This window comes from Atractosteus spatula, chromosome 2 (assembly GCF_055471065.1).
Source record: "Atractosteus spatula isolate fAtrSpa1 chromosome 2, fAtrSpa1.hap1, whole genome shotgun sequence".
Taxonomy (NCBI): Eukaryota; Metazoa; Chordata; class Actinopteri; order Semionotiformes; family Lepisosteidae; genus Atractosteus; species Atractosteus spatula.
In genome coordinates, this window is record NC_142707.1 from 75,551,973 (window position 1) to 75,624,061 (window position 72,089).

The window sequence follows — 72,089 nt, forward strand, 5'->3', positions numbered from 1 at the left end:
AGTAGTGAGAAAAGCTGATGAATTATTAATTCACACCAGACTTGGTTTAAAAACAATTGAAAAACACAGCCAATAAACATATATTCCTGCTCATGCATTCCTATTCAACACAGCTTACTTGACAGACTGTCCCAACAGCAGTGTCATCAAGAACACCACTATGAGGGCCAAGAGCTCTCACCACCATCCAACAAATTTAATTTTCCATTATAGTGGAAAATGTTGTCTCTGTATACATAATTATATTCTAATTATGTTATGTACAGGTAGCGGACATAAAAAAAAGAGAAACACCTGTAAACACCTGTAAGACACCAAGTATATTTAAAGAAAGGTCTTCCACACAGGTGTCTTAATTTTGAAAGTAACATCCCAACATGCCTAACGTCATGTATAAAAATGCTGAACGGGCCTTGTTGTTTATAATTATGACTAGCATTACTAAAAGACGAGAGTTCCGTGACTTTGAATATGTATGCATTCAGACATCTGATCTTTCATTAATAATAACAATCAGAAACTCTGTTTCAGTAATAAAAACTGCTGAAATTTGCTGCAGAGCTACATTTCAAAGTTCTGTTGTTCTCATTAGGCATAAACGCGATACAGCTATTAGATATTTATTAATCTATTAGATTATTTCAACACCACTGTACATCATTACAAATAATGTATATTTAATGTTATAAGTATATACAATATATATAATATATTTTAATTTTTATAGTCTTCCAGCCAAATTCTTTCCAATTGCAGAACAAAAAAATACCATTTTAGAAAAGCAAATACTGTATTAGAGGAGTCGATCGCCATAGCTACTGTACATGTATATTAGAATTCTGATCAATTTTTCTAAAGAACATATTTCTATACAAAAATTTTCTTAAGAATGAAAATATTTTTAAAGAACGTAAGGGCAAAGAGACCATTCCACCCATCCAGCCAGTCCAAGCGCTGAGTTCACTTCTGCTGAGAATATTCCTTTGCACTGCAAACACCTCTAAAGCACGTATCTTGTGTCCAGTGTGGATGTACAGCACCTTCAGATATACTATATCTGTCTTTACAAAAAGGTTTAAAATTATTTGTTTTGGCTGGGTAAAGTGCAATATATTTACAAATCAACCAGTAATATGAGAAAATGCATTCAACAAAAACAGCAGAGAAGAAATCAAACAGTAACAGCTACCACACAAACACATTTATGGGCTGACCTTAAAAGTTGTGCTGTTTCAAAATATTCCATAAAGGTTTGCTAAATTCCCTTATTTAAAAGTGTTAATACAGTAAGTGAATTCCATTACCTATTTTTAAAAAGGCACCAAAATTAATTATTGTCACAATATCAAAATGGCACATCTGTAAGGAGCTACATTTTGCCTTTAGGATTACAGTCTTACTGAAAGAATAGTCAGAAAACACATTTGGAAAGGGGTATTTTGATGAAAGTTGGAACACATTTTTAAGGACAAAAACATGGTAACAGCAAAACATGGCTGTTAACCATCCAACCACCCAATGTCCAGTTTGCGTTTTGAGACAATTTAACAATACAGGTTGTATACAGTACATGCTGTAAATCCTGTTAGGAAGCTGACAAATTAATAGCAACCTGAAACTGGAACTCATTTTAACTAAAATGCTTTACTAATTTTTAAATATGTATAAGAAATACTGACTCTGAACATTTACTTACTAAAATCATCAACTTCTTTAGAAGGACATTTTGCAGATACCTGGATTATTATTACCTGGATACATTAGACTGTAAATAATCCATGTCTTGACCTAAATTATATTTTAACATAGTTTTAATTTGATCAGCTTTCTAACTGTGTAATATTGTGTTTTAGATGTAAAATTCCTCTAAAACATAAGAACACACAAAAGTCCTTAAAAATTAAATTGCTACTTTACTTTTCCCTGAGATTAATTGTTTGAGAATCTGTTGCAATGTCTCTAATCCCGAAATATTATAATGTATATCATACAAAACTCCATAGGCAGTTTATGTCTTTAAGATAAGATATATCTCTCTCTCTCACTGTTTTACACAATCCTTATGTGCCTTAGATTCTGTAGTTTGAGGTATATTCCTAGAGCCTTAATGAAAGTATGGTGAACGAAAATGATAGAAATATAGATTAACAAAAGGTTCAGGATGCCAGTCAATGAAGAAATGAAAGTTTTACAATGTCACAGGTGTTCCACTGTAGATTGTGCCAGAATTATTTCCCTTAGTGGATGTGTTAATCATTTGACAGGTCAGTTTGTGTTTTTTTAGATCAATGGAGAGGTACATTCTCCAGTTTCAATTGTCAATTTATTAACAAATAACGTTTTATGACGTATCTGGAGCCTTTTTTTATTTCTTACTATAGTTGTTAAAATAACTCTATTACAGTACTTGAAAACTGTCTACAAAAGTCAAACTGGACTTTGAAATTGTGCTGCCTGCCTTGCGGAGGAGACAACAATAAATGCATATACTTGTGCTACTAGATCATCTTCACCAAAAAGGAAAAGTAACATTTTCAAACTTTCTAGATTTATTTACACCAGTATCAGTGGCAGAAATAAGACATACAAACTAAAAGAAGAAGATATCCTTTTTCTGTGGTGGTTACACTCTTCCACTATCTTGCTCTTCAAAATGTTTTAAAGCTGCATGAAAAACTCTCCTACACATAAAATCTTACTAACCATAAATACAGGCATACCATGAGAAAGATCTGTCACAGGGAGAAAGAAACCCCTGCCTTGAAACTAACAACTAATCATGCAGAACATATTATTAACTGTCATTCATGGCAAAAGTATTATCATGAATACTAGTTAAAAAAAAGACACATATGCTAACAGCTCATAGAAAATATTACGGTATTTGATGCTAGGGGGAAAAACTTTGGTTTCAGCAATAGGCAAAAAAATATACCCATGTAAAACGCACAGCCGAAGATTTAAAGATCTTTTCCCTCACTGCATGATGAGGAACGGCATTACAAATAGGACTTCCAAAGTCAGTAAAAATATTAATTTTACCAAGGTAAAAAAAAAGTCTTAACTGGATAAATCACTGAACAAAGTACTTGTTTTCATAAGAATTTTTAAATAAAGCACACATATCTGAGAATGATGAACATATACAGCAAATGAAAAAGTTGGCCATATTCATCCAACTGAGAAGTGTTATTTTACCTGAGACATGTTAACAGAGCTGAGAGGGTATTATACAGTATTTTTTCAAATACATTTCTTCTCGGGAGGTCACACATTTTCACATCCCAGGTTAGTTATTAGGGACCCTACACAGTGGAGAAGGAGCCACATTCAAGCCTTATTTTTATGATATTTAAACCTCTCCTTCTATTTAAAAAAAAAGCAAACGTCTTTTGTACCACTATGTAAAACTGATCTATCTCTGCCATTACTATATTTCTTTTGCCATCAGGATAAAAAAAAATCACATTCCATTTACAGCACCACATACAGTATAATGTATAAAATAACAGTGGCACTGACTGGGTGCCATTATTCAGCTTCTAAATCCGCACTACAGTATTTCAGAAAGAGGAGCAAGAATTCAGTAGCCACCAGAGAACAGGGACATGAGGAGAGGGCTTATAGTGCCCCGATGTGCAAAGTTGCCTGTGTTTTAAAAACAAAACAAAAATAACAAGGTTGCCCTGACAGTTCAAAGACTGACAATATTCAAACACAAACAGGGAATTTATCAAATAAGCAAAGACATGTGTAAGAAGCCACGTGGCCTTTCAGGTCGTTCTCCACAGCAGTGAGCCTCCCGGCCACAGGCTGGGGGTATTTGGTACATACTGTACTATTGCTAATTTCCCTCCAGGATCCTGGTGCCCTCTTCATCAGCAGAGCCAGCGTCCTGTACCCTGAGACCTTTTCCTCTGCTTTTTACAAATGTAGTAGATAGGGAAAGCAATAAGACCTGGAAACGAGAGAATTGAAAAAGAAGACAGGTCATGTAACAGACAACACATACTGTATGACAACATGATATGTCAGGAACACTAAAGACACAACCTGGGCGCAGTCAGATCCAGACTTAAAACCTTCTTCTTCAGAAAGGAGATTATTTCATCGGTGTCTGTGCCTGCTCCTTGCATATTCTGCTGCATTTGTAATCCCTCATGTTTCTTTGGGCTAATTTTGTTATCTCTATCTTTGTTACTGTTTTTATGTCTTTTTTTATTTTTCCTGCAAAGTGGTTTAAGAAGATTTTTTTAACGGCTCTGTATAAAATAAAGTGTTTTATTATTACTGCTTTATCTAGTACAAGGTCTCGGGGGGAGCAGGAGCCAAGCCTGGCAGGTAGCACCCTGGACAGGGCAGCAGTCCACCCCCAGGGGCAGACACACACACACAGACACACACTCACACCAGGGCAGACACACACACACAGACACACACTCACACCAGGGCCAGCTTTTCCAGGCATGTCTTTGGCCTGTGGGAGAAAACTGGAGAAATCCTACATGAACATGGGGAAAATGTACAAACTCCACACAGACAGCACCCCAGTTCCAGAATTGAAGTGGTTCCCAGTGCTGTGGGGCAGCAATGCTAACAACAGCTCCACTGTGCGGCCCACAACTATCCAAACATATCGAGAGGAATTTAATGCTCAGTTGCTGCGTTTTAACGCCTCTCATTACAGTTGTGCTGATGCCTGCAATCAGATGTTATGTATGCCGACCTGTTGTATTAAAAGAGAAGCACTATCAGTAAACGTTAACTGACTGTTAAATATTACTTTTACGAGTACCAGTAACTAGTGGTAAAGACACATGCCTTAATAAAATGTATCCAATTTATTCAAAATTCTGATCAGGAAAAAAAAGAGTATTTTCTCATGCAATATTCCCATTTTGCTTTCTGTTTTACTACCAAATGACTGCTAAACACTGTATAACAGACTGAACTGATTCATTTTATGTGATCTAAAGTAAGCTTTCATAGTGCAAAGTCACTTCTTTATTATTAAAAAATGAAACACACAAACAAAAGTTACTCATACAACTAGGTCAGACAAACAAACTTTATGTGAGAAGTCACAAAACAAATACCACCTGCTCTTACAAGACCTACATTTAAATGTCAGGTGGAAAACAGAAGAACACTGAGCAAACTTCAGTTCTCTGTATAACAATGTCATCCATCCGGCCATCAACAGTGAGAAGCCTATCTGCCAGCTGAAGCCAGGCCCTAAAAGGAATTGCGTGAGTTATGTCAGTTGCCATAGACAACCAGGGAAATAACAAATATGTATATTATTCATATATAAATGTTATAATGTGGTCAGAGGAGCTTTAAATGGCTTTAATGTTTTTTCAAAGCAGTTTTTAATTGTAAAATTGTTACACATGATAGTATTATGCATCTATTTGATAGATGAAAAAAAACTCTTCAATATATAATCAACTGCAGCAATAATAGGGCTATAGCTTGATGTGCTAACATCACTTGTGCAATTGATGTGTATGCATATGTGTTTATATTTATTATGCAGTGGAACTTAAGTACTTCCTTTGCATTACTGAGTTTTCTTCCTACTTTTTAATTTCATGTCTTGGAGTACTGATCACTCATCATTTCATATTCAGAGTGGACCTTGCCAAATCCAACATCATCTCCTAATATTTATCTATTTGTGTTTCAACGTGAAACTATTAACCATTATCTCTTGTTGTCTCTCTGTAATCACTTAAGGTTTCAAAGGTTTAAAAAGTGAACAATGTATTATACTTCGAAAAATCCTGTACAGTGTAGTGTGTGCTCAAGGAACCACCTGCAAATATATTAAGAAAGCCAACTTTAGACTCTCAAGAAACCAAGAACACTACACATGTTAAAATCACCTCCACATCTGAAAATTGTTCATGTTCAATTCATTTGTCTGAACAACTAAAGATAATTTGTGAAACAAGTCAAGTTTAACAACAGGGCTCAAGAAATGTCTCCACACAGGCTGTGAATTCCATGGAAGGAAAGCTATGACGTACTGCCAAGAAAGAAAACCGACCAGAGAAAACAGTCTGTGCTCTGTTTGTTTTTTCAGTTTCCCAGCAGTGATGGGGAACTGAAGAAAACCCGCAGTTCTCAAGACCTGCAGCTGAGCTTTCACGCTGCCTTCAGCGACAGAAGGTGCTTTGGATGCTTACCTATGACAAGGGCTATGGCTCCAAACACCACCACCAGCACTATGACCACCGGGGCAACAAGGACTTTACTAACTGGAAAGAAAACAAACATACCGTGAGCACAAATCATTTGAAGGTATATTATTTTTTATGTGTTAATGAAAACTCTCTGAAATGCTTCTTAAAAAAGACAATATTTACGGCACCGATGACGTTCATTTCCTTCAACAAGGAGATCCTGAACACTGTGACTCCTCCTGACTGTTGCCTTTGGATTGTGCCCATCTACTAATCTGCAAGAATGCAGTTTTTCTATAGTAATAATAATAATAATAATAATAATAATAATAATAATAATAAGCTTTATTTGATATAGCACCTTTAAAGGTGGCTTCTCAAAGTGCTTAAAATGAATATAATATAATATAAAATTAATATATTTTCTATACTTCTGACAGATATTTTCTATTTACATTTGTTTAGTGGAATTCTATTTGAAATGTTGTCTCCAACATGGTTATGTACCGTCATCAGCTACATACTGAAGGCAGTATATTGTACATATACTGCTCAGCTCATTCAGAAGTTGATTACCCTTCATGACACTGGGGGGTTTGTGGGTGCATATATCAATTCTGAGCACTTTTTTTATACTCAGCAGTCACAAGTAATAGAGTCCGTATCACTAAAGCAAGATTGAACAATATTTTTGTTTTTAGAAGAAGGAATTCAAAATTTTTTAAGGGAACTTCTCCTTTCTTTTTCCCCCATATTGGTGCATTAGCCGTGACAGTCTTCTTAAATTATTCCAGCAGCCATGTCACCCTTCAACTCACAACAGACAGCCCACTGACGCCCAGTAGGTGTGAGCCTGGTCAGTATCTGGATGGGAGACTCCTGGGAAAGCTAAGGTTGCTGCTCGAAGAGGTGTTAGTGGGGCCAGTAGGGTGTGCTCAGCCTGTGGTCTGTGTGGGTCCTAATGCCCCAGTATAGTGACTTGAACACTATACTGTAAAAAGGCTTCGTCCTTTGGATGAGACATTATATCGAGGTCCTGACTCTCTGTAGTCATTAAAAATCCCAGGGCGTTTCTTGAAAAGGTGTTACCCCAGTGTCCTGGCTAAATTTCCTATTGGCCTTTACCAATTATGGTCTCCTAATAATCCTCATCTCTGAACTGGCTTCATCACTCTGTTCACCCCATTACCAGTAAAGCACTTTGAGTGTAGTGTGCAGAATAGCGCTATATAAGGGTAAGGAATTATTATTATTTTATTATTAGTATATTAGTTACAGTATTGCACACTAAGTCACCAATAATGTACAATATCAGCCATGTAAAAGCAGTGATAAAATAAAGCAAATGCCCACACAGGACACAGAACACACACAGGGAAACTGGCAGTGCCTGTAGATCTGATGACTTGTAATTTAAGCCCATTCTCCATTCAGTGAACTAAAACTCCTGTGCAACATGTCATGCCTCACTACTTAGGAAAGCATATTGTTTAAATATTTAATACACGACCAGTGCAAAATCACAATAGCTCACTTCAGCTGATCTTTAGGTATAACAGAGCTTACATAATACAGTATATGGAAAAGCAAGGACCAGGCCACAAGGATAGATGTGATCTGTATTCTTCTGCTCATTTCATCTGATATGGGGAATATTAGATGAACCCAGTCTTTAGTAGTTTGCCAACACATAGCCAAGATAATTAGGACTTGTGAGAGCTAATGATACAATGATTGATTCTGCAAACATGAACACTCAACACCAGCTCTCATTTAATGCAGATAACTGAAGAACATAATTATTTGTTGAGCTTCCATCTTCTAGGAAAGAAAAGTTTTTCAAGAGGATTGTGAAGGTGCCTTTTTTCTAATGTGAAAAAATATAATAGAGACCAATATCTGGAAGCAGGTTCCTGATATTAAGAATCAAAACTTGTTTGTGCTGCCGGACACCACACTGAAATGCAGAATTTTGAGATGTGACAAGTTTAGTAAGATGTCTGGGTACTTACGATTTTTCTCTTGAAAAATAAGCTTAAGATATTTCCAAGCATTTGAATGGAACTGTACAGTATATTTCTTCTCATTTAAATGGAAAACATCAAACTTTTAAAGTTTTCAAATTAATTTAATGGAAAATCAGTTAAAAAAACTACCAGTTTAAAAGCAAAAGCAAACTGTACATGAATTAGACAGAGAGCTAAACTTTCAGGCAGTGGCATATTTTTTTATAGAATTCTCTTTTAAGACAACTCTCTCTCATTTCCATATTTTTTATTCATCTGTGATTAGAGGGTACCAATGACAATAAGTCTTTAGAACATAAATATCAACAAACATACAGTAAATTAGTCCTAACATTTTTTTGAATGCTTTAAAAATCCTCTCTTACAAATATTTGTGTAATTGCCATACTGTATTTGCTATATCTTTAATTATTCATTATTCACTTCAGTATTCATTTAGTTTAGTGAATAATAAATTTCACTAAATCAGGATGTCACTAACACACAACTTTAATAGTAAAAAAAAACTTTTCAATAGTAAAGGAAGGCAGTTTGCAGTTTTAAGTAGCAAAAATACAGAAACAGGTCCTAAAGAATAAAAAACATCCGGTATTATCCAGTTGAAAAATAAAATGTGGTTTCCTCTACTTTACTATTCCTTATAACTAGGCACAGGTCTCGAAACATGAGAATTTCACCTCAGTATCGTTAGACAATGTCAGAATACAAAGCAAGAATGAGTAAATGAATGGGAGATCATGCATTCTCCACAGTCTTGTGAAGAGGCGACTCCGCCATGCATCTGTAATTCCTGTCAATGGGCAGGAAACCAAAATAACATCCAAATAATAATAAAAATCTTTCAGAAATACTTCCTTCTGCAGACCCGGGGCTACCTAGTAACATGTTGAAAAATGAAAATTCACACAAAACTCTTGTAAATGTAACTACCTCCACATTTAAACGATATGACAAGTACTGTACAGCAAGTGTGAAGAGCTGAAATTCTAAGCTTGGATATGTTGTTGTTTTACTGTTCACTGCACTGTAACATAAATCTTGATCATTTATCACCATACAAAAATTGATCAAAAAACTCTTATAAGGTACAAAACTATTTTATAAATGTATTTTACATTACAGGACATGCAGTCAGAGAACATGTATTGTCAGTGTATGCTTACCACAGACAGAGCCCCGAACTAGTCTGCGCAGATGGGGTTTTTCTGGGAGGTAGCGGTATTTACAGCCAAAAACGCTGAGGTTCGAGGTATGGTCACCGAAGAATCGGAGATGTCGGTACTTTTCACCACAGCGGTAGCAAAAGTTAGTATTACACTGCGAACAGGTCATGTGGTCACAGCCTTCTGTCCTCTGGATATGAATCTGTCAATAAAGAAATCACGTATCAGAGGCAGAACAAACTGAAGCACACGGACACTGGGAGCAGTGCAGAAATTTAAGAAATATGCAGAAATGTTTGAATGAAGAACACGTAAAAGGCCTATTAACGGAACTATCACCGACTAATAACATTTTGGAAAATTGAGCTGTCTTCAGCACTCTCTCTTTGCTTCCTTGTAATCTCAGAGGGGTTGAGGAAAACTCACATATATTCTTCCTCCATCTGGTTCAGTCGCTGACCATAATCTCTTAGGAGCTGACATTGATTTTGCATGACTTTTACCACATCTTGGAAAAGCTCCTTCCGTCCTCTTCCGACATGACTGCCTTAGCCAGGCTAGGAGAAGAGATCTTTCTTACCAGAGTCTAATGTCCGGACAAGCCAGACGACCCACCTAGCAGAGTTGATGATGGAGGATCAGTGTTTTAATGGTTGTAATGCCTGTGTATGAGAGAATACTAACGGTCACCTGTCATCTCACTTGATACACAAAATCTTCCACAAACAGCAGCTCCAGTCCATTTAAATATGTCATGTACATTCTCCATGTTTAAGCCTCATACAGTAAGGTAGGCATGATGACCTGCACAACAGACCAGCAGTCTGGTTTCAGTTTTAATGTTGTGATCCTTAAACACCTGCTTCCTCAAGGTTCCCTCATCATGGTGAGGGTAATGCACAGCATTCTAAAGCCACTGATCCTGGACCTGAAATGATGGAGCTAGGGCTTCTTCATTTGCAACAGATAGTGGAATGAATGGAAGGATTTTCCAGACTGTCTCATAACAAAATTGTTCTTGTAAATGGTGGACAATAAAAATTATGCTTGCTGTCCCTTTAAAGAAACTGACATGCCACTGCAATGTGTGGAGAAGCTCCGCAGCAAGAGGAACGGGACTATTCAGGTCTTATACTGATCCCTGTAATTCCCATAGTTGTTGCCTTTCTGGAAGATTTTTACATGATGTCCATGAGATCATTCAAGATTATCTTCAGGTTCGTATGATGAGAGAGTGTTCCTGTTCACTTGACTTAATTCCATCCCATGCCGCAGCCCTGAATGTCTTCATTTGTGTGATGACTTCACCTCATTGAGTGTTGGTAGAATTCCCCGTTCGTCGTTAATTGGATGTTGTGGAACAAAACTGAACACGCTATCATTGACCGCGGATTCTTGATTTAACAGATCTTCAGGATGCTCCTTTCAATGGGCACTGACAGCTCACCTTTTCTTTGTTAGGTCTCCCTGAACCAGAGAATGAAGCAGCATACTTCTGTACTTCATCCTGTCAAGGGAGATCTCCTACTGAACGTTACTAGATGTCCAGTTTCCACAGTAAGGAATTGACTCTGGAATGAATTAATAATTATGATCTCAGTGTGTGTTTAAAGATATTGTTATTTTAGTATTAAAGATCACAGCTTTATTCTCTTTAAAAAATAAAGGTACCATTTATTCTACAGACAATATTACTTAGCGGGCTCCAAACAAAGTGATATGTTAGCCTAAAATCAGATGTCTTCTAAAGGACGAACCTTGCACCTGGGACACTTCTGAGCATTCCTCTGGCCATGCTCAATTGCACTGGCCCAGTGGCGTAAGAGCTTGTCTCCCTTCCTGTAGTCCTTGCAGTTCAGACCATCGTGCCAGGGAGCGTGGCACCTGAAGCACCACAGAAACTGACACTCTGGACACTGTACCTGCAGGAGCAAAGCCAGACAAATCAAGACTCTGCACCTGCAGGAGCAAATCAAGACAAATCAACACACTGCACCTGCAGGAGCAAATCAAGACACTGCAACTACAGGAGCAAATCAAGACTCTGCACCTGTAGGAACAAATCAAGACAAATCAAGACTCTGCACCTGTAGGAACAAATCAAGATAAATCAAGACTCTGCACCTGCAGGAACAAATCAAGACTCTGCACCTGCAGGAACAAATCAAGACTCTGCACCTGCAGGAACAAATCAAGACAAATCAAGACTCTGCACCTGCAGGAACAAATCAAGACAAATCAAGACTCTGCACCTGCAGGAACAAATCAAGATGAACATGGTAGATATATATATAGTTGTACACAAGACAGTATCAAAGACAGTAGAAAGATAATGGCATATAATCTAATAAAGGCAACACTTCTGTAATAAAGGAAAAAAAAACATTTACATGATGGGCATTTAACAGAGGTCAATCTATATGAAAGAATGCATTTATTAATCAGTAACACACCCCTTTACTGAAACATGATCCATGTTTCACAATCAGCAGAAATACTAGGGAATTACATACATCTGCCTGTTTCCCAGCAACCCACCCCTATGTGATCAGGAAAGTACTGTATACAGTAAGATCCAGACAAGGAGTGAACACTGAGAAATAATTCCTCACTCATTGCTTACGACATTTAATGACACATAAATAACATAATAATAACAGTACAATAAGCACACTGTGAAAAATTCCAAAACATGAACAAGCTACCATTTAGAATATCCTAATTATTTCTATTTATGCCACAAAGCTACAATATGTATGAAAACACATATTTTGATATACATATATACATTATTATATTATTATTATATACATATAATATATAATATATATAATATACATATTATTGAAAAGTAATCTGTAACATCCATTTTAAATTCTCTATTATCTATATTCTCAACCTTGTGAGAAAAATCTAAATCTTAAAAAAAGAATTGGCACCTTGTTAAAACTACAAAGAGAGAATGATGTGCCAATGTGTTTATTATGCAGTGTAACATACTGCAAAATACAGAGTAAAGGAATAAGTAATTAATTTTCCTCTGTGCATATCACTTAAAAAGTTTGAATTTCTCTGTGTTGCAGGAAATACAGTCAGGAAACTCACTATTTCATTAAAATAGTGATGCTAGTTTCAGACAGTCTTGGAAGATTGAGGTTCCAAAACGCACAGTTTTGTCTTGCTTGGCCGTGTTCTGTAATTGTTCTGTAATTTTGGCTTTTGATATCTTTCTGGTATAGGAGAAATCAAATCCAATCCCTTTGAAAGGATGCAGACAGAAAGGCCAGTTTTCTCAAAGTCGGGAGAGGTAAAATGGGGAATAATGGTAATTTATTTGTTTTAAGATTCAAAGACTCCTACAATAAAAATAAATCAGAATCCAAAATGATCCATACCACTTAACCTCGGCACTCATTTACAGACTGCTGCCTTTTCCCCCAGCTCTACCTGTTCCCAGGATCTTTCTGTGAGGGAAAGCCTCACATTTCTGCTCACTCTCATCTCCAACACAGCTGAAGAATGTTCAATGGCTGAAAACTGTTTTCTTCTTCTTTTTTATTCCTTTTCAGCCTGGAATTACAACTGTAGTTTCTCCCCAGCTCCTCCCTCTCACCTCACTGGTGAGAATGCTGTATAGTATATTAGAAAACACACAGTATAAATCGTAGCATGCCGGAGAGAAAGCACGCTTACTTTGTATCTGCTCTCGGACTTGCTGGGTGTCTTGCTCTTGAGGGAGGTGAAGTGGTTGCACTGTGGGCAGGGTTTAGTGCTGGAGTCTACCCTGCTCAGCTCCAGGAAGTACATGTACTTGGCTATGTCCTCACCAGGCAGGTGTGCCAACACTGTGCTGTCCTCCAGGAGCTCACTGCACTCCGTGATGGGACATGTAATACCCACGCGCCCCAGATGGACCTGTGGGTGACAAAATTAACCAGTGCACTTAGTGCAGGGATACAACAGTATAAATCAGTAGTGAAAGACTAAGTATTTGTTGTCTTGCATAGTAGAGTGAAAACATTCATTGACCGATTGCTGCCTTCCTATTGACTATTGACCAGATTCCCATCCTTTCAGCCTCCTTTTCGCACAGCCCTACCCATTCTCACATTGCAAAACACATTAGTGTCACACTGTAACACCACGGCTCGTCCGTGTTCGTGAGGTCAACCCAAGAGCACAGTGCGATGATGAGCATGCAAACGCTGTCCAGAGCTGTAGTCAAAACACGCAAAGTTTGTACCTGAGTACACTGTTGAAAAGCTCTGAAAGAATCCAAAGCCAAAGTCAGGCCAACAATCCAAGTCCGTAGCTGGGAGCAGAGTGCAAATGAAATTAGTGGCCGCAGTCGTAACAAAGCAGGGTCGGCTGATAGTCAGGTATCCTGCTAGGCAAGGTCAGAATGTAGCAGAGTTCAGAGAGAAACACAAAGCGGGGAATGCAAAGTAAGAGAAGAGTTGTGGCTCAGAGCAGAACTCTATAACAGAGCCCCGAGTAAAGCCAAGGCATATCTTACATGGGCCTGATCCTGTGACGGGTGTGGTTGTAAGTGCACAGGTGGTACAGGCTTCCTGTCTGATAGTGTAACCATGGCAACCAGCTGACGGACAGGTGAGTTGAGACTCCACCGGTTGGAAATGCTAGATTGCTCTGCAGCACCTCAGCGGGAGCAAGGATAAAATTCATACGCAAAACAGATTCATGTCACGTAATACAAGTCAATTTCTCGTTCTTTTTTCAATTGCTTTCTACCTCCCTTTTCTCTGTTGTCGAATTCTACTTTTTATTACATTTTATGTTATTGTATTGGAGGATCAATAACATAGTAGTGTTCTAAGGAACAGACTGCATGAAATTAGAAATCATTACATAAAAAGAAGTTTCTCATTTTTCAAATTGCAAGCAATAAACGTAACCTACGTCTTTCCATCGAAAACTGATTAGTGTACAGAAAGCAGAGTATAGATTGCTCTCTATACCACATTCTGGAGTACTTCACAGGTACATGGATGAGACAAAAACAAGAGACTTAGACTTGCAAGACTGCAATCAGAGGAAATGTAATGCAAAAGCACAAAATATATATATAAAACGGGATATTCCAAGCTCTAAGAACACGCTGCGTCTGCCTGGAGGACATCTTTAAAACAAGAGGTTGTGGACGTCTGGAGCTACCCATCACGTACCCAGCAGTACATGTTGCCAAATCTGATACTTTGAGAACTGTGACTGAAACATAAAAGAGAATTGAGTAAAATATATACAGTTTTTTTTACATATGCACATTAAAAGGTTGAAGTGAAATTAACACAAACATACTGTCATGCCATGTAAACTAAATTGGGCAAAGACTCTACTATAATGGCAAAAAAGATACCCTGAATTCAGTCTGTTCCATCTCAGCCTAACCAAACACCACACTGTTAAGTGAACTGAACCATGACATGAACTCTAAAAAAATGTATTAAAATCCACCTTACTATCTTCACACCTGAAGAAGGCTCCATAGCCGAAACATGTTTCTTTTCTTGTCTTTCCAGCAGGGAATGAACCTTTACTTGTTCCTTTGCTTCATTACTATTTAACATGTCCCCAGCATGTAACTGGAGCTACAAATAAGGCGAAACAGTTGACAATTTGGTCTATCTTCAACTATCCTACTACATTTTACAGGTGTGCTACTGAGTGGTACCCTTTTTTCTGACCGCCCCATCATCTCATATCTCCAACCACCTAATCTGTGTAATCTTGACCGCCCTCAGCTCTCATCCACACCAGGCACTTTCCCTTGCAACAGAGCTTGCTGTATCACCTGTAAATATTTATTCAATAACACGCTCATTCAGGGCCCCTCTGGACAGTTCCTGATCACTCAGATTGCATCATATATTTCCAGCAACCTTATTTACTGCATCTCTTGCAGAAATGCCCAGCCATCTACATGGGTGAAACAGGAAGGAGACTGGGAGACCACTTCAGGGAACATGTCAGGGCTGTGAGGATCAAAGATCTCTCCAAGCCCATAGTCTCTCATTTCACCTCGAATGGCCATGATCATACTGATATCTCCGTTTGCATACTCACAGAGGGGTTTCAGAACTCCTACTGCAGAAAGACATCCGAAACCAAAATTAGCCTGAAACTAGGATCACACCTTCCCTCTTCTTTCAACGACAGACTCACTTCCTTCATTTGCAGGTTTTGACTTCACACCTCTCCTCACCTCTCGACTTCTCACTGAGTCGCGGTACTCCTTCTCTCCTGCTCCCGCCTCCTCTCCACTCCCAGCTGTTGTTCTCCCTGCTTTATCAGACACCAGTTTTCCTCTCTCTCACACACCCGAGGAAGGCTCCACAGCCGAAACATTGCGTCTCTTTTCTTCTTTTACTTGTTCCTTTGCAGCCTATGCATGCTGACACAACTTCAGCTACCCACTTGAAATTTTTACAACTCGCTGTCTCAGGAAGGCTGGGAGTATTGGTAAGGATAAGAATCAACCTGGTTTCTCACTGTTCTCTCCCCTTCCTTCTGGAAAAGGTCATAGGAGCACAAATGCACAGAGCACCACATTCAAAGACAGTTTCTTCCTGCAAACTGTCAGATTATTGAATTCTACCCCTAACACTGACTCACACTGATATTTGTTTTCTTCTCACACTGCTTCTCTGACTTGCATTTAAGTTGTATGTTATTGTTGCTGTTCTGTGTTTATGTTTGCTGTTTCCTTAATGTCTTTGTATCAGAGCTTATTGTATCTTAATAAGCATCCAGCTTCATTACAGTTTTTTTTAAATTGGCTCTAAAACTTGAAACATTCCTCCTCTATTCATATTTTGAGTAATACTGTAACTTTTCCTTAATTGTGCTAGTGGTGATAACCTTTGTTCCTACATAATATATGCATTAAGCTTCTTGTTAACAACATCTTTACAAACCATTCTTTCACTACTATCTCCTTTATCAAATCATCCTAGGCTAAAATGCTCAGTTGCATTAAAGTAATGTCTACTACAATACATATCCAGAGAAATGAATCAGCCACCAAACAAACTGAAGATCACAAGACAAAGGTATTGACATTTAATACATCAAAAAGGGCTCAACCAATCTTTAGGCTATAAGCTAATGATAAAAAATAAAATTTGCCCCATACATCATAGGTAGGTAGGTCCCTTTTCAGGCCATAAAGGCCCCTGGGGGAATGGGGGGCAAGGGGCACCATTTTTCTCAAAAACCCGACACTGCAGGTGGAGGTGATGTGGTCATCATCACACTCCAGCTGGCCTATTACCCCCAGAAGGATTAACCCCTGGTACTGGTACTGGTACTCATTTGGAAAGCAGGCTGAGTGGACCTGGGAGCTGTCTGGAAGGAATTAGAGCTACATCACTGTCCCCTACCTGGGACTGAACCTGGGACCTTCCAGTCAGGAGCTGGACGCCCATACGTCATACTAATGAGAAATTTACTAAACAAGAAGAGTCACTAATCCTCTGCAATGTTTTAACATTTAATTGAATACAGAGACATCAGAAAAAACAGAGGTTTGGGCAATAAAATTGTAATCACTGTGTGGGAAAATCCTGCACTCTGTTTTCTAAAAGTAAGAAAAAGTAACAGTAAAAATGTTTGTGCTGTTTGCTTCTTCATAGCTGTATTCTACAGTAAGTTAGTCATGACGGGTTTTGCTAATGGGTTCTTTGATCACAAACTGGCATTAAAAAAATAAAGAAACAGGCTAAGACATTTTATAACAGGATCAGGTTTCCAAAAGGAGAACGCTTTATCCCCTCAAATAAGAGCAAGTGATGGGAGAAATTTAATTTCAGTGTCATTTGGTATAATTGCATTCATCAGCTGATCGAGTCCCTTGAGCCCAGTAAAGCAAGGTGTCATAAACCCGCACTGCATGGTGGTTCTTAACAGGACATGACACACAATTAGAAGCTAATCTCCTGTGCAGAGCTCTTCTCCACAATGGCGGCACTAACAAGTCTCCAGGATAATAACACAGCCGCTCCTCTCCCAGAGATTCTTTATATGGCTGTCAGAAAACATAAAGGTCCACGAGCTGGAAATGCACTGCTCGGTCCCTTGGATATGCCAACAGAAGTAATGGCTTGAAAACTGTGAAACTGTTATACAGCGATGAGACTTGCAAGAATTGTATTATTCTCTGGAGGAAGGGCTTTCAGCACACTTGGGTGTAGTGAATAAGGCAAATGAATATAATTGTTGTTGTTAATATTATATTAGAATTATTCATATGGATATCATCAAGTAAATGATTACTGTTTGCATGGATCCATTTGGTACAGTGTCTATACGTGTCTACTATATGTCAGCTGGGTAATAATAGAAATCCAATAGTATTTACTAAATAATATTTTGCTAATGTTTTTTTATTATTACTATTATTTCAATTTATAAAGTGTTGTCATCCTCAAGAATCCCTAAGCACTTTACACGCATTGTAAAAGGCTGGAGCCATTGTATGCCAGCAGCCCCAGTAGATAGCAGGTCAGGCAGAGAAATTAGAAACTGCTTAACCTGTTGAATTAACAGGTTGCACATCCTACTACAGAACAGTATTAGTTTTCCACAAGCTAAGAAATAAAAGAAACCTATTGTCATCAACTGAATGTTTGAGAACTGAAGTTTTGGAAGAACAATGATGTTGTGTATGGAAAAGGGGCAGATATTTCCGTAATGAATGCTTAGAACATGAACCTTCCCTCGTCTACTCTTAGAAGATTAAACTACAATCTAACAATTAATTCCATACAGAACTACACTCGTGATTTATACTGCCAACATCTCTTACTGATCCTATTTACCCCCAGCAAACTGTCCATCTAGTTTAAAGTACAACATGGCAGTATACAGCAAAACTAACTGTAGGTTCATTCTTAGGTGACACATAGATGCAGAAACAACAGTTCAGTAACTAATTAACATTTTCCATAAGATATTAACAATTAACAGATAACAATTTTCTAGAAGATATTAATTCTAGATGAACCGGACAGCAAGCCCATCTCAAATCACGTTGGAAGAAAATAGAGGAATTGCATGTTTTTTTATCACCAGATAGAAATTACAGAACATTAATCAAAAGTTCAATTGTCACAAAGCATCAAGCAGGCTTGCTCTAAATACCGGAAAGAGATTTACAGGCAAAGAGGTTTCTGTTGTCTAGCCCATCCTAGTCATAGACAAACTGGTTCCACAGTGACAGCTATTATTCATGCTTGTGTGTACAGTAAATGCAAACTCAGTACCTACACAGGATCCAGGCCCGAGCGCTGGGAGTTAACTCCAGCACAAGGATGGAGTGGATCAGGGGGCTGATGCCAATACCCTGCAATTTAAGAGCCAGCATCCTGAACCTCAAAATTAAGTCTCAGCATTTCCATCAATAATCCATCTTTTCTCCACACTGCACCAAGGCATTCCTGGCGTCAAAGAAAACAGAAAACATGACAAATAACTGGTACTGCTGGATTTAAGACAGACAAATTTTGTGCTGATGCATTATTAAGTAACCTCAGAATTGGTAATAAACTTTTCAAATTACTTTCATGTACTTACTTTTCAGTGATACAGCTTACTTACTCTCCTGAAAATCATTAATCATTGTTGAGAATATTTGTTGTTTGTAGCATAGATTTCTACTGTGCAAGAAAAAAACAGCTTTTCCAAGTCTGGCTCACTAACTCCGCTACTCCGAGAGATGAAAAGCAGGTGTTGTTGATAGGTAGCTCATTATTTGCAAACAGTTCCACCAATGTGTCAGAGCCCTGCATTTGTAGAAACCAGAGATCACACTGCAAAATGAACTGACTAACTCAAGGAAGGACTGAAAGCTATAGAATGTAATTGGAAAAAGTGTTTTTTCTTTTCTAATCAAATAAGCACTGCTTAGATATATTGTGGGCAGCTGCTGAAGTGCACAAGCTCTCCAGGCAGATGCCAAATTAGTTTGAATTTTAACTGGTTAATTGTCCATAACCTCCCAGGCAGACAACAAACAAGGACAACGTTTAATATTACCTTAGATAAACTTTTAAAAGAAAAGGTGTAACTTGGAGAGAAAGGAAAAAAATTAAACCAAAAAAAAATGCAGAAAAGTTATATTTTGTCCTCATTGCACTCATGGAGTGCACATGCTGTATTGGAACAGTGCCTTGTTTGGAATTAGAGACAGATAGATGACTGAAACCAGAAACCAAATTAATACACAGGGAAATAAATTCATAATCTGAGATTAAAATAGTAGGCAGGCAAATCTGACTAAAGGATAATCTGCTACATTTAGCTTTTAGAGTTTTATTTGCAGGAAGCCTTAAGCATCCTGACTACACTTCAAGGGCAACCCTTTCCATTAAGCTGTGAAAAATCTGAGTTCTATTATTAAATAACTTTAATCTTTGAAGCATGTTAGAATATTATAAAGTAGGTTTTTATCATTTACTGCAAGAAATATTACCAAAATCAGATCTTTCATCTCTTTATCCAATGCTAAGAAAACAGTAAATGCCTTTATTTTCTCTAGATTGAACTACTAGAGCCATCTTTAAGCCAAGCCCTATTATCACTCCAATTTATACAAAATACAATTGCAAGGCTCATTACCAGGACAAAAATTAGAGTATTTCGCTAAGGGGGAAATAAGTATGGACAATTATCTTTCCTACAGTATATGGTTGTTGTTTGAGATGATTTTTACCAGTGTATTGCTCTTGACTTTATTTTGTCGCCTTTAAGGTTTCAGTCCTTTTTGTTACTGTTTTAACTATTTAACTATAATTTTAGCCTGTGAAAGTTAAATATGGACAACAGTTATCACATTTGATTGTTACAGGGTATCATTTAATTTTTAAAGTAAGTATTCTAGGTCTTGAAGAAATAAGACAATGCAGGGCAGAATATTTTGGATTTGAAGTTCATTTTCAGCACACCTGTTCAGTGTTCAGCTACACATCTCTCTGATATATTACAGTACTCAGCAACGCTGTGGAAGCACTGTAATCCAGCTTCTTTTTGGCCCTGAGTTTAGTCTCTGCAGATTTGTTTTAATATATGGAGCTGATGGGGAAGTAACTGTTCTCAGCCAATATTTCATTTTTAATAAGTACTTTGCCTTTCCCCGAAGTTGTGCAATAATACCATTATATAAATATGCCAGGAATTAAAAAAGGCACTGTATAAAACACAGCAGGTAGAATATTCTTTCTTGCCCTATTTATGAGTCCAGTTTAGATTAGCTTCTATCATGCCAAAACGGAGATGGTCAGTAACCATAGTAAATACCTTCAGTTACTGTATGATGATGGACAAGACTATAATTCAGCTTCACCAGAGGCTCCCTGCATCAATCGTGTTCAGGCGGCACCACAGTGAAAACTCCAGCCTCATCACTGAGTGGATGACAGGGGACACGTTTGTTAACAAGAGTGAAGAAAGTGCAAATGTTTGCAGGACACTGAAATGCCAACTCTGTTAATGATGTTCTATGCCAGCCATGAAAATAAAATTTAACAAGACATAATCCTCCATCGAGATGATTGTGAGCTGTATACCTGGTACTAGTTAAAGAAGTGTTGATTACTAGACCGGGCTGTTTCACTTCTGTATTGAATTGGAGGGGAGGCAAGAAACTAAGAAACTGCCTAAGTAAATTCAAGTAAATGCTGTGCAGTGATGGCATTGAGTTTACCATAACAAGATTAATGGTGACGTGCCCCCATCAGTCCACTCCTCTGTGTAATGAAGTTCGCCATATAAACAATGCATGGGCTTTCTTGACATACAGTACTGCAAAAATACACTCTGTGCATCAGCATGCCTTTTAACACTGCATGCCTGGGAATATTCTGCACTAATGAGAAAGAACACAACTGGATGTTGACAGAGTGAGGAACTAAATTGATAAGCTATTCTTACTTAATGATAGCAACTGACAGCTCCCACTGTCTCCGTTCAGAAGCACTCTCCAAGGAACTGAAAGAGCAAGCAGCAGAAGGCCAACAACCAGACCTAAAATCTTCAAATTTTCTTAGGCAGACACAGATCTGTTATGCCAAAAGCTACAGTATAATAAGCAAAGCAGCTGTCTTCTGTGTGCATTTCCTGAAATACATTTAAAGATTCTCCAATCCTTCCTGGATTATTAGATCTATATTTACATGATGACATGATTAGTCTAATTACAAAATATACCTACAAGGCCCAGTTGCTTTCACAAGCAGATAATAATAATAATAATAATAATAATTGCTTACACTTATATTACAGGTAATGGGGACTCCCCTCCACCACCAGCAATGTGTAGCCCCACCTGGATGCTGATTCATAACTCTCACCACACATCAGCTATCAGAGCAGAGTAATGAAGCCAATTCATAGATGGGGATTATTAGGAGACCATGATTGGTAAGGGCCCCTACTCTTCGAGAAACGTCATGGGTATTTTAATGACCACAGAGAGTCAGGACCTCGGTTTTGCATCTCATCCGAAGAACGGCGCCTGTTTACAGTATAGTGTCCCCATCACTATACTGGGGCATTAGGACCCACACAGACCGCAGGGTGAGCGCCCCCTGCTGGCCCCACTAACACCTCTTCCAGCAGCAGCCTTAGTTTTTCCCAGGAGGTCTCCCATCCAGGTACTGACCAGGCTTACACCTGCTGAACTTCATTGGGCTGCCAGCTGTGAGCTGCAGAGTGATATGGCTGCTGGCTACCATAGATACCAAGAAGGATTGTTACATATACCAAGAAGTTTACGTTTTACCTTCTGTAATCATAACTCTCACAGTCTAATTCCTATGAGAGTTACAAGCCTACTGAGACCTTGAACTCTGTTACCTCGTTCACTGCCAGATTAAATTTGCACTTTAATAATAATGCATGGCCATGGTAGCATCTATCTGCATGAAGTGAAAAGAAAGTGCTATCAATTAGCTTTTAAAAGGTGGCCTCCTTCTTTCAGATGATCCACATGATGTAAAATAAACACCTTTCATCTTGTATTTCCACAGCTTTCATCTGTTTGAAATACAATCATCACAGATTAATTCAGAATTGGGTTTAATATACTACAGTAGAATATTCATAACATTTTCAAAGGCTGAGTTTGCTCACATAGTTATTTCAAAATCAATCCAAATGGTGCTTACACTAGTTGTTATTAAACAGAGTAGGATAAATATATATATTTATATTTCAGATTTTGTCTTTGTCACACATAGTAATGAGATACTGCAGAACTCATATTCAGCCCCTGCTTGAAAATGTTTTCATTGTCACAACATGCACAGTATTTACTGAAGTCCTTGCAAAATAATCTATATTATTTCACTTGAAAATAGAGCTTCCAGAATTATGATAAGCTGCTATAAGGTTTATTTACTACACAGACCTCAATATTGGGCAGTTTCTCCAGATAACCTTTGATGTAACTGATGGGTGCACTTTTTATTACTATTTATTACTTACTTACTAATTGCTGCTATAAAAGTAGTACAATAAGGAAAAAAAAGAAAATAAGACAATTGCTGAACTGAGTACAGTACAAATATCTGTTTGCTTCTCTACATATTTTTAATTGTTTTCAGAAACCCCTATAAGCAAATAAAGAGGTGAGGATTAATATTTAGTACCAACACTGTTTGACCTAACTAGGATTCTTCAATTCATCCATATGAATCCATCCACTGCAGAAATACAGCTCCAACCCCACAGTTTGAAGTGGCAAATGCTGTGATTTGAAAGCCAAGAGAACACACTAATACCAATACACAGAGTCATCTCTAGTCCCACTATTATTTTTTTATTTGAACGGCTACAGTAAGTCAAAGCTATCAGGCATGATAAGTTACTTCGGCCTGTTTTATTTGGAATTTTCCAACAACTTTGAGAGTTTTGTTAACAAATCTGTAATGCACAATCAGGTTTTCTATATCTACTAAACACAGCAACATCCTCTCTCCTCTCTGCATCACTGCATTTCAGGAGTGCAATTTTACAATCCTTTAATAATGTGCTTAACTGATAACGACAAGGGCTTTACCTTATAGTGACCTCAGCTCCATTGACTATCTTTATGTAAGCAAATCCTGGGGGCCACTTCAAAATTCTGGATGGAACATTACTGTAGGTAAAGGCCAAACAGCTACTGATGAAAATAAAATCAAGGGTCCCATTCTCTACTGTGGGGAAACTAATGTACTATTGTGGCAGATGCTTTGGTCAAAATGAAACTGCTTTGTTTTGTATTTTTCATATTTTTTATTCAAACAAATTAACTGAAATGTAATTTCTGCAACTGGCTCATAAATTTCATTTCGCATACACAAACAACACTTTCTAAAGTCTCTTAATACTTGGTACACAGACAGCAGTAAAAATACACCTGACGGATGTGTCATACAATTTAAAAACAAAGTCTTTAACAAAGTTACAGCTGAGCTTTCAGGCTGGTAAACACAGAAGTTAAGGTGGATTTTCTGGTTTACTCTAGTTAATTAACTTTTTGGTAAATCATCAGTCTTCTGTGCTAATAGCAGCATAAGAAACCACAGGAGAGGTAGGAAGAACAGAAAAGAGAAAGGGCACAAGGAAGGGAGAGTAACAGATTGACAAACCAATCTGCTGTCATGCTGTCCACTCTTGAAGGAAAGTCTGTTCTCCTTTCTCAGGCTGTAAGTGTTGTCTACTTGTTTGGTGATGCATTTTCAGAATCGATAGATGGATTCCCACTGACCGTTGGGCATCCAGGTTATAGGAAGAGAGCGTCGTATTCTTTTATTTAGCTCACTAGATGTATGTCTCTTGGGCCTGTTTAGGCTTTTGTTGAATGTTTCAGGTTACACTGTCAGCATTCTGGGTTTCCTGGGTTTGTAGAATGCAGGCCTCTGTGTCAGCTTTAATGTTTAATATTGTATGTTGTGTAACAGTTTGTGTTGGGTGGCATTGTGGCACAGTGCTGTCTCACAACCCTGGGGTCCTGAGCACAATTCTGGACTTCGGATTCTATCTGCATGGACAGAACTCTGAACTGGGTGAAGTTAGAGGACTGATGTTAGAAGTTAGAAGACTTCTGAGTTGCATAGTTTTGTGTTATGGTTATTGTTAATCTTTGTCCTATTTTGCCTCTCATTTATTACTCTTTTGAGCAGCGCCAGAGAATAAAGAACTCAAATAAATAGTAATTGGGGGTTACTATTTATTTGAAATATTGTTTCCCACTTTCTATTCTCTTAAGTCCAAGTTGTAACAGTACAGGTGGACCTGATGGCATTCAGTTTTTACTACTAGCTGACTACAGAACGTTGGGTTTACTTTCAAGCTGTCACATTGTTTCCCCAAAATAGGTGGGGTGTTTTGTAGCTGCTTAAGAATTCTTTGTATTTACTCAACAAAAAATCCTTATTTCCCCTTCATTTCTAAACATGCTGATGACTGACATTGCGTGACTCCACCTTCTCAGGAACAGTGTCAATATTCATGAAAGACAACAGCATTTTCTATGACAAGTCTTCCAGAGTAACAGTCTTCCATTGTGATATTGTAGCTTATTCGAATCCACCATCACAAGTTTTGAAACCATGATGAACACGGCCTGCTGTATGTGCTGGTTTAAGATGCAGAAGTGTGACGATGCCAAACAGCCATTCCTCTCTGCCTTGCGTTCCTGTTCCTCCAGCTGTTAGAGCACAATTTCCATCTCTCTCTACAGCATGACTACTGACGACTCTTTCTCCAGCAACTTCAACTCCCAACAATACACACAGACTCACCTCACTCAGACTCATGCATACAGTGCCTTGCGAAAGTATTCGGCCCCCTTGAACTTTTCAACCTTTTGCCACATTTCAGGCTTCAAACATAAAGATATAATTTTTTTATTTTATGTGAAGAATCACCAACAAGTGGGACACAATTGTGAAGTGGAACGAAATCTATTGGATTTTTGAAACTTTTTTAACTAATAAAAAAATGAAAAGTGGGGCGTGCAAAATTATTCGGCCCCTTTACTTTCAGTGCAGCAAACTCACTCCAGAAGTTCAGCGAGGATCTCTGAATGATCCAATGTTGTCCTAAATGACTGATGGTGATAAATAGAATCCACCTGTGTGTAATCAAGTCTCTGTATAAATGCACCTGCTCTGTGATAGTCTCAAGGTTCTGTTGAAAGCGCAGAGAGCATCATGAAGACCAAGGAACACACCAGGCAGGTCCGTAATACTGTTGTGGAGAAGTTTAAAGCCGGATTTGGATACAAAAAGATTTCCCAAGCTTCAAACATCCCAAGGAGCACTGTGCAAGCGATCATCTTGAAATGGAAGGAGTATCAGACCACTGCAAATCTACCAAGACCTGGCCGTCCCTCTAAACTTTCAGCTCAGACAAGGAGAAGACTGATCAGAGATGCAGCCAAGAGGCCCATGATCACTCTGGATGAACTGCAGAGAACTACAGCTGAGGTGGGAGAGTCTGTCCATAGGACAACAATCAGTCTTACACTGCACAAATCTGGCCTTTATGGAAGAGTGGCAAGAAGAAAGCCATTTCTCAAAGATATCCATAAAAAGTCTCGTCTAAAGTTTGCCACAAGCCACCTGGGAGACACCCCAAACATGTGGAAGAAGGTGCTCTGGTCAGATGAAACCAAAATCGAACTTTTTGGCCACAATGCAAAACGATATGTTTGGCGTAAAAGCAACACAGCTCATCACCCTCAACACACCATCCCCACTGTCAAACATGGTGGTGGCAGCATCATGGTTTGGGCCTGCTTTTCTTCAGCAGGGACAGGGAAGATGGTTACAATTGAGGGGAAGATGGATGCAGCCAAATACAGGACCATTCTGGATGAAAACCTGTTGGAGTCTGCAAAAGACCTGAGACTGGGACGGAGATTTATCTTCCAACAAGACAATGATCCCAAACATACAGCAAAATCTACAAAGGAATGGTTCACAAATAAACGTATCCAGGTGTTTGAATGGCCAAGTCAAAGTCCAGACCTGAATCCAATCGAGAATCTGTGGAAAGAGCTGAAAACTGCTGTTCACAAACGCTCTCCATCCAACCTCACTGAGCTCGAGCTGTTTTGCAAGGAAGAATGGGCAAGAATTTCAGTCTCTCGATGTGCAAAACTGATAGAGACATACCCCAAGCGACTTGCAGCTGTAATCGCAGCAAAAGGTGGCTCTACAAAGTATTAACGCAAGGGGGCCGAATAATTTTGCACGCCCCACTTTTCATTTTTTTATTAGTTAAAAAAGTTTCAAAAATCCAATAGATTTCGTTCCACTTCACAATTGTGTCCCACTTGTTGGTGATTCTTCACATAAAATAAAAAATGTATATCTTTATGTTTGAAGCCTGAAATGTGGCAAAAGGTTGAAAAGTTCAAGGGGGCCGAATACTTTCGCAAGGCACTGTAGATATAGACTCACACACACAGGCACAGACTGTAACACACAGACTCTCATACACAGACTCACACTCACAGATACAGACTCACACTCACAGATACAGACGCACACTCACAGATACAGACAGTCATTTATACACCATGCCCCTCCCACTTGTTCAAGTCCAACCAATCACAGATGTGCATGTTACTATTTGAACCCGATGCTTGTGGAGGTCTGCTAGCAACACTTAGAACACAAGACTCCTGATCAGGATTTCACCAGGAGGATAGAACACTGCATGAGGATACTGTACATCTGTGTAAACGTGTGTTTGTTTTTGATGTGGTGCTTTCCTTGTTTATCCTCACCCGGTATCTGCCAGGAATTAATCATGCGCTGACAAACGTACTTAGGTGAGTATGTATTAATGTGCTTTCTGTAACTGTCTTGACATCTAAAACTAACAAACAAATATATACTATAAAAAGAGAATTTACATAAACCATCAATTCTGGCTGATTCCCACAATACAGGTCCTTTACTATACAGTGGATGTGCCTTTATTGGACAGGTTGAAAACACTGCTGTACAATAAGATATTCTCTGAATAACTGCATTCTGATTGAAGTCCATATGGTGGAAGTTGTACATCACAAAGCACTGCAGTAATTCTATCAAGCCCAGGAAAGCAATGCTTGATGATTACAACAATCAACTGAAGAGCTGTACCTCCACTGATGTCTTTTTCAAAGGACAGATTCGGATCAGGCACAGAGGCAAATGCACACCATCTCGAGACAATGAATTTCAACAGCAGGCATTCACTCCAAACTACTATAAAATATTCTACACCATGAATCTGAAATCTCCAAGCCTGCAGTACATTTTTCACATAATCTCTCCGGTTTGTGAGAAAGATCATTCATTGCAATTCACTAATTATCCATTTCCTAACCGCTTTATACAATTCACTGTCATGGGGGGACCGGATCCCATTCCAGCAAGCAATGGGCGCAAGGCAGGGTTCACCCTAGACAGGACACAGGCCATCACAGGAGTTGACCAATGAAAATGATAAGGGAACACAAAACCTATTTTGCTTTTTAAAATCTTAAAATAATGACACACTCTGTTTTTACATTTTATCAGTCCACTGCATGTAGTCCTTGATTCTGTATCTGATGGAAGCACATTTAGCAGTAATTGCAGGCATGGGTCTTTCTGGCTAAGTCTGTAGCAGCTTTGCACACTGGTTTGGTATGATCTCTGCCCATTCTTCTTGAGCAGATCTGCTCAAGCTCTCTCACTTTGTTTTGGGATCATTGATGAGCAGAAGTGTTCAAGTCTGTCTACAGAGGCTCAGGAGGACTCAAATCAGGACTTTGACTGGGTCACTGGAAGACATTCACTTTCTTAATCTTAAGTCACTCCAGTGTAGCTTTGACTTTTGACTTTGACCAAATTTTAGGACTTAATCAGGTTTTTCTCTAGGACTTGCCAGTATGTTGCTCCATCTTTGATCTGATCGATCTCGACAAGCTTCCTAGTTCCTGCTGAAAGGAAGCAGAACCATCACATGATTTTGCCACTGGCGTGCTTGTCACATTGCAATTCTTGCAAACTCTCGCTCCAGCCTGTGACAAGATCAAAGGTTCAACATGTCAATGATACAGTACTTTCACAAAGTTCACGATTTGGTGCTTAATTCCGAATTTGTAAAATTGTGAGATACTGTCAATTAATTGATTTTCTAACTGAGATTTAACAACTGGTTTGAGAAATTAGTACTGCAGTTTCCCTTTAAACAAGGAAATGCTCCCTAGTGTAGTGTAAAAAAGACAAACTGCTTCTCAGACAACATCCATTATCAACACATTTCTTAACAGCTCTGGTGTTGAGGAGCCCAGGTTCCTCTGATTGTATTTTAATTGAACCGTCAGTTACCTGTCAATTGCTGGCTTAACGTGAGCTTTAGCTACTGGCTGAACATGCCTACAAAACAGGAGTCTCAAAGTCAATTTAAACCAAACTTGGCCAAGAGTCTTCTGGATTGTATTCCAGCCAGAGTAGTCAATTAAACCATGAAACTCATTATCCTCTTAGTGAGACAACCTCACCTTTTTTTCTTTCATGCTCCTTTACAACCGATTGCACAACATTTAATGAATTAAAAATACAGTTACCCGTTACACACCATACCGCAGAGCCTTGTTAGAAGTATTATAATTATGCAGTTAGTTAATTAAACCAACTTTGCAAAAAAGAAGTTGATTAAAAACCAGAAGACACTAGGGCCTCCAGGAATTACGTTCGAGACCCCTTGCAATAAAATATACAAAGACTGGCACTCTCTAGTACAAGAGCTAAAAAAACACATTGTTATACAATCTCTGCACATACCCAGTACAAAACGTCTTGGAGACAGACTCTACTTTCATATGCAGAATCTCTGGTCTTTGATATACGCTGCAAAAACCACCTACGATCAGTCAAGTTAAAAATGATACCTAGCAATGTACACTTTTTCTACCACTTGAAGCTCCAAATACAAGATCAAAGCAAACGTTGTAGTTGGGACCTTAAGTCTTTAAATACTATTACAAAAACAGTTAACTACATTTGAGCAGAGTACAGCAGTCTGGTAAGAATCCTCTTCAACCGGGTGCTACTACCACACAGCACCAAACCAGCCTTTGTCAAAGGCTGTTAATCTTATCATGGTCTCTGTACTAGACCGGTTTTGATGCCGAGAACCCCAGTATTCTTCTTGCTCAGCTGGACAGTGTATTTGGCATTTCTAGTTCAGCCCTCAGATGGTTTACTACTTATTTCCTACAGAGAGGGCAATCTGTCTCTGTGAGCGTGTTCAGGTCTGTTACTGCATTGGCCTCCTCTGGTGTTGCTAAGGATGGTGTGAATTTCCACCTTAACGCTGACAAGACGTACTGGAAAATCAAACACAATAGGACAGCGGCTGCCTCTTTGTTTACAAACTGTGCTGCTGTCGTTAAACTTCAGATCCTACAATATTTTTTGTATTTATTGAGCAGTGAATAGACTGAGGCCATGTTACTAGGTTCCCTGCATCAACAGCAAAAATTACGTTTAACTGTCTAATCGAGGCAACAGGTAGCAATCTCTCTTCCCATGCTCCTAGGCTGTGGATTACTCTTTTCTATGAGACTAGGAATCAAGCGTCTTTGAGTTCTCAAGTTATGCTTTTTCCCCTGTGCTTTTATTATCCAGTATTTGAATTTTTCACTTGTATAAAATCAAGTAAACTGATTAAGTTATGGATTTATTGTTATTCTGCATTTTTCAGGAAGTTATTTGTTTTCTCCATTTTCCTTTTCTTTGCAATTGCTTGTTTCTACATTCGTTACCCACCTCCTGGGGAACCCTGAATAAAGAATATACCTTAATTGTGCTTTACTAACTGCTAACATCTACAGTATAGGTAGCTGCGGTACTACAGTTCACTTCTCAGGTCTAATTGATGTTGTATGTTCTGTTTATTCTCAGTTCTGTTTTTGCATAGTTTGTTAATAGATTGACTTCCCAGTTCAGTAAGAACTGCTTTTATAAATTCAGTAAGGTGACTAATAGGAAATGACGTGTAATACTAATTCACACCCTCTGAAGTTTTCCTTTCCTTTCAGGGATATAACCCCAAAACATATCACGACACGACTGACATGGCATCTACAGAATGCTTACATATGAAAGGTTAAATAGGTAAAAGTTAAAAGAGGTAAATTTATGAATTAGCATTGGGATTAACAAGCAGATTTAGAGGCTGCTGTGGTAAAGCTCACAATAATTCTATGAAATAAACATTCAAGATAAATGTTTCAAACTTGAACGCTTTGAGAAAGTGAGTTTCTGGACACAGAATCTTAAATCCATCTGAGTGACAGTTGTTTCTCAGGCCTACTGTGATCACCACATTTGTAAATTATCTAGCATAAGATCCTGTCTCGATAGTTACAGTAGGCCTACTTATCCTTAGAGATATACAATCTATTTAAATTTGCTAAATTGAAATAACTGAGTAAAACTGGCAACCCACAGAATTTAATAAAGACTTCCTCTGCACTTCTGTACATCAGCTGTACAGCTAGAGTGTTAAAAATGTTGGTCTACTTGGCTGTTTTTATATCAATTATGTTGCATTATGTCTTTAGCAAGTAGGCTTGCATAAGATAACATAAGACCTACAGTACAAACAAACATACAACTATTTTGTACAACATTTATGCACATTCTAAGAATCTTTTAAGAGTTCACTTTTGTGAAACACATTTGTATATTTAATAGTGACAGTGTATTTTCTCTTACTAGTTGTACTGAATATTCGGAACAGTTTCACAAAGGCAGAAACTTTGATTATAATTTGCATGAGATAGAATTACACCAGAGCCACGGATGGTTTTCTGATAGTGATGAAAGGGCAGACTCCTTCTTTTTTAACATAAAGCAGCTGAACTCAAAGCAGTAAATGCAGAATAAAGGAAAAAATTAAGAAAACCTGTCTGTCTATGGAAGGTAAATGAACAGCACTAAATAAAAATAAGGCTTGAACAGAACAGTAAATAAATGCATTTACATATTGCAAAACATCATTGTCTAACATCATAGCTGCACATACTGTAAAGATATACTGCTGGATAGTTACTGGCTTGCAAACAAGCCTTCCTTCTGAAAAGGAACGAGGAATGATAGCACTTTTTTAAAAGCTCAAACTAAATCTTACACACCCAAAGAGTCTCAACAGCCCAAATTACACAGTACAGCACACCATAAATTCTGTGCTTTAGCACCTGCGGTGACTCTGTACCTAGATCTTCGTAACTCTGAGACCAGCACATAACATTGAGTGATGTACTGGGAGAGAGAAGACACTGAACTAATTGTCTGAACATCAGCCAGCCCAAGAAGACCCCAACCCCCCAGCCCCCAACGCACACCAGGTGGAGCAGTCCTGAGGCCAGTGAGGTGATGAAGAGCTATGTGAGGAATGGAGGCTGGGAGAGGGGTGTTTCTTACCCACATTAAGTACTTTGTGAAGTGTTTGTTCTACTAGTAGTTCAACTAGATCCATGTATGAGGAGCTTCTCCAATAGTGAATGGGTGGAAATTTACAGGTAATATTTCCATCGATCCAGGTCTAGTAAAACACTTCCTGCATGTTTGCTGTAGACTGTGAGATATATATTCCAGATATTGTTCAAAACAGCAAACAACAAGGACTACAGCTGCAACCTTAATGTGCTAAGTGACTGTCATACACAGGGGTACACAGATCTCCAGTGTAACAGTTTGGCATTGTAAATTTTGCATACATATTTTTTATTTAACATGAACAGATTTCACTTGAGTATACATATCTTCACTTCACGGTAAAACTGTTTTCTCTTCTGCACCTCAGTTTGAGACATCTTTTTCACTTTTCCTATCATGGCATCTACTTTCACATGTTCTCTTGGGTTTCTATTAGACTACTGAGATAACTATGGGAGGTGTTCTATTTTGATATTAGAAAAACCTCTAAAATGTCAGCCATTGTCTTGATAATAATTGCTCACACTTATATAGTGCTTTTCTGGAGACTCCACTCAACGCAATTTACAGGTAGTTCGGACTCCCCTCCACCAGTGTGCAGCCCCACCTGGATGATGCGCCAGTACTCTACCCACACTCCAGCTCTCAGTGGGGATATAAAGGGGTAATAAAGTCAGTTCAGACACGGAGATTATTAGGAGGCCATGATTGGTACAGACCATTGGGAAATTTGGCCAGGACTTCAGGGTAACATCCCTACTATTTCCGAGAAACACCCTGGGATTTTTAATGACCACAGAGACTCAGGACCTCAGTTTTATGTCTTATCTGAAGGAAGGCGTCTATTTTTACAGTCTAGTGTCCCTGTCACTATCCTGGGGCATTAGGACCCACACAGACCACAGGGTGAGCGCCCCCACTGGCCCCACTAACATCTCTTCCAGCAGCAACCTTAGTGTTTCCAAGGAGGTCTCCCATCCAGGTACTGACCAGGCTCACACCTGCTGAGCTTCAGTGGGCTGCCAGCTGTCAGCTTCAGGGTGATATAGCTGTGGGCTCTATACCCATTCTCTTCCACAACACCCCCTCAACAAGTTACTAATTTCCAAACTAGTGCTTAGTCATTCAATTGCATCAATAAAATAAGGTAATGCATATGAATAATTACCTCTATTATATATATATATGTTATTTCCATAAGGGAGCTCAACAGTAAGTCACAGGTGCATAAATATGGTATTGTGGAAACTAGCAAAAAAAAACTTAACAGAAAAAAGTGGGATAGATAAATAATATATTGCACATTTCCAGCACTACAATATTACTACTGAACTTAAGCACACTGTGGAAAGTATTAGAGTAATTGCTGGGATCTGTTAACTTAGCCTTTCCAAAAAGGTACGTGAAGACAAAATAATGCTGACTTGCTTTAACAGCAACTACTCTAACTTCCTTCTACAAGGTGTCAGAATAGAAGAAATCACATGACTGACACTCCAAGTGTGGAACCAACTCTTGGCACATATGGAAGGTTAGAGACGCTCACAAACAGGTAATGAAACGGGACAACCACTCAAAGTGTGAAACAAACTTCTTTCTGAGCCCGTGTATTGCACATAAGAGCTGGGAAACAGTCACACTGTTCAGTGGGGCAGAGCCGGAGTGTTTCGCTGAACTTGTTGAGCTCAATAAAACCCAAACCTGCACCAGACCGTCTCCTGCTCTTCTGACTAAGTACTTCCCACAACAAAGAGAGAAGTTTAGATACTAAACCTGACCAGGAAAACCTTCTTTTATTCAACTTCCTTCTCACAGACATTGCACTTTCTGTACCTCTGTTTTGAAGTACAGTACAGATAACTGTACTGGATCATTCATTCTCCTGTTACCAGCTCATTTGCCTGTGTTTTCAGGTTTAATAAATATCTGTAAGATGCTGCACAGCTGCCATCATTCCATTTGTATAAAGCTTTATTGAACTGAAGATCCAAGATTTAAATCTTCAGTACTTAATTTCAGTATTTTTTCTCAACAGTAACAGAAGAGAAAACAGTAAGTTAGCTCCTCTTCACCACGTCTCTCATACTGCATGAACTTATGAATATGCACCAAGCATTTAAAGTTATTATATGTAGAAATTATTATCCGATTTCTTTCTAATAGGTAACGAAGCTTGATACAGCTTAATTGGAACCAACTGTGCTTTTCTCTCTAAAGATTCATTTTTTTCTGTTATGTCATACCAGCTATCTCAGAATGTGTAACATTTTCTAACCGTTAAGCGACGGGCTGCGATGGATTTATTTATTGTTGAATACAAACCCTTAAATACTCTACGTAGGAGTTTACAAAGCAAACCACAGGCAGTAGATTTGACTCCGATACTTCATCACTTCATCATTCATAATTTCCCTGTGTAATGTCCTGTAAGAGAACAGGATGGAAAGTCCAGATTCATGCGGTGTTACGCAGCATTTACAATAACTATTTTAAGTCTGTTCTAAAGCCCAGACATCTAAATCAATTCGTTGTTACTGATATTTGTATTGTTCGAAATTGTGTGGTTTTCGCCACCGTGAATAGAGTAAAACAGACTTATACGCAGCACGCAAGAAATTGTCTATTGCACAAGTAAACACCTTCATCTTTGGAGCATTTGTATGGGGTTTGACAAACAGTAAATAGATGCATCACTTCTGCCCTTTTTTTTCAAGCTGATAACCAAAGACCAAGCAAAATATCGAGTGTGTTTACAAAGTAATGATTTCCCAGCTTGTCTCTCTGATTTAATTGAAACATTCATCCGGTAGAAAGAGAGAGAGAGAGAAAAGATCTTGATACTGTAAGTCCCCTCGCCTGTTTTCACCGTAACACCAGGGCGTCGATCTGAACTACACTTAACACGTGCTGCATGCTCGCAGTCAGAATGCAGTCATGAATCACTGCTTTGGGGGCAGATAACACAAAGCTGAAATACCGCAAAGGAGAACGGGGCAGCCGGTGGACCCCAGCGCACGTCTCCCCTCGTCGCCTCCGCAGCAGCCCGATTACCTGGGAGCTGAGGTATTGCTGCAGGCAGTCCCCGCACACAGCCCGCCTGCAGCAGGAGAGCGGCTCGATGTGCTTGTCGTCCAGACAGATGCGGCAGGTCAGGACCACGGAGAGCCCGCGGTCCCCGGCGTGCGGGTCCGCCGAGGTCCTGGAGTCGATCACGCCGGACACGGTGAAGGGCTCCGCGGCGGAGCGACGCGGGTCCGGCTCCGGGTCCATCTGCGGGGGCCGGTCCCTCTCCGGCGGGGCGGGGACGCCCGGCTCCACCGGCGGGGTCGTCCGCCCCCCACCTAGGCTGAGCCGCGCCCCCAGGCTCTCCGGGGGTCCCCAGCAGTCGCCGCTTTCCACGCAGTACACCGTGCAGTAAACATGCCCCCCCTGCAGACCGTGGCCCTCGGACCGGGCTAACCCCACCTCGTCCGGGTCGGGCGACGCAAACCCCGGCGTGTCTTCTGCTTTGCCCGGCTCCTCTCCGGCGACGCGACGGGCTTGAATTTCTCGTCCGGGGCTCCTTCCTCGATCCCCGCTGTCCGTCCCCCGCTGCAAAACGACCCCGACGACTGATCCGACACGATCCCGCTGGTCATCTGATGAATTGTTGTTGATGTTAGCCAGGGGTGCATGCATTCCCAAATTTCGCCTTAGGATGTCCACCGCGCTCGGCTTTCTGTTGGTGTCCCGGTCACTGCTATCCTCACTGCCCCCTACTTCTGACCTGCACTTACGCGAGCCCAAAACATCGCTGGCTTTAATAACTTTCCTCTCTCGGCTGGCGAAATCTGTATCCCGGATTCCCACTCCGTCGGTTACTCCTTCTGATAAATCACCAAGGGCGTCCGGGTCCAGTCCCGTGAGAAAACCCCGCATTTCTTTGTCGGCAACGTTTACAGAGATTTGTTCATCTTCCATTCCTGAGGTATAACTTCCCATTCGTGTTCAGGCTTTTCTTTTTTTTAACTCCAGTGATGTGCATGCAATCAAACAGAGCCCTACTGTAACTTCTGCTTCCGGGTCTCTTGTTTAATGAAAATAAACCCTCGGGAGCTTTTTCAGACTTTATTCTGTGCCTTTGAAAGACGCTAGTCCGCTTAGTTTTATAACAGTCTGTCACGGCCTCGCTTCATGTGCAAACACAGATCATCCTTGAAATTCGTGCACTTTCCCTTTTTTAAACCCAATAGTTTTTTTTACGCTATGCAATCTCGGGAGTTCCCTGGGAGACTGCCATCCCACGCTCAGTTTACACACTGCTTTCGCATTTGCAAAGGTCTGTCCCAGCTGCTTCTGTATTTGTAGTATAAGCGCATTTGGAAAAACACCAGTTCATGGCTACTGTGTGCGCAACACAGCAGGGATTGTTTAGTTTTGAAGTATTGTTAGTGGAGGCGTTGTTGTTGTTGGTGCTATACCAGAAATAGTTAATCGTTTATATAAAAAAGTGCTTATTCCCGCATTGCTGCCAGTCTCTGACCTGAAAAGTACAGGATGATTTCAAACATCACCACTTGCAGATTTCTCTCCTAGTTGCAACAAGGGACTTGGCATGTTCCCAGAGAAAGTGCAGGGTTTTTGTCTGCTCAGTTAGTCAATCTTAGTTTTTTTAGGCACCAGTATCCAGACAAGACATTAGGTATATTAAAAAGGATCACAGTGAGCACTGTGCACCCTCTGAGTTCCTTTATACAGTGTGGAGGAAACTACTGCACGTCATTTTCTGTCCTTGTTTACATGTAAAGTGCTTTTCTAATGAGCTATAATTATAAAAAAAAACAAAGTAAGTTTAGGAGTGTTGATTATTCAGAGGTGCGGTTCTAATAACCAGATACACAGGAAAAACCTGGCCCACCAGGCTTCCTTCTTGTCTGGTGTTGCTGGCCACTAGAGGCTGCTGTGCACGTATTGGAGGTTGATCTCATCTCACCCTGCTTTCAATAACCTCTAATCCAGCTCAGGGTTATGGTGACCCAGAGCCTGTCCCTGTCATCGTCTTTGTCCCCAATGTCAGATCTCCCCAGGTGATAGGTATAATATGAGACATCTGAGTTCATTACTGTCTGGCACAGCTCTGATAAAATAGTAATAAATCAGAGGCTAATTAGGACAAACAAACGTTTATTAACAATAACAATAATACAAAACTATCCATCCATTTTCTAACTGCTTCACCCAGTTCAGAGTTGTGGGTCGTCGTTACCGGAGCAAGGCAGGGTACACCCTGGACAGGACGCCAGTCCATCACTGGGCACACACAGACACAAACACACACCCAGAGACACAGACACAGAAACACACACAGAAACGCACACAGACAGAACCACAAACACAGCCACAGTCAGAGACACACCAGGACCGATGCTCCCAGAAGCCAGTTACCCTAACAGTATGTCTTTGGACTGTGGGAGGAGACCAGAGCATCCAGCAAAAAACGCTGCACGCATGGAGAAACCTATAAGCTCCGCACAGTACGCACCCCGTTCCTAAATTAAGCCCAGGGCCCCAGAGCCTTCCAACACAAAACTAAATGTTACACAACATACTGTACAACATTAAATGTTATGTACTTTACAAAATAAGGTGTCTCAGAAGCCTACAAACTACCAACCAAGAACACCCAGAATGCTAACAATGTAACCTGAAACACTACAGCCTACAAAGGCCAACAAGAGACATACTGTAAAACTTGTGATCTAAATGAAAGAATACAACCCCAAGCTAAATCTCTCTTCCTATAACTTGGACGACCAAAAGACATTTCAATAGGAATTTATTATGATGGCGTCCAGATGTCGCATGATGTAAATCTGGATCATGAGACTCACTTTTATGCTAAAGCAGCCAGTGACAACAAAAGTTGAAGCAATAAAATCAAAACAGGCTAGCTCCCAGAAAATTTAATACAACACCTTGATAACGTTGGTTGCAACAGGATGAAGCTAGTTTTGTGTTACTTAAGCTTTGTTTAAGAGGTATGGTAAGGGTTATAGTTATTTGCATGCTGTTTTTAGTTTTGTGTTGTGTGTGTGCGCATGGCCTTTGTTACTTGATTTAATGCAATGGAAAAGTGAATCGTAGCAATCTGCTGTATGTGATGTCAACAAGGTACTGTATTTCACCTGTGACACAAATTGCACACAGCTTTGTTTTTAACAATGTCCCATGAAAGTATAGGAAAGATTCACTGGAGGAATAGTAATTGATCGCCTGTTTCTACTTTTTTTCTCATGTTAGCAAGTTTCCTGTGACACAAACAGCGTACTAACTGGGGTTGATCCCATGATTAGTGGTTAGTACACAGCTCCATACTACACTTGTAGGGTAGGTCAATTCCAATTGCACTGAACATCACTGCTTAAAATAAACCCCAGCTCCATACTGAAATATCCTCAATACCAACAAACACAAAGTAACAACAGCTGCCCTCTAGAGGATACTGAAGTATGAGACTGAGTACTTGCTATAGAGTAGGTAATTTAGATTATGCAATTTCTTGCATTAGGAATTTGTCTATTTGCATACCCCAGCTTGCTATCCATGAGACACACAGACAGGGAGAGAAGCTGTGGGTCAGAGCGCAGGGTCAGCCATTTATATGGCGCAGTTGGGGTTACCTTCCAGCCACAGGCGCAGATCATTAGCCACCGAGCCACTGCTCTGCTTGTAAATTTAGTAACTGTAAAGGTCAGGGTTAGATCTTGGGTGGAGTGTATGGATATCAAATTGAGTTAAAATTTACTAAACCTACTTATTTAATTGATAAAGCTTGTTTGAGTGACCGTGCAAAGTTCTTTGGTAAATGTGTTAGCCATGGCATGTTTTAAATATGCTTATTACAAAATAAGATTTTATGGGACAAAAGAAAGAGCGAAAACGGAAGTTGGTTGGCAGTTTTAACCATCATTCATTTGTGAGGTGATGTTTGGACGACAGACAGAGTACATTTTGCCGAAGAAATAACAGGTAAAGCAGAATGTTGTATCAGAGAGGTCTGATTGTAGACTTCTTTGTGGAGCATTAGGTTACTGGAGGATGAATTTCAATTCTTTGAGTATCCATATTATTTTTTTATTATGGTGCTGTGGTGTGCAATGTCAGGGGAGGGGGCTTCCAAATATCCGCACCTGAGCTCACACTGGTCCCGGAAGACCATTTTTTCCACTTGGTCAGCTTTTAAGATCACATGGCCTCAGCTATTATTTCTACGCTGATGATACTCAAATATACATCCATACCACACCTGACACTGATGTGGCTGTCTCTATTCTATCTAATTGCATCTTTGACATAAAAACTTGGATGAATCAAAATTTCCTTCATCTTAACTGCGACAAGACTGAAATCATGCTTATTGGCACCCCCCATCAACTTTGTAAAGCCAGTCCTGTAACCCTATCTGTAGATGGTTTGGTTCTGTACTTGAGCTTCAGTCTAAATTAAAAACCTTGGGGTGATATTCGATTCTGGCTTAACATTCAACCCACATGTCCAGCATATTGTCAAAACATATTTTTTTCACCTCAGAAATATCACTAGACTATGCCCTATGCTATCACTAACTGTGGCTGAAAAGCTGATCAACACATTGGTGTTCTCCCGAATTGATTACTGTAATGCTCTACTCGCTGGGGTATCTAAATCTACTTTGAACAAACTGCAGTATGTCACATTACTCCTGTCCTGGAGTCCTTGCACTGGCTTCCTGTCAAATTCTGTGTGGACTTTAAAATCCTCATGCTCACCTATAAGGCTCTGCATGGCTTGGCACCTCAGTACCTGTCTGAACTATTATCGCCCTACTCCCCACCTCGCAACCTTCGCTCTTCTAATTCTGCTCTCCTTACTGTCCCCCAAGCCCGTCTACATTGTATGGGTGACAGGACCTTCTCCTGTTATGCCCCCAAGCTCTGGAACTCTCTCCCCAGGATATCAGAGAGTCACCTTCTCTAAACTCCTTCAAATCCAGACTCAAAACCTTCTTCTTTAGGAGAGACTTTACATAACTGGTTCCATTCTTCAGCCCTCTGCTTTTCTTAGTACCACCATCCACGGTCTCCTCTATATATTGTAATTGTGTTTTATCTTGTATATTCTTTTTTATTGTTGTTCTCATTCTGTAAAGCGCTTTGAGAAGCCACCTTTAAAGGCGCTATATAAAATAAAGTTTATTATATATTATTATTATTATTGACTGAGAGTATTTGCAATGGAAACAAACAGCCAGCCTTTAGAGTTCAGTTTGGAGTGAATGATGGTCTATGGTTATGATTAGGGGAAGGTTAGTCTTAATTCTGAGCTAGCATTAGGTTTTGATTAGGATGTATATACTGTAGAGGTTAAATTTTGTGTTAGGTTTGTTAGTAAGATTGAAAGGCATACTGCTCGTGTTTTGGGTTAGGGTTGGAATAATTGGAATACTTTAGAATTGAACTGAAAGTTAAGTTTAGGTAATGGTTGTTATGTTAATATCTAATAATATTTAAGTAAATGTTTAAGGTTGAAACTGAGTCATGGATTGATCTTCTGGGGAGTAGTCTTGTTTTGATCAAAGATTTGTTTTAACTGGTTTTGAGTGTATATTAAAATGTAGCTGAATCTGAGGTTGTAGATAATAATGGCTTACTGTTTAGTATTACAGTATGTCTTATCATTGTTTCAACAGTACACAAGCACTATTTAAAGGACACAAGCACTATTGCTATATTATTTTACCAGGTTAATAACTGAGGGTCTATGTTTTGTTTTCCATATATAAAGAATAGACAATCAAAAAGGTAGTTACAAGACACATGGAATTAAGTAATGAACTCTTGTGTTACCTAAAGGAAGAGAAAATTCTCATCTCCACTTGAGAAGGACTGAGAATGAGGATGAGAAGGACTTTATCTCAAGCTTGTTTATGCTGATTCTTTGGTAAATTACTGAAGATAATGTTGGACTGGCTTATTAGTTTTGTGATGTGTTATAAATATTATATGTTGTTATGTGTTATACTGTACATGTGCAATAGAATGATGTGCAACGTTTTTCTTATTTTTTGTAATAGTACAATGTGCAATGTTTTTCTTCTCTTCTTTTTTTTTGTGGCATTCTATTTAAATGTACAGAAGTGCTGGGTGTCCATAAAAAATTTCCCTCAGGGGACAATTAAATCTTATCTATTACCTCCCACAAGACGTAGGAATGTGTACTGACAGTGACGAGTGTACTTATTAAAATGCAACAAATACTACTGGTACCAATATTTAATTGTTGTGTTTAAATGCTTTTCAGTATATGTGCCACGACTCTGGCAAACCATGAGATAGACATATTGATCAATAAAACTCAACTGATGATATCATACTGTGTGAATGTCAAGCAGATAAGCAATACTGCATGTAATGGAAAAACAAAGCTCTTTGTCCAGAAAGACATGAATATATGGTGTTGACTCCCTTTTGAACATCTTGTCAAAATTTACAATAAAGCTGTGGTCAATGCTATTTTAGGTTGGTCATTTTTAGTCTGCAGAATAGTTTAAACCTTCACAGCACTTTGATAATGGCAGTAAGAAGAACTCAGCCAAATATTGTTAATTCGTTCATTACATACACATGAGCTGTACTTTTATTTCTTATTAAAAAGCTTAAATCTTCAGTGTTTTATTTTTTTGTTCTCAACTACAACAGTAACAATAAATTCGTTTTCTCACCACTAGAGGGGGATAGAGTAGCATGCATATCTTGCAATGCTCTGAAAAGAGCCATGCATCTAGTCCAATGAATTTATACCAATGACAGAAATTCTGGACATGGTCAACATACAATTGGATGCAGAATATATATTGTGTTGCTTAAAATGGCATTTTTTTTCAATAAGAATACAGACATGCTAGTACTGTGCAATATGTATTTCATGTTAAAGAACAATTATAAATACTGTAGAAAGGACAATTAAAATAAACAGAAACATACAGTATAATGTGTAATGATTTGCATTTTTATAGTAATACAAGCAATGGTCATAAAATTGGTATTTAGCAGTGTTTCACTTCATTTCCGCATTAAAAAGAAACAGTTACAGTATAGTGTTTTTGTATATAGTGCAAATGGATATTTCTCCTTTCGCCTTGGAATGTACAAAGTCTATCTGAAAAAAATCATTCAGAAAAAGATTGAATTCAAGCTAATTCTATGATAAAAAATAATAAGAACAAAAGGTATGTTGTAATGATATGACTCATCTGCAGTTCAGTTTTAAAAATGTTTTGCTGCTGATATTGAACTAAAATGTATTAATTAAAAAATACTCCCGATGAAGTGTGATACATGTGTTCATTGCATGTTTAAGTCATTTAATCATCACAAGTCCACTCAAAAATATTTGATGCATAGTTTTTAGTGATAACATTGAAAAAACACATTATCTGTGTGAGAAATCACATGAATAAATACATTTTAAGTGAAATATAGTGTTTCTGGGTTAATATTTCACACTTCTATTACACTAATGAGTCTGTTGCCAAATTTAGTGCACTTGACTTGAAATGACCATGCATCAGGAGGAAGTTTAAAAGCTCTTGTCTGCTTGATTGCATCGGCAGTATGAATATATGAATAATATACTGTATGGGTGATACTGTGGGCTGAAAACCATAACAATACAGCACATTAAAAAGATAATTATGCAAACAGCTGGAAACAGCCATGTAAATTGTTGTTTTAACAAAAAGATCAAGAATATGTTGTTAATAATATAAATTTATTTTAATGTGAATTATGCAGGGATTTACAGAAAGAAAAAAATATTTGCCTTTTCATGTTTCATCAGATATATTAGCTGTACCAACACATTTATTATATATTCTGTAGGTCATTTGCATTTTGTAGAACTTTTGTAGTACAGTAAGTGGATATTTCTGCAATATCCTTTGACACCCACAGCATCCATTTTGATACATTACATTAAGCAAGTATTGCATGTTGCACTTAAAAACAAAACAACAATAATAAAATCAAATAAAAAATGTAAGTGTTTTTGTTGAGATTATGTAACTTATTTGCTCTTCAGTAAAGTGCTTTTCTATCCTCTTTTCAAATCAGTAATTGCACCTGGATTCATAATTGGTTGCTAAACAACATTGAATATGTATTTCTACCAAGAATTCCTATGAAATCTAAAAATAAATAGCATACTTACTCTGGGGTGTACTCTGTTTATACTAGTTCAAGCTAAATTAGCTTTTTAAGAAGCCACTGTGGGCACCTTTATACGTGCTGACTCAGAATGCTTTTCCCAACTTTATTGTTTCCGAAAACCTAAGTAGACTCTTGAGGCTTTTATGTCTTTGTGCTGCTTGGATCGAAATTTTTGCTACACATCTCAGTCCAGTTTCTTTTCACAAGCACAGAAATAGTTCAGCAAGATAAATTACAGTTTATTATCCAAGGCAGACTGGGAACACTTATACTGGTCTCCGAATAACTGCAAATAGAAACACCTCAGTCTTTGTTAAGAAACAAAAATGTAGAAAGAAGCTAAAACAATTAACTGTGCAATGAGTTTAACCATACGACTGAAGTAATGATGGGTGACACAATGGCACAGCAGTTAACATTGCTGACTCACTGGGCCTTGGGTACAGTTCCTGGGGTGCTATTAATTGGCTTCTGGGAAAGCAGCCTGGTGTGTGTGTGTGTGTGTGTGTGTGTGTGTGTGTGTGTGTGTGTGTGAGTGTGAGTGTGTGTGTGTGTGTGAGCGTGTGTGTGACTGTGTGTGTGTGTGAGCGTGTGTGAGTGTGTGTGAGTGTGTGAGTGTGTGTGTGTACCCTGTATGTCTGTGTGTGTGAGTGTGCCCTGTGTGTCTGTGTGTGTGAGTGTGCTTGTGTGTGTGCCCTGTGTGTGCGTGTGCGTATGCGTGTGCTTGTGTGAGTGTGTGCACGTGCGCGTGCGAGTGCGTGTGTGAGTGTGTGAGTGTGTGCGTGTGTGCGTGTGCGTGCGTGTGTGTGTGCGCTTGTTTGTGTGTGTGCGCTTGTTTGTGTGTGTGTGAGAGTGTGTGTGTGTGCGTGAGTGTGAGTGTGCGTGTGCGTGTTTGTGTGCCCTGTGAAAGACTGGTGTTCTGTCTGGGGTGTAACCTGCCTGTATTCTTCACCCTTTGCTTGCCAAGATTGCCTCTTGCTTCCCCTGACCCTGTATTGAATAAAGCAATAAGAAAATGGATGGAGGGATGAAGTTATTGTTAAATCTCACTTTATTCCTTTCTATTGGATTTGTAATCCTATACATTTTATTTAATGAAGACAAAATGCTAAGTGTTTCCATGTTTCCTATTTATAAAATTACAAGACCTACTATAAGAAAGATCTTGTTGAATCTCAGGGTACAAGAAAACTTGTTAGTAGACCAGGAGTTGTCACTTTGTTCCTTCTGTATCACAGAAATCCAGACCAATGTTGAATTATGAAGACAAGTGAGGTTGTGTCACTGAATATACAGTATTGTACCATCTTTTAAATTTGAAGTGAAATTGAGGTCTTCACCCCTTGTGATTTTTAAATATCCTATGCTGCAATATGAAAAATGTTAGCAATGTTAACTCCAGTGCCATGGAAAAAACTCATACAATATAGTCTACCTACGTTTTCCACTGTAGTGAAAATATATTTAGAAAACTGATTTAGTAATTTCTCACTGAAAATGTGCTGCACTGTAATGGTGAATGAAGAATGTCCTATTCTACCTGCAAGGCACTGTGTTATTTCTTATGTTTACAAACATTATCACTTTGTATTACTATTGGACGAAAGCTTCTTCCACAAACTTCTAGCACAGAGTCTTCTAACCCAGCTTGTTCCTGCAACCATATTTGATTTTACATGAGCATATTCCAGAAGTTTTTCTGCTTGTTCATTTTGGCAAACATAATCCAAACATAATCTGTTCTTCTTGCTTTGTGACCAGCCCATTTCTAGTTCTCTGTGTTGACTTTGACGATGATGTGGTGTTCTCTTCCCTGTGTTTCAGCCCCTTTCTGCTCTCCATGCTCGTCTAAGCATGCACTCTTACTTCCTTCATTGGTTTGCCTGCAGTTTCTGAAAGATTTTTCTATTGACCAAGATTCTAATTTCCATTTTAGCACAGGCAGCACACGTTGGTCAAAGTACTTTCTTTTAAAGCATTTTTTTTTGCCAAAAGAGACACGAAACCATGATCCTTTGTCTTGCAGTTCTCAATTAGACTTTATGTACTGTAGTTTGTGTAATACTTTCTTTGACATTACATAAGATGTTATAAAATACTGTATTTAGTCATGATTCTTGTTTCTCTGTCACTTCCCCCATACTTCAGTTGGTTTCAGTTTCTTACTCTCTACCTGATATGCTAGTGTGGTGCGGCTGTTAGTGTTTTATCCAGGTGTATTATTTATGAATAACTGTAAATTAAAAGATTTTGTGAAATTCTAAGCCTTTAAAGAGAAGAGGTGCTCTTTCAGTGACAAATAAATGCCATCAGTTATAGTGGTGGAACTATTTAACTGTTTAGAAAATGATAATCATTTATCATTGTCATGTCTCTTTGTCAATGTAATGTTTGATAAAGCATTCAGTACTCTCAGTTTCCACTTACACTTATGTGAATACCCAATAAACATTACAATTATGCCAGATGTTTCCTCTTTGCTATGAGTAGAAAACACCAATAACAGTATTTAATTCTTGCTGGAGATGTTTAACTCTCTACACACGTCTTTGTGAAACAAAGTTTTTGCAGAGACATGAGATGTCATATTAGCTCTATTTTGACAGGAACCTTAGTGGAAAAAAAAGACTTGAGCACTGTTGAGGGACAATAAGATCTGTTGCAGCACAACAATTCTGAGAAGCCCAGGCAGCAGGACATGAGACAGGAATAATAATTTTAGCAATCTGGCTGGGGCAGCTGCTGTTCGTGTTCTGTAAAACTATTTCCTTTCTAACTTAGCTAAATATTCAAAGACTGAATGTAATTCAGCTTGACATCAGTGCAGTATTTGGACCTTAAAATATTTTAAAATAACAACACACAACACACAAAACCATGATGCATTCTGTGATGCATGGTCTTGCGAGACAAATGATCAATTTTAATGCAAATCGATAATGTGGCCGATTTTCCATTCTTATTGTATTACAGGAAGACAAACACATGAACATTCACAGACAAGTGTGGGACGGTCAGCAGGTCTAGCCTGTTTGGTATGAGTAGTTAATTGAGCTGAGGAGCTCATGCAGGCCTAATAATTCTGAAGAAGTCTGTCGTGTTGATTTTGTCAAAGCCTTTGAAGACGGTGTATACTTCAATAATGTTCTCTCATAGTGCTCAACAAAGATGTTTTATTTCATTTTACTGTTTACTTTTCTTTCGCTGTTGTAACACTGAAATTTATTTTTATCAATTGCCACAGTCCCTAAAAATGCCTATCATTTAAATTTCCGTAATATAGGATTTTCCTATACAGTAGGCATTTCCCAGTCTATGTGGTGTGGCATTATGCGGGGGTGGGGTGGGTGGGCATGTTCAGTGTGGAGAAGCCCTGGATTAAGTGCGACGTGTTGCCTTAGCAACCGCAGCTGTCCTGGCCGATTAAGGACGAGCTGCAGCTGTCAGGGCCCTTTAAGACGCACTGAGCTCCTCCCCGGAGGGACAACAGACCCCGCAAGGGGAGGACTTTCCAGCGGCAGTGTTGGAGGTGATTGTGACCGAGCATTGTGGCCGTCGTTTTTCCTTCATTTTCTTTCCTTTTCTTTTTTTTTGCCTGTCCCGCCATGTATCTCCCACAGGGACAGGTTGAGTTCTTTTTGTTTTTGGCCTTACGCTTTTTTTGTTCCAGACTGAAGTCCTGTCAAGTGTAATCTGTATTCCGCTGTCCCAAGCTGTTCTTTTTCCCCAGGCTGGACTCCGCTAAATAGGGACGGGTGTTCACTGCGTCTCCTCCTACTCCTGCATTGTTACAGTGGGTAAAACTGAAATCGACCTTAAAAATAGCTTCTTGCTTTGCACACACAAAGCACCTGAATACACAGTGCTGAATTCTAAAACTTTAATATCAGCATTTGGTGGTCTGGATCATAACCCCTAACACTGTATACCACAATAATCTCCAATGCTTTCTGTTTGCCATGTTTCTCATCCATCATAATTCTCTGCAAATATTAGGCTGTATCTTTAATTTTTATGTTGTCCAGCAAACCTTAGCCATCTTAAAACCCTCTGTTTTCATTTGAACTTAAATGTTTCCACACCTCCCCTGACCAAGCACCCAGGTCTTGAATAAGTTTGCCAAGGTATGTGCTCTTTTTCGGGTTAGCACAAAAATACGGATACACCTCCAGATGTCACATCTTTTGAAATGGGGCCTGTAGCAGTTCACATTCAGCATTTTCCTCGAATAGTTTACAGCAGTCAGCAATTTGCTGAGTCATTGGAAGTCAACTTGTATGTTTTTTGTAACTTACCTCTAATTTTTGTGGCAACTGGCCCAGACAAAATGTTGGATGACAGAAGAACAGAGACACTAATGGATAAGTTTGCCTCTGTCAGCAGAATGCTGCTGTATGGTAGCCTGGACATTTCCCTCATGTATAATACACTATATAGCAAGCTTTTATTTTTATCAATCACTTTTCAACAGCCAACCAAGAACAAGTTTGCCTGAACTGCCTGGCATAATTTATAAAGCACATTCGCGCTAAACCAACTACTGGGGGACTGCTGTTGGGCAGCAAGAAAGTCTTTCCTCTCCACATCATTCTCTATTCAGGCTGCTCTCAAAGTAAAATGACAATATTGGATGCTGTTACATCACATTTGTCTGTGTTGGTTTTTAGAAGATCTAGTTTTGAAGCTTGCAGAATCTACTCCATTCGTTTTTTGTTGTCTGTTAAGATTGAAGTTAAATTATAAATGTAGATGTCAATTATAATGTGTATATTAAATTAATATAATTGTTGTGTATTAAGAAGCCAAATAAATACACCAGTATACTCTTAAAGAAGTACAACTAACGAAAAGGTGACTGACATCACTTATTCAATGCAATTTACCCCTAGTTTGTTTATATTTTCCTGACCTAACATGAAGTGGATGGTTTTTAGCTTGAAGTTTTCTGCTGAAGAACCCTAGAATGTCACCTTGTAGCAAAGCAGCCATTTCACATCACACCATCTCCAATTGCAGATGTTTCCCAGCAGTATGCAAAGCCTGGATAAAATATGAAAAGGTGCGGAGGAAAATTTCTTTTAGGACATCATTATTGCTAAGCACTTTAATTTTAACATACGTTTATAAACTAATTCTCCTTAAAAATGTAAATGTGTTGATGGTACTGTATATACTGTAATGCAGCTCTCAATAGCCCTTTGGTACCTCGTATACCAAAAAAAAAAGTACATACTGTATCTTCACGTGCTTGATTTGTGAAATTCAGATTTTCCTGGGAGCCTTTCATCATTTGGATAACAGGTCAGTCAACGGTTTGCCGAACCAGTCAAAAATAGTCCTCACTTTGAACACCTCCACAGGAGATTCAGAATACCTCAGACTGATTAAAATCTTACCTTATGTAAGCAAACAGCGTGTAGCCTCAGGGCTGTCAGGGAATGGCACATTATATACTTCCACCTTTTTCTCATTAAATCAATAGATTTCTGCATGAGGCTTTAGGAATCATTTTTGTTTCTCATCTTTATTAAATACATTTTCTGAGTGACTAATTTGGTAAAAGCTTATGCCTGGGAGCTGCAGGATGAAGACGGTAGTCTGTAGTGTGGCGGTTGAAATCAAGGCTGGGCCTCTGGCTGTGGCTGGGAGAGTGCAGTCTCACGTACAAGGTGCTGGCAGGGTTAGATGAGGTGGACTGTGCAGCAGCTCCTCGGTTCACTGTGACAAACTGTGGCAGCCTCCAGCTGGCACTAATAGTGCTGGTGCTTAACGTCTGTTCCAACAATGCAAAAGAAACTGCATTACACTTCCGGCAGCTATTGATAAGGAGCTACATACTCTTTTTTTATTTTCTTATTCTTATCACTCTTTAATTAGAAGTGCCATACGATGTCTTATATGACTTATTTTAGTTTTAAAATGTCATTGTTTTGTATATATTAAGATGGAATCTAATTCCTTTCATTCTCATTTTTTGTTCCAATTTGGAATGCAAATTTCTAATTTTATCTCCCTTCCAATAATCCAGAGCACAACAATTCTGTGTGGAGAATCGGAGATAAACTGAAAGGGATATTTAACAATGAAATTAAAAGTTTCTTTAAACAGTTTTTATGAGCTATAGTTAACAGTTAATAGTTTTCCTATTGTACTGATGCACTTCAAAATGGAGATAGAGGCACAAGATGATATTGGGCTAGTTTACATAGGTCCAGTCCAAGGGAATAAACAGCTAGAAAAAATCTTATAGTCTTTTGAACTGCTCTATTAAAAACTGTCTGATTAAAAAAGGTAAATCTCCTTCCAGTAACAAGCCTGTTGTTTCGCTTTTATTAGAAATGGATTAGAAATTGATTTTTTCTTAATGAAAACACGATCACCTCCACTGCCCTTGATTAGAGATTAGAACAACAATTCTCTTGTATTACAGCTATGATCTTCTTCAAAATGCATAATTGGCATTATACTAAATCACGTCTTAAATACTTGTGCTGAGATCTTCAGTTCAGGGCACGATTTTCAAATGATGGTAATATTGAATAGTGTAAAATAAAAACAATTCCAATTTACTGGATGGTCACTTCAATTAGAGTATTAGAATGAAAGCTTTCATAAGTCACATTATACTCAAAGACTTCATGATCATGTTTTTTTTCTCTAAAAAACAGCTTTTAAAACTAAGATTCTTTTTTACCTGAGTAAACTTATTTATTATCAGATCAAAAATAATTAAGCTTAAAGCACATGTATGTTGTGTATAAGTTACTTACTTCAGACAATGTGAAATATAGGACATTTAGTGATGTATGTTGAAAGAAAAAGGTCATTTTTATTGGAGAGTTTAGCTTTTCTCACCTACAGTAGTTTGACAAAAGTCAGGAAAGCAGGAGACTAAATGGTTAATTAAATCAGTTAAGAAGAATATAAAGAGAAAGACATTTTATAAAGCATTCAATGGAGAACAAATACAGTTGACTTAAAGGCATATAATAAACTGGAAACACAGGTAGAAAAATTATCAATGATTGTAAAATGTACTGCGATTGAAGTAAAAATAAACATTTGTGAATGATTTATTTTAAGGATGAAGTAAAGTGTCTCAGAGATAAAGATAGGAATTGTTTACAGGATGACAGGGAAATGGCTGATGTACAGTATTAAATGAATAAGTCACTCAGGTATTTACTAAGGAGTAATCATCCAACATGCCTCAGGCTGATAAAAGATAAAGGTTTACTGTATATTAAATAATATCAACAGAGAAGAGACAGATGTGTCACAGATACTACAAACACTTGAGATAAACAAAGCTCTAGGGTCTGACTGTGTCCTGCCAATTGTACTATACACATGGAAACAAGACATTATTCAAAGACCTTTGACAAAGCTCTCCCAGAGGTCTCTTGAGACCGGACTAATACCCATTGACAGGAAAACTGTTAGGCTTGACAAACAACAGGTTAAATTACTTTACCACTGTTCCCAATTAACTCTCCACCAAATGAGGTTATTTAGTACATTTTAATATTTGTACACTTCTAATAGTAATAATGAGATAAAATATACATTCCAAATCTCTTATTATAACACACGCATATTTTCACTACCCTTGTCAAAATCAGTACTAATGCAAGTCAAAACAGAATGTCAGGAGTGTTTCAGTCATGTGCTCAAGCATGTCATTTAACTTTGCTTCATTCTCCATTGCTATGAGCTAGTGTTAAGAATGGCATTTCATTGGTTATATTATGCAAATTGTGACGTAACCAGTTTTGTCTTGTGGTGAAATAAGATGTCCGATTAAATAGTTATAACAGGCATCAATGACTCAGTCATGGTTCAGTCATGATACTCACTTTTTCTTGCGAGAAACACAACTCTGAATACTCCAAGCACTCACTTGATAATACACGCTTCCATTAAATGTTACCTGTTACAGTGATTGTCCTGGTGTATTTCAGTGGGTTTGAAATCAAATTAGTCATCTAGAAATCAAACCTGAATTCCTCGTTTTATGGGTCAGGATCTTCAGTTGTTTTCATTATTACACAAAGCTGCTTCCCAAAGTGGCATCCTGACAACAGTGTGCGGCACACTAATTCACAAAAGAGAGATGGAAACTTTTAAGAAATTAATAAGCAATACATTTGTGCACATTTCTAAAAATAATGCATTATGATCTGCAATGTTTCATTTGTCTTTACATTTTCTTATGTCTTTCTTTTATGTTATCTGTGCCGGTGTTAAAATTAACTAATACTGTAATACTGTATACATGTTAAAATGAAATAACACATATTTATGCATATTTACTGTATGTTTTTGTTTGTTAGTGTTTTTTACAAATTCATAATATGTGCTTCATCTTTGGTTATGATCCAAATCATACTGTATGTGACAATGCAGGAACATTCAAAATTATTTGTCTTAACTATTTCACTACAAAGATGCCACCATAACACTGATATACATGTATACATGTGACAATATCAGATGTCTTCTTAAAGAAACTAATCTGTAATGTCATAGCAGTGCACGCTAAATTTAAGTAGATTATAAAAAAATTCAAAAGCCATCTTTTGGTGGTGGGAGGTTGGAAGAATATAGAGTATTTGTTGAAGCTGAAACCCTTGTTTCTTTCAAGAAGCCAAACGACACCCATAATTAAATTAGCTATCAGGAACCAAATGAGTTAGATGGGCTAAATAGCGTCTTCTTGTTTGAAAACATTCTCATGCTTCCTACGTCTCCTATCCTGGGGATTATCCTGTCATATGTCACCATAAGAGTCCATGAGCCCTATCACAATCACTACAATGGACAGCCTCTTTTCCAAAACTCCAAATATTAAGCTTAGATTACTATTATTTGTTTTATTAATGAAAAATGGGTTTTTAATCAGATGTTAGAGATGCTTAACAAAGAGCTCTAAAACAAATGTTACACTTAATATTTTAGTTTCTATGACCATTTGACCTGTTTGTCAACTTTATCTGTCTTGTTATATGCAGTATATAACCAGAAATGAAGTACTGTATATGCAGTAACAAACCAGGACCTTTCAGAATAGAAACACACAGGACAATTAGCATCTTCACAGTCTCAGTTTATTATACTTTATATACAGTAGTTTTAAAAAGTAACAGAAATAGAAAAATAGCTAAACCTAATTAAAAATAGAAGATCGCGCTGAACCCAAGCAAAACCACTGGCATTGATGGGAAGGAAGCTTCTAGACAGGTTGCTGCTTGATATCACAAGGCTTTCTTTAAAGGTTGAAATACATTTTCATAAATATAGTTTGCCATATGCAAATTAAAAAGCCTAATTCAGAATTCAGACCCATATAACATTTGGTATACCTCACAACATATGAGAACTGGTTCAGAATTCATATTATTCTATTTACAAAGTAATATAACCACTGAATACAGAGAGTGCAGGAGGTGGCAACTGTGTCTTGCATTTCTTTCAGGTGAGACACGTTTGTTTTCTAAGATACTTCAGGGGTGATTTCATGCACAAATATTTTTGCAATAGTTTTGTATGCTTTTAGAGCACTGCATACATTGAATGATGTAACTTACAATTTAAGAATCTGGGTTATACTGCCTTAAAACTGGGAGTAAGTGGTAGATGAACAAGCAAAGGCTGATTCCATGCTGAAAAGTAGAAAGAAGAAACACAACATTTTGGCTGTGGAGCCTTCTTCAGGTGAAGACGGCCTGACCTTCAGGTGAAGAAGGTCTCAGTGTGAACAAGGTTTCGCAGCTGAAATGCTGTGATTCTTCTTTCTCCTTTCTTAGTGTGGAATTAACCCATATTTGTTCCTTAGCAGCCAATGCATGTTGATGCAGCTTCCAACTCAAACCCCTTAATCGTAAATTCTGTTTTTTATTGCATTTGCGGTATGGCCTTGGCATCTGTTCCATTTTGAAGGGGCTAATCCTAAATATGTGCTCCTAGCACCAAGAACCGTCTCAGGACAGTAGCGAATGTTTGTTGCCAAGGGTGCATGATGGGTTTTTACCCCCAAAACATTTTATAGTGTCAAACTGTACTAACTGTATAAATATTAGGGAAACATTTTAACATACTAAAAACTTCATAGTTTACATGTATATGAACATATTCAACTTTTCTAATGAGTACATTTATTGCTAAACAGTGTCTTGGCTTGTGATCGATGGTCCAGTCTACCGTGTGCACTGCTGTTGCTCATCCTAGAGTCTTCTCTTAAGACAGCAAGCTTGGACCTAGGATGTAAACATTGGGCTGCACTGAACTGTGGACACATACAGCCTTCTTATCGAATTGAACAACTCCACGGGTTGGTCTTTACAGTCACAGATGTTAAGCACCCATTTGAGAAAAGGAATAACAAATGTTATTTGGAATGTTAAGAAAAAAAAATAGAACCCACATTGCCATCTTTATGAGTATTGACTCATGGCTACTATTTCTGAATTTTGTTTATGTGTATAAATATATCCTTTATAGGAATATACATACCAAAATACAAATATATTGTTTTTAGGTGCCATATTTGCATCAACAAACATGAAAAGATATGTTAGACATTTACAGTTTGTGACCAAGTGTCTTAAACTTTAAATTACCTCTTAGATTGTGATTAACTTATAGAAAGACTTGCAATAAATGTCCTAAGAACCAACTCAAGTACAGTATGACCCTGGTGAATATATTGCTTTGATCACAAAGAAGACTCTTTCCTTTCAAATAAAAAGCATTTTTTCATGTTGTTCCTTAGCAGCAAATTAATTCGTGTCAGGAAATAAAGGCTAAGGAATTGCAATTGACTGATTTTAATTAGGAATAAAGTTATTCTCATGCTCTACAAATGCAACACCACTTTGCTCCTTTAACACTGTAAAGGAAAGCTTTTGATTACATTTCAAATTGCTGGTTACTAATTGCCATTGTCAAGTTTTAAAATGCAATGGCTACCTGACTTTTGAGTCACGGAGAAGGGATAAATGTAAACCTTTTTGGATAAGAAATCCCTTGAGGAGAAGAAAAGCACAATGTCTCTACGAATGCACAGAGCTGCTCAAGGGTTCTTCATGTTGTCGTGGCACCCACTACACAAAGCACAACTTTCAGCCACAGCACATACTGTACATATAAGATAAAATCCAAAATCTATCACATATCACTTTCCCTCCTAACATCACACTATTAGTAAAGGACCATTACAAATACTTTTGTTTTCCTTTGTACAGTTGTAAGAAAAAAGGCCCACTTACACAATATAATAAATTATAAATGAACTATAAAAAAGTAAACACTGTTACACATGGTAGAAATGGCCCTAGGGTTATAGAAATCTACAACATTTTTTCCTTTTGTCTTTCCATAAGATGTCTTAGTGCTCACTTAAAAAAAATGTACATTTAATTTCAACACGCTTGTCCATATCCTTAATATCTTAATTAGATTCGATTCAAATCCATTTAATTAAAACTTTAAAGTTAAAGTTAAATAAGCAACATAATTTGTCATTTCAAATAGGTAGAATTTTTGTGTAAAGGATTTTAACTGCTACGAACTGAAACTGAAATGAAAAGTATAAATAAGATCTATAGCTTCAAGTGGAGGCAGTCCCCTTACAAAATTCTCTTTGCTTTTTAACTCAAAACACTGCTTACAAGACATCCATTATCACAGCTATTAAGCTGCTGTTCCTTGTCAACTTTAGTCTTGGAAGTTCTACATTGTGTTGAGCTACAACGATGAAAATAAAATTTGATCTCTATATCCAAAACACTTAGGTATATAAAACCTTGTTGATAATAGAGATTTAAGCATTTGGAATATAAGGCCTGTTTCGTCTAATTTAATTAAAACATATAACGAGGATTAAGATTTTCAACAAAGAGGATTTTAATACTGTGGAATTAATCAAATTATTGATTGTTTCAATATTCACTTTAACTTCTATAACATAATCCATTGCAGAATGCATATCCACTAATTATATTAGACACTAAAGGAAATGTGACACTCCTACTTACCGCTCTCAAAATATTGTACGAAAATTGGCGAAATAGAAATACAAAATTCCTTTCTGTTCTGTCTTGATCCTAATAATGTGTTTTAGATTATGAGCCACGACCCTGTGCTCTTGCCATTAAGCAGATATAGAACTTTTTATGGTATCTAGGAAAAAACACCAAATATTTTCTGTAAAATCCTGGCCTATGCTGCAGTGCCAGTCAAGTATGTAAAAATCTTCTTTGTTGAAAATCTGATCTCTTGCAAAAGTTGATTAGTGTTAATACTGTTAAAAGTATATTTATTCTGGTTACTCATCAGTTGTAAAGAAGCAAATATCAGCTGGGAGATGAATACTTCCATAGAAATGCACCAAAAGAGGGCGCTCTTGTGTCTTATGTCGCAACTTCTCAAGCCAATTCAGTAACTTGCTACTAGTGTGTTTGTTGAGGAGAGTCAAAGGAGAGTCCAGTACGTTTTAGTCTTTCAGGTAAAAAAACCCACAGAATCTAATTTCGTTTTCTTCTTTAAACCAGTTCATAAGACACTGTATCATTTTAAGACATCTATGAAAAAGAAAAAAAAAACAGAAGGTTGCTATTCTTTGATTTGTTCATAAGGCAGTCTTCTTGGTTACTTTGACCTAAAGAAAGAAAAGAAAATGATGATAAAATATCAGCATTTCGCAAGGCGTTTTACAACATTCTAAAGCATCTATCAATTCCTACAAGATATAGTGTCTCTACATAATGTACTGTACATTATACGGTACATTTTATCTGATTTGCCTGACAATAGCAATATTCTGAGATATTTTGCTTACCTTTTTTGAATGTACAGTCAATTTAAACTCGTCATTATTCTCACACTCTTGACTAAAGAGGACCACAGAATGTAGAGTTTTAAGTCAAACTAATTTTATCCTGGATGAACCCTAATCAGAAATGCACCAAGGGTTTGGCCCTGCAGGATGGTGCTGGTCCATCTAAACATCACGAAGGATCCTTTACACATAACTGTCTCACAAAGAGAGACAGGATCACTTCTGCAGTTTTTCACTATTTAAGTACAGGGAATGCCAAATTCAGTTTTACTGCCATGATAGGTCCACTTTGCAGACTGGCAGCTCATATGGCCTTAGGCCACTGATTTCTAGAGCATATGGTTGGAATGACATATTGATGGATTTGCTGGTGCACCACGGGGTGATACTGAGACCCCAACAGAGAGGCACTCCAAATGTGATGTAATTTTAGATTCATTAAAAAAACAAGCAATCAAGAGGCCTCCCTTCCTCCCGCCACGAAGGACAGACACTTAGCAAACATGTTTCGAGGAAAACCAGAAACTTGGACCTCGACGTTGACTTATTTGCTTACCTTATCGTAACGGGCTGTGTTCATTTCGCTTTTTCTCCCTATGTTTAATTTGGGAAAAGAAAACGTAAACATGGGACATTGGTCACTTACATACAGTATATATTAAAATTTGCAGTGCTTGTAAAAAAGAAACAATCCCTTGAATATGATAAACTACCAATCAACAGACAAGTGTCTCGGTATTTTAGAATTACTGTTACCATCTCAGTTTCTTATTCTTATTTCTTTCTTATTCTTTCAGATCTCTGTAACATTGACAGGCTAACATTAAGTTTGTTGATCCTGGTCTAAGGCGTAACTTAACATAAAAACAGACCAAGTATCTTTTCCTTTGTTGCTGACAGGGTCCCAGCTAATGGATTGAATTTTTATTTATATACTTTATAAAGCCATTTATAAAAAGCTCAGAAAGCTATATTCCAGTCCTCCAGCTTGCACGTAAAGGGACATTGTCAATCAAGCCCATAAAACCTTTATTGTACAATACATTCACAGTACATGTAAAGCTTCAATATGAATAAAGCATTTAAATCTGGAGCTAAAGCCTATTGTTGGTTCTATGCCTATGGTTAGTTACAAGAAATGACAATCTATGATACTCTACATAATTTGTGATTCAAAAGAAATGTTATCAATTCATGATTATATAAAACAAAATATATAAACTGAAGTCCAAGAAATCAATTAACATTACCCACATCTCACAGTTACTTTTGAATCTTAGCATTTTTTAATCTTTTACAATAATTGAAGCTACAACTTTAAGCACCGATGGTAATACAATTTCCATCTTGAATTTGTTTACGTGCTGTACTTCTCATTTATAATTTCTTAAGCAAATAAATATCTACTTATTTTTTATAAATCAGGAGAAAAGAAAACACATTCCTCCTTAAATCGTACTGAACCTTTTGTTACCTAAAGAGAGACATGGTAAAGGTTTACAGTGTATTATTTGTTATTAGAAATGAAAGTGTATTAAAGTTTTTAAAAAAGCTATACTTACATATACATTGGCTGTAGTTGCAAATGTGATGTCTTCTGTGGACCCTGATAACCATAAGAATCAAACCCTCCTATAAAATCAACTGAAAGTGAAAAAAGACTATAAGTTATTCTGGTAGTATACTGTACATGTACATGGGCAATACATAGACTTCCTCCATCCATTATCAGAACTCTACTGTATCACAGCAATCCAGAGCCTTTTCCAGAATCACAGAGCACTCACCAGGGCTACACCCTACAAAGGGAACCTGTTTATCACAGGACACATACTGCACACAGGTACATAGGTAAGGTGACACCTTGGAATCTCATAGCTCTTGCCTTGGCTGGTACACTAAATGGAAACCCCAGAAACCACATTAGGCACCTCATCTGGTAACCTACTGCAGGACCCAAGAGCTGTGAGACAGCCTTACTAATCAACTCACCACTATGCCTCCCCGTTATCTCGACTTGTACTTGAAAATCCAATGCAGCATACTATCAGTCGATTCTAAACGGCTGATATTCACAGAGCAATGCAATATGAAAAATGCCTCTCGGATGAGCAAATCACATAAAATACCAGGACTATTTTAAGATTAACAAGATTATCACAATGCTGTTTGCTACTTGGACCTGACTGTTCCATTTTAATACAAGACTGGGCATCTGTTTTACAGAAACCATAAGCAATAAAGCTTTGGAAAAAGGATGAAATGTTGCCTTCCAAGGAATGTGTTTAAAAAAGAATGAGCTTACTTGTAGAAGGAAGCCTTTTAAATAACTGTAATAATTGCATATAACCGACCCCCCCCCCCTCCCCCCCCACACACACACTTTGTTCAATTCTGTTCAAAAACATTTTGTTCTCTTATCAAGTGAGTCACAGTGATCTATCAAAAATCTGAAACAGCCTACAGCAAAGAATGAGCTATATCTAAAGCTGGTCCTGAGGCCAAAGATGTAGAATTAGGTCCAGATTTGCCTTTGTTTGCAGTGCTTAAAGGCTTACCTTTGTAAAAATACTATAGAGCCAAATGTGACTCGCATGCCTAATTGATAACAACAACAATATCCTTATCCCTTTTCCATCTCAACACATTTGGATAGTTAAAGAGAGAGCTGTAGCCTCAGAGGTACAGTACCCTCCAAAAATACTTTGCTCGAAAAGTAAAAAAAAATTTTATTTAAAAACTTGTTATTTTTGCTTTACATTCTAGAAATGTGTATTTGTATGGTAAGTACAATATATAATATATACAATTTAAATTCAATAGATACAATATAAATGTATTATCTGTGTAATTCCAACACATTTTCATACATACCTTTACACTTTTCATGGTGTAAAAGTCAGTCATTGGTTACATGGCCCATTGAGGCTGTAACTGCATGAAGTCTTAAACCCATCAAGCTCAAATCTTTGATATTCTTTGCAAAGCCTTTGCAGCAGCCACTCTGAGTTCTTGCCTGTGCTTGGGTTGCTCCGACTTCAATCCAGCATGTACAGTACAACACATGCTCAGTGGGATTTAAATCTGGAGATTGACTTTGTCATTCCAAAAGTTCTTTTTCCCCTCATAAACTGCTTGGTTGCATTGGCTGTACAGTTTGGACAATTGCAATACTACATGGTAAAGCACCAGCTAATGAGTATGGACACATTTTCTTCTGCATAGACAGACAAAATGTTTCTGCAGCTTCAGGAGTCATTCTGCTGTGCTGCTGCCATCATTAGTTTCATCTCAATACTGACAAGAGCCAGGTCCAGAGGTGGCCAACTGTGACCTTACCTCTACACAAATGAAGTGCGGTTCTCCTACAGCTGCTTCTCCTTTCTTTTTCCACTCTTTAAAAGACCAAAGTCCATCGTTTTGGTAAAGATTTGTCTAGGTGTCTGCTATAAATGCTAATTCAGAACTTCTGCTCTTAGTGTCGATGAGAGATTTACACCTTATGGTGTAATTCTTCAGTTGTAGTCTTCTGTGAACTGATCATTTTGAAGGTTGTTGATGATTTCACTGACGACTGTTTTACAGTTTTCCTTGACAGCTCTCACCATTTTTCAGTCACTGGCTGCAGATATTCTTTCTCTGACAAACCCGGCTGGTAATGACTGGTAAGAAAATCCGTAGTTTCTCTCTCTTCTATGTATTCCAACTTGTTGAGTTGGCCTTTTAGACAAAGAGTACGTGCTAAGAGGGCAATGAAAATATTTGTACAGCAATAACTGGATGAAATGTGTTGATGTGCAAAACTGATTCTGGCTGTTAACTGTTATTGATAAAAATAGCTTATCTGGAAGGAAAGGATGAGTATTGCCTGTTTAAAGTTCAGTTGTGCTGTCCAGCACGAGTGTGTAGGGGCCATTTGGGAAATGTATTAGTATTCACGAGCTCGATATTCAGCAGCTCTCCCTGGCCCTGTACAGAGACTGCTCCTCTCTCCAGCGGCACATATATCTCTTGACATTGTCTTAAGTGTCAGATTTGTTTGTTTACAGTCACAGCTAATTTTCTTTTCTTGTCTGTATTCTTTGTATACTTAGTTCTTTTGTATTAAACCGTCATAATTAATTCAGTCAACAAAATAAATGCAAATTTGTCCGTGATGAGTGTCTTGGTGAACCAACTCGAGCACTCATCTGACATCTATTATTCTAAACCTGATTGCAATTCCCACAATGGGTCTAACCTAATTTCCTTGTTATCACAGCAAAAAGCCTTTAATGCATCTTGTGCATTCTCCTACTAACATCCTAATTTCCTTTTGTGGTATAAAAGCTTTAAATACATTTTTTTTCATTCAATGGCCTGAGGACTTTACCCTTTAAATTAACTAATTACAAGGAACTGTAATTTAATAGTTTGAGCTCTAATGTACATTGCTTATGCTCATGCATTTATTTTATCTGTTTCATGAATTAAAGTTACAATGACAAAGAAAATCCCTGAAGTAGTAGTGGCTTGTTTTCCATGGTTCATCTTCATTATTCTTATTTACTGTCATAAATGAACCATTATAAAAATACTTATTGTATTCTTGATAGAGAAAACACACTTTAGTAATACTGATGGTTCTTTTAAATCAGAAGTATAATTTATTAAATACAATTCTTTGCAGAATCTCTCAAAAGAAAATTAGTAACCTATTGGGCATACACTTCGATATCACTAGGTTCTAATTAAAATAACAGTTTCACTGAAAAAGATGGTGTATAATGATAGCAAATAAAGGCTATTCTTATTTACATGTAAATAACATATTCTACAAAGGAACAAGTAAAGGTTTATTCCATGCTGGAAAAAGAAGAAAAGAAACACAACGTTTCGGCTGTGGAGCCTTCTTCGGGTGTTTTGGGTGTCCACAGCCGAAACTTTGTGTTTTCTTTCTTCTCTTTTCAGCAGGGAATAAACCTTTACTTGTTCCTTGCAGCCTATGCATGCTGACGCAGCTCCCCACCTGAACTACTACAACATATTATTACTATCATAATTACCTGAGAGATGAATTCATTAGCTGAAATGAACCAACTGTTTGTGAATGTATTTTATTACAGTTTTCTGACAGACGTCATATATATAAATGTAAACTCATAACAGCAGCATAACAAATCAATATAGTATCTGATTACCATCTATGGATATTGTAGCCTGAAACCTGTCTTTCATACCAACACCTAAATATTGTAAATACTTTAATGGAAAACAGTCTCTTAGTTATAGTATTGTAGTATAGTAGTATAGTAGTGTACTAGGAAAGTTAAACCATGATACACTGAGATAACAATGCCTTAACAACGATATTGCACTAACATTTTATAGTTTTTAATTTACCAGCCATTTACACACAGTTTCCTTAATATCTGTGTTTACATTACATTTAAGATGCACAGAACTACATATTTAGGTCTTCTGAATTCCTCCTGAATTTGTATGTACATCGTACTGTACATACAAATGTCTTCTACAGGGTTATCTGCAACAGCCTTTAAAAATGCACAGGGACCATCTACTGTACCTGATACTACTTTGATTATGTTTAATCTGTTTTGGAAATGCAGGGACTATTTTGATCTGATCTATTTTCTTAACATCAACATTTCATTAAGCTGGTAATGGGTACCAAACCATTATATATATTATATTATTTTAAAGAGACATATCTTCAAAAATCAAAAAACAAATGACAATAAAATTAAAATAACAAGCAAATAGATCTGGCATTTAATTTCCTATGCTAATGGTTCCATTTCTGGTACGAGGTACATGAAGAGATCATGAAAATAGTAATATGTTGGATTCTATTTATTTTGGATGGGAGAGAAAAGACTGACTGCAATATTAAGCCTGATGCACATTAGCCACAGTTAAGAAACCAAACACTATTTATCCTCCGAGAAATTCAAAATTCAATGTGCAGTAATTAGGGATGTATAGTAGACTACAGGGTATAGCTTCTCTTAAATTAAAAGAAAAGTTGCTAAGCAGCTTTGTGTCACTAAACAGCTCCTTTTGAATTATTCTCTAATTTAAACATTTTAATAATCCAGAATGTTTATTTTAATTCAGGGATTGAAAGGATTGACACACTACATAGGAGTTTACTTACTTTAATTCAACAAAAATAGAACTCTAATCACTAGAGCATGATCCTTAATGCAGGGCTTATCCTAATGGTAATGAATATTAATATATATATATATCTCAAAAGTAAACACAGACAGAATTATTCATAGCAATCTGAAGTTGTAAACAAATCTGATTTTAAACAAAAAGACCTTTTGCATCTTAACTAAATTAATAATAACTGAAATCAGGGGGGGTCTATCCCAGCAAGCAATGGGCACAAGGCAGGATACACCCTGGACAGGACATGAGTCGATTGCAGGGCACACACAGACACACACCAGGGCCAGTTTCCCCAGAAGCCAATTAACCTGCCAGTATCTCTCTGGACTAAGGAAGGAATGTACGTGAACACAGTGAGAACATACAAACTCCATACAGAAAGCACCCCAAGTCCTGAATTAAATGCAGGGCCCCAGTACTGTGAGCCAGCAATGCTAACTACTGTATCATTAACTGAAATATCAATTAAAAGGTTGATATACCTATCAATCTATAGGTATAGTTAGGCAAAGGTGCTTTTTCTGTAGAGCAAGGTTCTGCAAAAGTTTCACTTAAGGGAATCAATCTTTTAAAGTTCATTTGTGAATCTTGTTAATTCTATTGTTTGTACTGAAGAGAACTGAGCACCTTAAATTTCTAAAAATTATCTGTTAAAAGTGTTACTAGTGTTTTTTCCATTTTAAACGATCAAGCTTAGTGCCTTTTCAGAACAGCAAACATTGGGCATTTCCATAAAATGTCTGTGGTAGATACATTTCTAGAGGTATTAGTTAGAAACCAAAGCAATTTCTCAAGGAGCCATGGCTAAGAGATCTATAGAAAACTGCTGGAAGTCAAGGATATTCAGACTGCTGGAGAAGCATGATACTTTTGTAATGTCTGGGATGTGCATCTTAGTAACACCTAACATAGTTTATTACATTGCCTTTTTAAGTCTTTTTTCATCTTCAATCAGCAAATTTCATTAAACCAATAAATGGCAACACAATACATCAATACAAATTATATATGAAAATAATCAGATACAGAATTTTAGGGAGGTTTACTACTTACAGCTGTCTTCCTCTTCAGTGATTATCTTCACAACATAGCATGCATAAATAAAACCAGCAAGCTGAAAAGAAAAGAAAATTATATAAGTCAAAGTTATGACAAAATAAGCAAACTTTCAACATTCAGTTTACTGTAACTTTAAAACAATAAAAGTGGCAGATTATGTTTAACTTTAATAGCACTGGGGTTCACTATTCCACTCACATCATTCTTAATTGATATAGAGCCATAGCAAAGTCAAAGAGAATAAAGATTCTGCTGAGCCAAAGTACGGTGTGCAAGTACCTTGATTTTCACAAGAAAGCATAAGGAAGTCATTATAATAGGTTACTGACATTTTATTTGCTTGTTAAATTATGGTGTACGCTAAAGAAGACATAGGTACACTACAATTTTTCATGTTTAAATAGAGCCAAGAGGGATATTGTACTGACTATTATTCTCAACCAAAATCCACCCAACCATTCATTTTCTCCCACTCTATCCAATATAGTGTCGTGGAGGAGCTGGAGCCTACCGCAGTAGGGACAGGCTCAAGGCAGGATACATCACAGACAGGACACCAGTCCGTCACAGAGCACACACACCTACACCAGGGGCAGTTTTCCCACAATTGAATTAACATACTGTACCAGTATGTCTTTGGGCTGTGGAAGGAAAACACCTGGAGGAAACACAGGGAGAACATAGAGCTACAAGGCAGCAATGCTGACCACTGCACCACCTTGCACCTTTAACCAAAATCATTCTTCACAATTTGGCATTTAACCAAATATTAACACCAAAACCAAACCAAAACATATAAACTAGTAACAAGTTCCTAGTTCCTAGAGAAACATGGTTATGACTTACTGCAGTGTGTTGAGATATATTGATTCATTAATGAATTATTTGAAGCTGGAAATGTGCTAAATTGTGTATTTAAATGTACCCTAAATCTGAGTGAGAGCTTTCTTCATATCATGTGTATTTGGATGGAGTGGTCATCTAAATGTTACGAAATATAGTGTAATATTACCAGTTTGGGTAGATTAGGCTCCAGCAGTCCACCAAATTCACAGAATGAGGACAAAATATTTAAGATGTTTTCAGGGTTTTTATGAAACCTTCACCATAAAAGTTTTGTGATTGATAGCTCAATACCTTCACCTGGAGTGAGTATAAAAATATTTCTAACCCATGAACAGCAGTATGTTCACCAGTAGTTCACAACACACCACTAATAGGATAATAAATTATGTATAAAAATACACCAGGAAAAATAGAGATGCTCCAGCACAAGTGTCCTTTAAGTAAATACAAAACTACAAAAAGGAATGCTCTCTGAACATAGTGTACAGTAAGTCCTTCTGGGAAATCATTCTCTCACCGAAAAAAATGAAAGGTCAGTGACAGGCAGCTACCCTGGATGCATGCTCAGTTGCACAGAAAGACTCAGATTGCCTACATCAGTGCAAAGTAAAACCTCTCAATTCACTCGAGGTATATTCCCAAAAGAACTAACAGACTGACTGACTGCTGTGGAGAGATTAGGCATTTCCTAATCACACCACCATAGCAACGGCCCATTTATAAAATCAAAAGTAAATACTTTTTTTTTGGTAAAAATATAAGTGTGTAAATATAAAATAAAAAGTTTAAAATCAAAATAAAAAATCGGCAACCAAATTATAAAGCTTAATAATAATGTCACTCTCTATAGTCAGTCAATCCCAGGCATTAGATGGTACATGTGTTCTTTGCATCTTTGGCACAGCTTCATAATGGATTAACAACCACCAGGCCAAGTCCAAGTTTAAGAAGATGAACAGATGTTTATTACCCAACGTAACACACAAGGTTTCAGACTTATGAACGATTATTGTACTGTATGAGCCCTGCCTTCTACACACATAGAAAATAAAGAATTATCACTGAGGTAGAGACAAGACACCTTGAAAGGGCAGAAAGAAAGTCGTTTCCAGAGTCTTGTTAATCAAGGATCCCCCCCAGGACTAAATCACACTAAAGACATACTGTATACTGTACAAAAGAAATGGGAACCAATTTCCCTATCCTACATCACTAACCAATGGGAGATGTCTTTTAGTGGACTCCATTATTTGAATTTTAGTATTTTCAACAATATAAGACAACAAGTCCCTTTCTTAAGGGCCTGGTACTCTTACAGTGCTCAAATGACCCAAACAGATCCTGCTTTCTTTGTATTTATGAAGTCCTCTTTCCTCGGAGATAATCTTTTTGAGATTATTTTTTGTCTCATATACAGTATCCAGACCTGAGGCCTACTTTCTCCTATGTTCCATCCTCTTGAAGGCCGGCTTAATGACCTCCCTCAGAATGATGCACTTACTTCTAAATATTAACAATCACTTAAATTCAATTTTGAAGTTCTAAAACAGCTGAAACAATTATTTAACAGAGAAATAATTGGCGGACATGAGTTAACAATTTAGTATGTTTTGCTCATCTGTATTTGTTTGTGATATTTGCTTGCCACAAGGACTAAGGACATCAGCATTGTCTAATGTCCCTTATATCCAACCTACAAAGTAAGGTATTTTTGCTGGGAACTGCACATGTTCTTTTCTCTCCATTAAATCTTACTTCCACAAAACGTTTAAATTAAACGTCTTTAAATCATTGACCACACATTTTGTTCTGTATGTGACAGGTTGTTCCTGCTGTTTAAAAGCAGTGCAGACTATGCACTTGAGTCAACTCGCTGACGACAAAGCTTGCCACACGAATTGAAGACCCATCAAACAGCTAAGCTTTTAAGCTTTGCAAAGGCAATGTGTTTTACTACCGATATTACTAATTTATTTAAATTGATTTATTCTCTTTGTCATTTTCAAAAATGACCATACATTTAATTTATGAAAACCTTAAAACATTTAATTGCTATGCACTATACTGAACACTATAAGAAGAAATAAATGAACATGTTATGGAGTTATGTTTAATTACAGGTACTTTTGTTTAAGTAAGGATGCTGCTAAAGGTGATTTATCACTCAGTTATTTTTTATTTTAGATCAGTGAGACATGCACTGAGAAACAGGCGTAAGTACTTGTTTACTGAAACACAATCTGAGGATTTCAGTCGAACTCTGCAAAAAGGGGTCTACTGTAGATCTACATTTCCAAGAGACATGAAAGAGGATGTTAATGAAACATTACAGAAGAAAGCATGTGAAATTGATATACTGCTCCAAGACATTGGTTGTCAACATTTATCAGCAGCAAGAAAACTTAAATGTTTACTGACAAGGAAGATATGGAAAAAAACACTAGAAATGCTTGTAAAGTCTGACTGCTATCATACTAGGGCTCAATGAGAAAACAATGCAAGTCAGCCCTCTCTATGCTATAAGCATTAAAAATAACCATTACTCCTAAAAAGACGTGAGTTAAACAGCTACAAACCTCAGTACCTGCTTCACCACTGTAAATCTTTTTCTAGTCTCTATTCTCTTATTTCAAGGCCCTAACATTCACCAGCCTGTTCTGATCAAGGATTGATTACTGCTTGTACTGATCACAAAGAGTTGGTAAAGATCAGTCTGAATAAGAGTAATATCACATATAAGCTCCACTCCTTGCGCTTGGAAGAGGTGAAGTGGGGTTTCAAGTAAAGTGGCAGGAAATATTTAGGAATCAAAAATGAAAAAAGAACCGAGACATATGACAGTAAAGTGCAACAAGAAAACTGCAAACATTCCAAACTAATCTCTACCGACTCACTTTAACAATGTGTGTGAACTCCAAGTAAGCTATGATGAAACTAAAATGCTATTACCTACCAGCTCATGGGCCAAAACCAGGGGTGTTTTACCAAGCAGATATCACACATTACTGTATGTTGGTGCAGAAATGTTGCTGCAAGTCTAGTGCAGGTTGTAACCTGCAGATGAATCCTGTCAAGATTCAAGTCAGTTGGGTTCCTACCAGATTGGTAGTTTGAAATTCTAAAAAAACAAATCAGATAGACATATTAGTTTAAGTGGAAGTCCTAGTTCAACATATATAATATGAATCATATTGTCACTAGAAAAATACTGGTGTTCTACTATAAGATTCTAGTTGAAGCAAGAACTCTATATGTCTAAAATGTAATTGCATTGATATTAGAATGATGCCTATTGTAATACATGTACTGTATATGACACAATATCAGTCGACTCCAGTAACCTAACTTATCTACTAAGATTTGTTTCTCACTTTGAATGTAACTTTTTAAATGATTGTTGCACCTGCAACGTCAGTGGTCAACAGCACCATCTGAAAACAGTGTTTGTCTAGTCTTACCCGCTTATATAAGGAGATAAATCAGTTCTCTTGTAAATGCTGCTGATTTCTCTGTCTTCACCATGCAGAATGTCCTGGGTAACTCTGTTCATCTCTAGAGAGATGATGTGCCATTTCCAGCACTCTGATCTCAGTTTAAAACTTCAGACTCCTCTGCTTCATCACACTACCTAGTTTGGAGTTATTTGGCCAAACAGTTTAGTAGAAAAGAAATTAACATTAGGGGGAGCTTTTCATCAATCATGTGAAAAACCTATAGAAAAGACAGTAGTGGACAGAGTTAATGTCATCTTTCTTACTCAGTTTGTTGAAGCACCTACAGTATGTGAGGGAATGCTTGAAATGATCTACTTCAATTCAGACAATTAAAAGTGATGAAAACAGAGGTTAGTGAACCATTAGGGCATTGTGACCATAATATCATGTGCTTTGAAGTCAATTTTGAAAGTTGTGCAGGTTGAGTCCAAACCAAGAGTTTACAATTTAAAGAAAGGAGACTTTGAACAAATGAGACAGGGTTTAAGTGAAGCAGAATATGACAGGACAGATACTGAATCAGTGGAGAATGAATGGGAACAGTTAAAGATATTCTACTTCAAATACAATACTGTATACAGCTGGTTTATCCTAAGAGTTCGTATATCAAAGGAATCAAAGCAGTGCGCCTAATTGTTTAACAGACTAATTAGGAAATTAGGACTAATTAGGAAAATACAATGAGAAAGAAAACACTTAAAGAAATGATTATGAAAGAACTGGAACCAATTGAAGAAAATGAAAGAAGAAGCATAGATAAAAAAGTGATACTAGAAAGGCCAAAACAGAGATAGAAAGGAATGTTGAAAAGTAGACTAAAATAAATAATAAAGGTAGTCACAGTATTACAACAGTAAAAGAAAAAAAGGATTAAGTAAAATATATCTAGGATAATAATGAGAAATTTTAGAAAATGTAAGAGAAATAGTTGATTATGCAAGTGTTACATTAGCACTCACTGTATGAATAACAAATCTGGGCCTGATGGTATTCCACCATTTGTTTTAAGAAAACTAGAGATTCTATTCATAGGCCATTGACACAACAGGGCAAGTACCCATTACCGATGGTACTAAACTGCTAATGAAGTCTTCATCCATGAAAAAGAATGACGAAAATTAAGCAAGTGATTATAGACACATTAATTAATCCTAGGGGACAGTCAACATGGATTTAGAAAAGGTAGGTTGGTACCTTAAGTGCTTCCTTAACTAACAAAATATATGTTACGTTAAGAAAGCTTTTGATAATTGTCACGGATGTGGTAAGGGACGAACCGTGGAATGGCAGGAGAGTGAAAAAAGACCGTATGTGTAGCAGCGGGACAGGGGTTACCCCGGGCTCAGCTGGTCAGACAATGCCATATAGAAACCTAAGTCCTCAGGCCATGGATGTGGAGCGACCTGGTGCTAGGCGGGTCTCAGGACATCTGAACCTCAATGCTGAGCGAAGAGGAAAGTGTGACCCAGAAAAATATAGCCCGACAGAGAGACACCGGAAGGACAGCAAAGCACAGGAAACTAGGGACAGGACAGAGTGGGAGTGCCCTCTGGCTGCAGAGGGCGTGACAATAATGTTCTCAATAAAAGATTAATTCTCAAGCTATAGGTGGTGGGTATTCAAGGAAATGTATTTGTTTGGATTGAAAACTACTTAATGGACAAGAAACAAAGAGTACACATAGAAGGTGAATGCTCTGGGGTGAGTTTCTCGAAAACGATTAATCTTAGAGACTAATGAGCAACTTTACGATGTACGTACGTAATGTACGAGCTACTTTTTCGTGGGTTTCCCCAAACCCCTCTTAATCGGTCATTTAACAAGCGAGTATAAAGTATGTCCTTGTTAACCCCTCCCCTGAAGTCGCTTAGCAAAAAGCATTACAAGTCGATTGAAAAACAATCAATTGACAATGCTTTCATTATATGGTGTCGGTTTTGGTCCTTCAGTGGGATGAAATAACGTTGTGAAAAGGAATATGAAGCAAACATGACATCATAATTTAACAACCATTTAAACGAAAGCATATAGATAGGCACAAAATGGGACCCTTATTGTTTCTAAGAGAAAATAAAATAAATGACTGACATGCCGTAAAGGAAAACCAAGTTTAACTGTGTGGACAGTGTATGCATCCTGCACGACGTCTTTGATTTAAAGCAATATTTTTTTTAATATCTATAATCACATTTTAAAACAAGTAGGTCTAAGCTTTACCATCAACAATCATGACAGAACATAAAACGGTATTCGAACTTTAAATATTGTATCGACCGCGGATTTCTGTACGGAATGGAGCAGGCGTGGGACTCAGGGAATGGGGTTGAACAACACATTTATTAACTCGAATCGGGAAAGGTACACACACAGGGACAGGGGTTACAGCGCTGCACCTACACTAACATACACACACACGAAGGGGAGAGACTGTATCTCAGCCTCCGTCCCACTATATACAGTCCGGTAGTCCCCAGATGCTGTTCTTAGCCCGCCTTGCATGCGCATGGCTAAAGCACCCTGCATGGCTCTACATTATAAATACATGTTAGGGCCAATGATTTAACTTAAATAATGCATTGCTGCATTTCATCCTGAAAATAATATCATCTAGTCAAGTATAAAACTTAGCCTTTCTTTTTAATTAAGTGTATTGTAACGGATTGGGGTTCTCTGGGCATGTGCCCTCGCAGCTCCCAAACAAATACAAGTAGAGGAGAAAATACAGATAAAAGAAAGAAAACATAAAAAGAACAAAAAACAATTAACTGCCAGCGGTAATGAGGTAAATATTTATGTAACCAAGTTATATTTTTACATATATCAAATGTTTTCCTTGCTTTGGCATTTTTCACGTTCTTTATGGAATTTAAATACAATTTTAACCCCACCTCAAAAGTACTAAAAGAGGGAGTATTATTAAAACATTTGACTTATGAATATGAAATTTACCCAAGATTACTAATAAATTCATTACTGTATAAATAAATGTTATTTTTTCAAATTTCCTCTTACATAGTACAACAAAATATCAAAATCCTTAATACAAAATCTTAGTATTCTATATTTCCAGAGAATTCCCATGACGTGAATTTAATGTGCTCTGGCGATTTCTGTCGCTAAGGCTGGCGCAAGAGGTAGCCAGTTTAAGAAGCACTTAGTGATTAATGAGTGGGTCAGGGAGCACGTAGATTACGAAGGATTTAACATGCTACTTAAGTTACGATGGGTTTTGGGAAACACTCGTAAATTAACGATCGATCTTAAGAGCAAGTTTACGATGTTCTTAGCACTATGATGCTTTCGGGAAACTCACCCCTGATCGGTTAGATGTAATCACAGACATACGTACCACAGAGTCTAACTACCACCTCTGCTCTTCAGATTTATATCGGTAGTGTAGCAAAGATTAGCAAACATCTGTAAACAGCAAATGGAATTCATTTATCTTTCAGATAAAAAAACTGGGTAAACAGCACCTGACAGATAATATTTAATCCATCATCCCAATACCGAAGAAAACCACAGTGTCTTAATGACTACCGCCTGGTGGCACTAACACCTGTCATCATAAAGTACTTTGAGAGGCTGGTCATGGGACACATTAAGGACACCATTCCAGACACACTGGACCTGTACCAATTCATCTACTGTCCCAACAGATCCACAGATGATGTAATCTCCATTGCCATACACACTGCCCTATCCCATCTGGATAAAAAGAACACATACGCAAGACTATTATTCATCGACTTCAGCTCAGCTTTTAACACCATCATTCCAGAGAAACTAGTTAAGAAACTCAGTGCACTGGGTCTTGACACCACCCTCTGCATCTGGATTCGGGACTTCCAGACAGGCAGACCCCAGGCTGTCCGGCTTGGAAAGCACACCACTGGCACACTTACTCTGAACACTGGGGTCCTCCAGGGTTGTGTGCTTAGTCCATTACTCTACTCCCTCTACACCCACGACTGTAAGGCCAAACATAAAACCAACTCCATCATCAAGTTTGCCGATGACACCACAGTTTTAGGTTTGATCACAAACAATGATGAGAGGGCCTACAGGGAGAAGGTCAATCTGCTTACAACGTGGTGTGAAGACAACAACCTCACCCTCAACATGAGCAAAACCAAGGAGCTGATTGTTGATTTCAGAAAACTGCAAATCGGACATGCCCCAATCCACATCAACGGGACTGAAGTGGAAAGGGTAGGTAACTTCAAATTCCTTGGCGTCCATATCACCGAGGACCTCACATGGTCTCTCAAAGCCACCTGTCTGATCAAGAAAGCGCAACAGCACCTGTACTTCCTAAGACGGTTGAAGAAGGCTAAGATATGTCCCCAGATCCTCACTAACTTTTACAGATGCACTACAGAAAGCACACTGACAGGTTGCATCACAGTGTGGTATGGCAACTGCAGTATTGCTGATGGCAAAGCCCTACAGTGGGTGGTGAAAACTGCCCAGTCCATCCCTGGAGTTGCTCTCCAATCCATCCAGGACATTTATGACAGACGGTGCTTGAGGAAAGCTCTAAGCATCATCAAAGACCCCACACACCCCAGCTACAGACTGT

At 37.9% G+C, this 72,089-nt stretch overlaps 1 protein-coding gene across 1 annotated transcript; it reads right to left on the reverse strand.

Annotated features, from left to right (window-relative positions):
• Positions 1–3,214: 3,214 nt before the first annotated feature.
• On the reverse strand, positions 3,215–36,001 carry rnf217 (ring finger protein 217). The gene is made up of 6 exons (XM_088908024.1): positions 34,920–36,001; positions 13,072–13,293; positions 11,136–11,300; positions 9,379–9,580; positions 6,192–6,263; positions 3,215–3,958 (listed from the first exon to the last, which is right to left on the reverse strand). Exons 1-6 carry the CDS (start codon positions 35,847–35,849, stop codon positions 3,879–3,881), a joined length of 1,671 nt encoding a protein of 556 aa, XP_088764150.1. The 5' UTR covers positions 35,850–36,001; the 3' UTR covers positions 3,215–3,878.
• Positions 36,002–72,089: the final 36,088 nt, after the last annotated feature.

Coding starts and splice junctions, on each gene's coding strand:
- rnf217 (XM_088908024.1), bottom strand. CDS start 35,849: ATGGGAAGTTATACCTCAGGAATGGAAGATGAACAAATCTCTGTAAAC. Junction 9,581..11,135: donor AGAAGTGTCCCAGGTGCAAG/GTTCGTCCTTTA, acceptor CTTTATTGACAG/ATTCATATCCAGAGGACAGA. Junction 6,264..9,378: donor AGTTCGGGGCTCTGTCTGTG/GTAAGCATACAC, acceptor TTTTCTTTCCAG/TTAGTAAAGTCCTTGTTGCC.